The sequence below is a fragment of the Macaca thibetana genome, chromosome 12, assembly GCF_024542745.1.
Source record: "Macaca thibetana thibetana isolate TM-01 chromosome 12, ASM2454274v1, whole genome shotgun sequence".
Classification (NCBI taxonomy): Eukaryota; Metazoa; Chordata; class Mammalia; order Primates; family Cercopithecidae; genus Macaca; species Macaca thibetana.
In genome coordinates this window covers 3,973,099-4,045,187 of record NC_065589.1, presented here as the reverse complement: position 1 = coordinate 4,045,187, position 72,089 = coordinate 3,973,099, and the positions used below count along the sequence as shown (strand labels likewise).

Here is a 72,089-nt window from a genome sequence, read left to right as displayed (position 1 = left end):
CAATACTTGCCATAGTTAAGTAACAGCCAACGTTTATTTTCTCTCATGACTCTTTGGGTTGATTAGGCTTAGCCAGCTGATTCTTCTGTTCCACATAGTATTGGGAGGGCTGTGATTGTCTGAAGGCTGGGACATTCATTCATATTGCTGGTAGTTGATGTTGGCTGCTGGCTGGGAGCTCAGCAAGGGCTATCAATCAGAGTTCCCTGGTTCTGCTCCAGGTGGCCTCTCCATCTTGGTGGCTACATTCCAAGAACAAAGGTGAAAACTACAGATCTTAGGGCCCAAGCTTGGAATTTATGCAGTGTCACTTCTGTCACAGTTTATTGGCCAAAGCATGGAGCCAACCCAGATTCAAGGAGAAGGGAAGAAGACTCCATCACTGTATTAGTCGGTTTTGCATTGCTGTGAAGGGATACTGGAGACTGGGTAATTTATAAAGAAAAGAGGTTTGTTTGGCTCACAGTTCTGCAGACTGTACAAGAAGTGTGGTGCTGACATCTGCTTCTGGTGAGGCCTCAGGAAGCTTCCAATCATGGTGGAAGGTGAAGGAGAAGCAGGTGCATCACATGGCAAGAGAGGGAACAAGAGAGTGAGGGGTGGGGGAGATGCCACATTTTAAAACAACCAGCTCTTGCATGGAGGAAAAGAGTGAGAACTCACTCATCACCAAGGGGATGGTACTAAGCCATTCATGAGGGATCCGCCGCCATGATCCAGACACCTCCCACCAGGCCCTTTCAACACCGGGGATCACAAGATTTGGAGGGGACAAACATCCAAACCATATCAGTCACTTTGACGGAAGAAATGGCAAAGAATTTGTAGTCATTTTTAACCTACCACACGATCTGTCAGTAAGTCTTTTCAGTTTCACATTCAAAATATATATATAATTATAACTCTTATTTTTGTCACTACATCCACGTGTCACCCTAACCCAAATCATCAGCAATTCTAGCTTGGAGCATTGCAATGGCCTCCTAGTGTTCACCCCACCTCTTCCTTGCCACCTTACCACCATCCCCACACAGCACATGTACCTGGGGATTGGCTGGGACTCTGATAGTCTCACTTGAGGTCAGAGTGGCTCCAGGTCTGCTCCGTGCACCTCCTCATCTTGGGACTGCTGGCTGCCCAGGGCATGTTCCTCTCCCGACAGAAGTGCAAGAACCACTTACATCCTATGCTACCCTCATGCCTGCTTGCACCCCAGTGGCCAAAGCCAGTCACACAATCCAGTCCAGCACCAACAGGATGGAGAAGATGTACTCTTCCATGGATGGGCAGAGTCATGGAAGGGCAGGGGAGGAGGAGAAGAATGTGGACAAGCAGTACAGCCCAGTGCAGACTGCATTTAGATTTGCTTATTCCAGCAGTCAGTGCTATGTCAACTATCTGATGTGTCCACACATCTCTCGCTCTATTTATTTCCCTCTTTTTCATGTCTCTGTCTCTGTCTAATGCCAGTGTCACCCAGTATCCATAGAGTTAGGGACTAGATACATAGTTCTACTGACTGACAGTTTTCTAGATGGCAACAGGTATATAAACCCTTGAGAATGTTTGTGCCATTTGACTCAGTAATTCCACTTCTACTTTTTTTTTAAGTGTTTTTTTTTTTTTTTTTTTTTTTTTTTTTTTTGAGATGGAGTCTCGCTCTGTCGCCCAGGCTGGAGGGCAATGGCACGATCTCAGCTCACTGCAACCTCCGCCTTCCTTGTTCAAGCAATTCTCTGCCTCACCTCGAGTAGCTGGGATCACAGGCGCCACCACCACACCCGGCTAATTTTTGTATTTTTAGTAGAGATGGGGTTTCACCATCTTGGCCAGGCTGGTCTTGAACTCCTGACCTCATGATCCATCTGCCTTGGCCTCCCAAAGTGCTGGGATTACAGGTGTGAGCCACCACACCCAGCCTATACTTACTTATTTTTAAAAAAAACAGAGACACACAGACATTAACATGCCAGCAGGTTCTTGGCCTCATTATTAATAATAGGAAAAATCTGGAAACAACTTCTTCATTCTCACTGCACTATTGAGCATTTTTCTTCTGTGTGTCTGGATTTTCTTGCAATATAGAATTAATTGAGTATAGGAAGAACTTCTGAGATGCAGATTTTCTTGATTTGTTCATTTCTTCCTTCACTTACTTTTGCTTAGGGAGGGCATTTTCCTGAGCACTTACTATGCACTACATGCCAGATATTAAAAAGTGTTATGGGGTCTCAGGAACTTATGTTTAGAGTGAAGGAGACATTTAATAAGTAGGTTAGCAGCCAGTAACATGCATACTTATAATTTGTGATAAATGCTATAAAAGAAACACAATGCACAGTAAAAACGATGGGACCTCACCTAGGTCATGTGGTCAGGGCTGGCCACCCTTAGGAGGTAGCATTGAGGTTAACTCATAAAAACTCTTCCCAACCATTGTAAGACCAGAGGAAAGCATGGCCGGCAGAGGATGCAGGGCATGCCGAGGTCCTGGGGCAGCACAGACCTGGGTGTGGGGGGAGAAGCCGAAAGGGCTGGGGGCAGGTCTGCAGAGTGATGTCCATTCCTGGCAATTTTCTTTTATCTGAGGACACTTCCCTAGAGATCCTGCAGCCATGAGCATGGTACAAGATCCCTGCCTCAAGGAAGGGAGGCCCTCCTAGGACAATGGAAAACAAAGGAGCCTATTTTCAGCATTTGGGCTTCAAAATAAACTTTTGAAACTTCCCACATGAGATAGTATATTGAGAAAAGGCTTTTTGCAGTCTTAGAATGTTAAATTTTTCTGTCCCCAATGTTATAAACATAGTAACACAATAAACAACAGTTTTGGAAGAATGCAGGATGAATGTGAGGCGCAGTTTCTCCACCTCAACTTGATACACACTCCACAGGCTGGGGTGGGAGAGAAGATTCAGGGCAAAAGCAAATGAACCAGGACATGAAAACAGGACATGGCTCCTACCCAGGGCACCGTCTTCCAGAGTGAGCCGAAGACTGTCATGGAGGCCCTGCAGAGGTGAAAGAAAACCAGTTTATAACCTCAGTGGACCACCCATTTCCAGCCTACAAAAGATATGGAGAGGCTGAGGGAAGGGATGGTTGGAGATTGGAAGGCAATTCCTTTGAAGAGTGCTGTGCAGGGGTTGGGGAGCCCTGACCTGGAGGAGGGTTTCATTCTGACCCTGGTTTCAGGGCTGCACTGAGTGTGACTCCCCTGCACTTGGGAGACCCTGAGACAGGCTGGAGCCGCAGAGTGGGGCCTTCATCTGGGAAACACTGCATCCCCAGAGTGCTTTGGGGCAGGTGGGGTGCCCACATGCAGGCCCCATAGCATGAGAGGCTTGGAGTCAACTGACATCCTGTCCACCAGGGGCCACCAGGGGCCACCCAGAGGCTGGAAAGAACTGGGCATACAGGAACTAGAGATGGGGCCACCAGCCTAGGGCTGAGGGAGGGATGATTCACACTGGCCTTGGCCAAGAGACTGAGATGAGAGATCCAGTAAAGGGATGGGAGAGGGATCTCGGTAAACTGACCAAAGGTGAAGCCTTGGGTTCAGGCTCCAAGCACTCTGACCCTAGGCCCACAGGACAGGCCAGCCAGGAAGGACTGTTCCTGGGCCCCTCTGTCTCCTCCCTCCCCTGACCCCTTAGACCTGGCCGGAGCCTTCTCTGCTTCCATCATCTTCCTCCTCCGTACACATCCTCAGCCTGTCCTGAGGAATTCGTAGTCATCTTTTGGGACTGAGCTTGGCCGTCAGTTCTAGAGACCTTTTCCAATCTCTCAGAGTCAGGCTTCTGCTCTAAGTCTTCCTAAGTCTGCTATGTTTGCCTGAATACATCATGTTATCCTACAGATGCCTGTGGACCTGTGTGTGTCCCTCACTGGATTACAGACTCAGGAGACAGACAGGATTGTCTGTGACTGAAACGTGGGAGGCAGTGACTTTAGTTTTTGAAATACATTCATACCATTAGCAGCATGTGGATCCGAGTGGTTGAAGGCCGGGCGGTGGGTGTAATGATGAAATACATTCATACCATTAGCAGCATGTGGCCCATTAAAATCATGCCTTAGAAAAATATGTAGCAGCACTAGAAAAGTTTCCTTCTATATACAATGCTGAATGTGGTGATTTCTACAGCAGTATGCATTTACAAGAAGGACTAAAATGAAAAAGACTGACAACACCCAATGCCAGCAAGGCTGGGGATGCGGGGTTCAACCACCCTTGTTGTGGGCTAGTACATGGTGCAGTCACTTTGGGAAAGTTCTGGTGGCTTCTTATCATTTGACCCAATGATCCTCTGCTAGGTATTGATCCAAAGAAAGAAAAATATGCATTCACAAAAAAACATGTACAAACATGACCACAGCCATTTTGTACATCAGTTCCCTAAACTGGAAACAGCTCAGGCATATATCAGTTGTTACCTGGATGTGCAGGTTGGGGCATAGCCCTGCAATGGGATACTTCTTTGTGGAACAAGGTGTGACCTGTTGATACGTACAACATAGATGGACCTCAAATGATTATGCTGATTGAAAGAAGCCTTACATACAAGTTACATACTTATGGTCCTGTTATATAGTCTTCTAGAATAGCCAAAACCATTTTATGATAAAATAAATCAGACCAGTGATTGTCTTTGTGGAATGCAAGAGAAGATTGGCCGGGAAGGGTGACAGTGCTATTCTATGTCTTGACAGGAGGTTGGCTCACACATTTGTCAAAACTCAGCAAATACACAAATAAGATTTGTACATTGTATATAGATTATGCATCAAAATAAAAAACAACTATCGAATTATAATTAATGCAAAGCATGCTGAGGTGTTTAGAAGTGTATGAATATCTGTAATTTGCTTTGAGTTGCATAACAAAGAAGATAGATTAGTGCATGGCTAGAGGGGTGGATGTATGGATAACTGGTAAAGCCAGTGTAGTTGAAATGTGAGTGGTAACTGAGGGAGAGTATCTGGGTAGTCACTGTGCATGAATTTTCTGTGGTGGTTGTAATGCATTAGAGCAACAGATGGTTGTGGTGGCTTAAAACAACAGAAATTTATTCTCATGCTGCAGGCCAGAAGTCTGCAAGGCCATATTCCTTCCAGGGGCTTTAGGGGAGCATGTTTCCTGCCTTTTCCAGCTTTTGCTGGCTGCTAGCATTCCTTGACTTGTGGTCACATCACCCAGGATCTGCCTCTGTGGTCACATCACCTTTTCCTCTGTATCAAATCTCTCTCTGCCCCTTTCTTATAAGGATACTTGTGATTGCATATAGAGCCCACTTGTATAATCCAGGTTAAGCCCCAAGCCCCATCCCAAGATCCTTAACTTAATCACAACTGCATGAACCCTTTTTCCAAATAAGGTAAGATTTATAGTGATCCACAGATTAGGACCTTAGTCATATTTTCAGCTCATCTGGATAAATACCAAGGAGCACAGTTGCTGAATCATATGGTAAGAGTGTTTAATTTTGTAAAAAGCTGCCAAACTATCTTCTAAAGCAGTTGTATTAGTCCATTTTCACACTGCTATAAAGAACTGTCAGAGACTGGGTAATTTATAAAGGAAAGAGGTTTAATTGACTCACAGTTCAGTGTGGCTGGGGAGGCCTTAGGAAACTTACAATCATGGTGGAAAGGAATGGGGAAGCAAAGCACCTTCTTCACAAGGCGGCAGGAAGGAGAATGAACACAGGAGGAACTACCAAACACTTATAAAACCATCAGATCTTGTGAGAACTCACTATTATGAGAACAGCATGGAGGAAACCACCCCAATGGTCCAATTACCTCCACCTGGTCTCTCCCTTGACATATGGGAATTATGGGGATTATGGGGATTATAATTCAAGATGAGATTTGGGTGGGGACACAAAGCCTAACCATATTAGTAGGTATACCATTTTTTCATTCCCACCAGCAATGAATGGGAGTTCCTGTTGCTCCCCATCCTTGTCAGCATTTGGTGTTATCAGTGTTTTGAATTTTGGCCATGGTAATAGGTGTGTACTGGTAACTCATTGTTTTAATTTGCAATTCCCTAATGACATATGATGTGGGAGATCTTTTTATACCCTTATTTGCTATCTGTATATCTTCTTCGGTGAGATATTTGCTCAGGACTTTTGCCTGTTTTATTAATTAAGTTGCATATTTTCCTGTTGAGTTTTAAGAGTTCTTTGTATATTTAGATAATAGTCCTTTATCAGATGTATATTTTGCAAATATTTTCTCCCAGTCTGTGGCTATTCTTTTCATTCTTTTGATAGTTTTTGTTTTTACATCGTTTAAGTTTTAAATTTTATGTAAGTACAGCTTATCAACTTTCTTTCATCATTTATGTCATTGGTCTTATATGTAAAAAGTCATTTCCATACCTAAAGTCACCTAGGTTTTCTCTTATGTTGTCTTCTAGGAGTTTTCCGTTTTACATTTGGGTCTATGGTCCATTTTGAGTTAATTTTTGTTAAGGGTGTGAGGTCTGTGTCTACATAATTTTTGCATGTGGATGGCAGTTGTTCTAGCACTCTTTGTTGAAAAGACTGTCTTTGCTCTCTTGACTTGCCTTTGCTCCTTTGTCCAAGGTCAGTTGTCTCTATTTATGTGGGTCTATTACTGGGCCCCCCATTGTGTTCCATTGATTTATTTGTTTATTCTTTTGCTAATGCCACACTCTGTTGCCCAGGCTGGAGTGCAGTGGCATGATCATGACTCACTGCAGCCTTGATCTCTCAGGCTCAAGTGATCCTTCCACCTCAGCTTCTTGAGTAGCTGGGACTACAGCTGTATGTTACCAGGCCTGGCTAATCTTTTAAAACATTTTTTGTGGAGGTGGGGCCTCACTATGTTGCCCTGACTGGTCTTGAACTCCTACGCTCAAACAGTCCTCCTGCCTCAGCCTTCCAAAGTTTCGGGATTATAGGCTTGAACCTGTTTTGATTACTCATAGTAAATCTTGAAGTCTGATAACGATGGTCCTCTAATTGTGTTCTTCTGCTTCAATATTGATTGCATTGGCTATCCTGGGCATTTTGCCTCTTCATATAAACTTTAGGATCAGTTTGTTGATATTTGCAAAACAACTTGCTAAGACTTTGACTGAGATTGTGTTGAATCTAAGATCAACTTGTAAAAAACTGACATTTTGACAGTATTGAGTTTTTCTATCCATGAACATGGAGTATCTCTCCATGTATTCAGTGCTTTTTTGATTTCTTTCATCAGAGTTCTATAGTTTTTCTCATAGAGATCTTATACATATTTTGTGAGATTTATACTTAAGTATTTTATTTTTTGGGTGCTAATGTAAATGATATGTTTTTAATTTTAAATTCCACTTGTTCATTGTTGCAATATAGCAAAGTGATTTACCTTTGTATATTATCTTTGTACCCTGCAATCTTGATATAATTACTTATTAGTTCTAGACATTTTCTGTCAATTCTTTTGGACCTTCTACATAGATAATGGCGTCTATGAACAAAGAGAATTTAATTTCTTCCTTCCTTATGAGTATACCTTTTATTTCCAAATTTTGTTTTATTGCGTTAGCTAGGACTTCAGTACAACATTGTGAAGGAGTGGTAAGAGAGGGCATCTGTGACTTGTTTCTGATTTTAGTGGGAAAGCTTCTAGTTTTAAGTATGTTATACATATTCCATATATACATATAACATTATTAAATATGATCTTAGCTGCAGGGTTTTTTTTGTAGATTTAAAAAATCAACTTGAAGGATTTTCTATTTCTAATTTCCTGAGAGTTTTTATTTTATTTTATTTTTTAAATCATGAATGGGGTTGGATTTTGTCAAATGCTCTTCTACATCTATTGATTGATCAATATCATATCAAGGAAGGAAGGTGATTTTCCTTCTTAAGCTTGTTAGTGTAATGGATTGCATCAATCGATTTTCGAATGTTGAACCAACCTTGCCAACCTGGGATAAATCTCACTTAGTCATGGTGTACAATTCTTTTTATACATCCTTGCACTCAATTTGCTAATATTCGTTGAGAATTTTTACACCTATATGCATAAGAGATATTGGTCTGTAGTTTCTTTCCTTGCAGTGTTTTTGGTTTTGGTATTAGGGTAATGCTGGCCTAATGCTGAAATGAATTAGGAAGAATGAGTTAGGAAGTATTAAGTAGTATTACAATGAGTTAGAAAGTATTCCTTCTGATTCTGTCTTCTGAAAGATATTATAGAGTATTGGTGTAATTTCTTTCTTAAATGTTTGGTAGAATTCACTAGGAAATCCATTTAAGTCTAGTGCTTTCTGTTTTGGAAGGTTATTAATTATTGCTTCAATTTCTTTAACAGATATAAGCCTATTTATATTGTCCATTTCTTCTTGTGTGAGTTTTGGTAGATTGTGTCTTTCAAAAAACGGGCCCATTTCATCTAAGTCATCAAATTTGTAGGCATAGAGTTGTTCATAGTATTCCTTTATGACCCTTTTTAATGTCCATGGGCTCTGTAGTGATGTACCCTCCTTTATGTCTGCTGTTAGTAATTCATGTCTCCTTTCTTTTTTTCCTTAGCATATTAACCACAGTTATTTTAAATTCCTGGTCTGAGAATTCCAACATTCCTGCCCTGAGTCTAGTTCTGATGCTTGGTCTATCTCTCCAAACTGTGTTTTTTGGCTTTTGGTGTGCCTTGTAATTTTTTTTCTTGGTAGCTTAACATGACATCCTGGGTGAAAGGAACTCTGGAAGACAGGCCTTCAGTGATGTGGTGTAAGGCATGGCGGGAGAAGTGAAGGGAGCATCCTATAGTCCTATGAATAGGTCTCAGACCTTTGGTAAGACTATGTCTCTGGACTGTGAACTTCACAAGTGTTTCTCAATTTTTCTCTCCCCTCCTAGCTAGGACACGATGTGTAGAGGGGGTTGGAGCTGGGTATTTCCCTTCCTAGGTAGTTAGGCTCTGCTAAAATCCCAGCAGGTTAGGCTCTGGTAACGTAGTTTCTTCTGAGGGCAGGCCTCAGGATGCCCCCAGTGTAGTTTAAACTGGTTCCTTTTTCTCTCCCCTTGCCAGAAGCATGAGGAGATTCTCCCCTGATTTCATTGTGAGAACCTGGTGGAGCTTCTGGAGGTAAAAGTCACAAAAGAGGCCAGGGCCCCCTATGATTGGGCCTGCCTGAAGTTTATAACTCTCAAACTTGCCCACCATGAGCCTCTGGCAATTTGTCAGTTACAGTTCAGGATTTCGACCTGGCCCTGATTGCCGCAGATGTGTCTGCTCTGGTGGGCTGGGATTCTTCGTATCCACCTGTTTTTTATTTTTTCTTTCTTTCTCATAGCTCATTTTTTTTTTTTTTAAATATTTTAAGTTCTGGGATACATGTGCAGAACATGCAGGTTTGTTACATACGTATAGACGTGCCATGGTGGTTTGCTGCTCCCATCAACCCGTCATCTACATTAGTTATTTCTCTTAATGCTATCCCTCCCCTAGCTCCCCACCCGCCCGGCGACCGGTTTCTATCTCCAGTTTGGAAAGCAGCAGTTTGCCCTGTGACCTCATTGCTCTGATAGACCCAAGAATAATTGTTGATTTTTCAGTTCATTAAGCTTTTCACTTGTTAGGATAAAGGGATGACTTCTAAGCTCCTTACGTGAGGAGCAGGAAACTGAATTCTGACATTATTTTAAAATTTAAAACAGTGAATAGAAACCAGCCACCACGGAAACCACTTTCCCCCAAATAGACGGACTTGACCAAAATATCATCATACAAAATTTCTTTTTCTATGATGAGCATGTGTTATTTCTATTAAAAAATGGTTATTTAAATATTAAATTTTGAGGGGGGATCCTACTTTGACCCACTAGTTACACTTTTATGTATGATGCTGAGCCCAGGGCGGGGCCAGGACCTGGCTCTCCCCTCACTCTTGAGACCATACTCCTTTCTGAGAGGGAGAATAAAATTCATGTAAAGGGAGCTTCTTGAACAAAGATGTCCACAGTGGTCAGTCTTCAAGAATAGTCTGGAAACACCGTAGATTCTCTGATGTTAGAACAGAATGAGGGCAGCCAATGTGAAACCTAGGTTTAAAAAGAATCTGAGAACAACATGGCATAGCAAGACCTGAGCTTGTAAATTCAGTGTTTCAAAGTTTTATAGATTCAAAAGTTTTATAGATTCCAAATTTTCCATAATATAAATATTTGTTACATTTATATTTAGAAAAACTGTTCTAAAATGTCACTTAGTGGAAAGCCCCCTAATCTTTCTGCTCACCCCTCTAGTGGTAGCCAGGCCCCTGTCCTAGAGCTGAGCCTCGGTGAGGCTGAGCTTTCCTGCATTGTGTCGGCGCCCAGCTGTGCCACATGCAGTTGGTAGCTGATTTTTTGGTCAAGTTGGTCTACTTGGGGGAAAGTGGTTTCCGTGGTTGCTGGGTCTACCCTCCAGGTTCTCTTGTTCAGTTCAGCAAAGTTCCTCATTTCCTGCCACTGCACTGTCAGCCCGGCTTCCATCTGCTGCATGGCATTCACATTCTTCCAACCAGAAAAAACCGCAACAGCAAGAAGCTGCTTTGCAGAATTACTGAAAAGCCATGAGGGTCTCCTGGCCAAGACAAGCAGGCTGATGGGCCCAGCCTTGGAGTGGTCAGGCAGCAGGGCCAGCGTGGGGTGTCCAGGTGGAGGTGTGGCAGCCTCTGGGAGATGGGAGCTGCTAGGGGTGCTCTGGGGCGGATGACCGGCCCTGGAGTGGTCAGGCGGCAGGGCCAGCGTGGGGTGTCCAGGTGGAGGTGTGGCGGCCTCTGGGAGATGGGAGCTGCAGGGGGTGCTCTGGGGCAGATGACCGGCCCACGAGGCTTTGTGCACTGGCAGGCACAGTCCCTGCCACATGGGGTCCAAGACACTCCACGGCAGCATTCCTGCTTTGACAACACATTTCCCACTTGGAGTGAAATCAGTCCGTGAAAATCTCTGCCTGTGACCGCCTGCTCTCTGCCCAAATGCAGCAGCCGCAGAACAAGCCTGATTCCCCGGGCCCCGTGAGCTGTCCACGTGAATCCTTTCAAACATGAAAAGGAGGCGCGCTGGCCTCTGGCTTGTGTCTTGAGCCTTTGAATGAGCAATTCCCCTGCCAGGAACGTGTTCTGAATGGCTGTTTTGCGTGGTTCCTTGCAGATTCAGAATCTAGATGACAACTAACGAGCGTAAAGCGCCTGGTGGTTTTGGAAGTAAGCCTTCCCAGACTTCATTTCAGGACCCGTGTGAGTCCCCCGACCACAAAGAGCACATTTGAGCTGCTGAGTGAGGGAGCAGCCAGTGGAATCCCATGGCTGTGTGTTAGTATGGGCTTCCCTGAAAACAGACTCTGGCAGGAAGACTTGGATGCAAGTGGTTTAGTTGCGAGGAGATGCCAGGTGAGGCTTGTGACCTGGGAGAGAGAGCAGGGAGGAGAGCTGAGGGGGAGGTCAGTGAGCAGGGTCCTGCTGTGGTCACTGGGACTCAGCCCCAGGATCCTCTGAGGAACTACTGTTCCCCCAAAGGACTCTAAAGCAGGCTGCATGCTTCATTCGCCCTGGCTTTAAGTCCCTGGGACTTCTGGGCTGCCCTACAGAGGGTTAAGCAGTTCCTATGGCCAGAGAAAGCCCCCAGTCAGGGAGCAGAGAATACAATACATAGCATTCCAACTGGTTCCTGGATGCAAACTCGATCCCCCATTTCATCAAGCTGGTGTGTCACAGAGCATCTGCCACCTGTCGGGCAGGGTCCCAGGGACCAGGAATGTCAGGGAGAAAAGACCGAGCAAGCTCATCTCTTGGAGCTTCCATCCAGAATAAAATAAATATGAAAACTTCATAGTATACAACATGGTAATGAGAGCTACAGGAAAAAGAAAAGGAAGAGCGAGGGTGGATGAGGGGCAGGGGTACTGCCTGGGGGACCAAGGGGACATTTGAGCCAAGACTTGGAGCTTCCATTTGAGGGCCATTTGGGCAGTGGCTGTTGGCCACGAGAACCATCACCAATGTGGCATCTCCTGGGCTGTGCAGGGTTACCTGGTGCCATTGCAAGACTCGCTGGTCCCCCATCAGAGCTTCCTGCTGCAAGTGGGGCTGGGAGCCTGGGCCTCTGATGCCCACATGGACCTATCCAAGACTTGGCCCACTGAGCAAACCCAGGCATCTTTTCCTGGCTTCAACGAGTCACGCACCCATTTCAAAGACTCTTCCCTCTTTTGTCCTCTTGTGGAGCCCAGTCACAAGAGAGTTCAAAGAAATCGGCAAGTCAGTCAGTGGGTGGGCAGGTAGAGACTCTCAAGATTAATCAGAGAAATCGCCCACTGAATGGGCGCTCCTAGGTCTGTGCTAAGGGCTTCTGTAACAAACTGCCCCAACCTGGGGCCTTAAACAATGGAAATGTGTTCCTTCACAGTCCTGGTGATCAGCCAGTCCAAAGCCAAGGTGTCCACAGGGCCACACTCTTCCCACAGCCTCTAGGGGAGAACTGGTTCCTTGCCTCTCATCCGGTTTCTGGAGATGCTGCCACCCTTGTGGTCCTAGGCTTGGTGGCGTGCCCACGCTTGTGGTCCTAGGCTTGGTGGCGTGCCCACGCTTGTGGTCCTAGGCTTGGTGGCGTGCCCACCCTTGTGGTCCTAGGCTTGGTGGCGTGCCCACCCTTGTGGTCCTAGGCTTGGTGGCGTGTCCACGCTTGTGGTCCTAGGCTTGGTGGCGTGTCCACCCTTGTGGTCCTAGGCTTGGTGGCGTGTCCACCCTTGTGGTCCTAGGCTTGGTGGCGTGTCCACGCTTGTGGTCCTAGGCTTGGTGGCGTGTCCACCCTTGTGGTCCTAGGCTTAGATATGTGTTGCTCCAACCTCCCCATCTGTCTTCACGTCACCTTCCCTTCTCTGCATCTGTCTCCTTCTCTTTCTTTATGAAGTCTCCAGTCATTAGATTTAGAGTCCACCCTAATCCAGGAACATCTCATCTCAAGATTCTTAATTGCATCTGCAAAGACCCTTTTTCCAAACAAGATCCCATTCACAGGCTTTGGGTAGACATATATTTTAGAGGCCGCCATTCAACCCACTACAGCCTGCATGGGAGACAGAACTGACAGGCTTTTGGGGACAATTTTACACTTTTAAACCACATATTATAGCACCAGCTTTCCTGCTGCAGGTGGAGCTGGGAGCGTGGGTCTCTCATGCCCACATGGGGCCCAGCCAGGACTTGGCCTACTGAACAAACTACAAGAATCTCTTCCTGTTTCAATGGATCATGCACCTCCCTTGAAGATCCATCCTTTATCTGTTCTTCAGCAGCATCCCATGGCAGTTGTTCTGAAGTATTTACTGACAAAATATCCCTGCCTATTGGTTCATCTTCTAGCTTGTCTCCATGAGTGACAATGATTTGGGTGAGCCAGGGTGGATTTCTGCAGGCTCCTAGACTCAAGCCTTCCTGAACTCATCCCCTAACTCTCTCTCCCAATCTCAGCCTGTGCATTTAGGTCCTGCCCTAGAATATGGTAAGATGGAAGACTCACCACTTCCGATGCACCGCACTGAATCTGGGATTTGTAGTCTATACTAGCATCCTTTCTTTAATTTAAATGATTAGCATTTCAAATGTAACCAGGAACTGGACACTACAAGATAACCCCTGACTATGACTACTCAGCCCCTTGGAGTTTCCCTTAAGGGGGGAATGGGGTGTAGCAGCAGAGCCCTGGGATTGGAGGCCTCTCCTGGTCAAGCGTAGTGAGGGTCAGAGGTCATGTGCCAGGTGTGCATTCTGGAGGGGCAGAGGCATCAAGAGGCACTGACGTCCCCATCCTTTGGTCGGGGCTGGGGGCGGGTGTCCTGCCCCAGGTCCTTTTGTGTAGAGACAAGGCATGTAGCTGTCCCCTAACGGTGACAGAAGAGTGGTTGACTGGCCAGGTTACCCCAAGGCAGCCACTGTCTGAAGTTTTCTATCCCAGAGCTTTGAAAACTCAAATTCCTCATGCCAAGCCCTGCTTCACTGGGCATTTGGGAGGCAGAAGGCAGACTGCACCCCAGTCTGCATATGTGCTATTTAGGGTTCGCTTAGGATACCCAGGAAGTGTTTCTTCAGTGAGAGGATTCCAAATAGCTCCTATGTTGGTAAAACTTTTATAGTAAATTCTGCCGTTAGCATCCTAAGAATAGTCCACTGTCTGGAGTAAAAGTCCCAAAGCAATAGCCCACATGCCAATACTGACTTTTGGTCGGGGGCCATGTGGGTGTTAGGTCTGCAGACCCTTCTCAGGGCTGCCACAGGGAGGGCAGGCTGGCTTCCCACACCTGGCAGCTTTGCCTGGAGGATAGGGTGCCAAGCCTCCACCCGCAGGCTTATGCTGTCCAGCAGGGATGCCTCTTCCTAACCTGTTCACAGGCCGTTTTGCCTAGCAGTGGGCGCTGCCAAGCTCTACCTCTATACTGGAAGCACAGAGCAATCAGGGAAGCCCTCTAAGATCCAGCAGGTGACACTGGGCCCTGCTTTGGGGTCTGGGCTGCACTGGACCACAGGGTCACCAAGGAGACAAGGAACAGCCCTTACCTCAGCTCAGCTTTGTCCTGAGGAAGGGCCTGCCCTAGCACCTGGGGGAGGTGGGAGCTACATCATCCCAGAGGGGGAGGTAGGAGTGGGTGACCCTGGGCTCCCTGGGGGGCTGGGAGAGGACTGGAATAAGCAGTTCTGGGTGGAGACCCACCAGGCCCGCTCACTGCGTCTGCCGAATTCGCAGGTAGACGGACGTCTCTGTGTGGCTGGAGCCCCTGACCACTGAGCCTGGCCCAGGTCCTCACAGATGCTCCATTTGAGCACGTGGGCATAGAGTGGGGAGGCTTGTTTTGCAGACTGGACTAGGCAAGGAGGCAAAGGTTGGCTTCTAGAGGGCTCAGTGGCTGGCTCAGCCCCCAGGGAATCTGCTGGTTTGTCACTGGGCCCTGCACTACACTACCCAACCCCTGGGGTGTCAGAGGCAGGCTGCGGGCCCTGCTCTTCTTCCTGTGTGCTGATCCCCTTCTAGTGGTCTACATCAGTGTTCCAACTGCTGCTGCTTCTTCCACTTGTGAGATGGACAGGTGATATCATGAAGCCAAGAAGCAGGACCGCTAGCCCCAGCAGCGGCATTGGTGATGGCAGGGGCAGGGATTTTTAACTTCTGTGCACCTGGGTTTTCTCATCTGTAAAAAATAGAGATGACAATTTCTGCTTTACCCACTGTATTTACGTCAAACATGCAATAAAACTGTGTGTTAATGTGTTACAGAAATGAGGAGGCGCTATGAAAGCGTGCTCTAGAGACCAAGCCTGGATGGAACTCAGGCTTTTCAGCGGTGAAATGGGAAAAGTCTTTTTGTTATTTAATTCTTTGATGATGGAATAGGATAATCTGTGTGATGGCAGCTAATACATTGAAGGTGCTTCAGCAATATCAATATAATAATTAAAAAAGAGTATTGCATCTCCAAGGTAATGTTTTGGCTTGTAAAATTTTAACTATAATATATGTATAAGAAAAAAAACAGCAAATAGAGATTTAAGCAAAAATAAAATATTATTCACAGATAATCTGTAATTAACATTTTGTTGTAGCTCTTTTCAGATTTTTTCATATATATGACTATATATAATTATTTTTTTACAAAAATTGGATCAACAAATATTTTCATATCATTTTTAATGCTTGCCCAGAATTCTCTTTCTTATTGAATATTTAGGTTGCTAAAAAAATTTTTAAATGATAATATGGATAAGAACCTGCTTGTAGCTAGAACTCTGTAATTGAAAATCAACCAGGTGAAATAATAAACTAGAAGTAGAGTAGCCCAGACAAGATGGCGAAACCCCATTTCTCCAAAAAATACGAAAAAATTAGCTGAACATGGTGGTGCATGCCTGTGGTCTTAGCTGCTTGGGAGGCTGAGGTGGGAGGATTGCTTGAGTCCAGGAGGTTAAGGTTGCAGTGAGCTGAGATCATGCCACTACACTTCGGCCTGGGTGACAAAGCCAGACCTTGTCTCAAAAAAAAAAAAAAAAAAAAAAAAAAAAGAAGTAGTAGTAGAAATGTTAGGTCAAATGATGTGCATTTTTTCAAGTTGTGATAAAATACACATAACAAAAAAATTACCATCTTAACCATTTTTAAGTGCACAGGTCAGTGGCATTAACTATGAATACATTCACATTGTTGCACTATCCTTAGTTGCATGTTGCACCACTCCACCATTCCTCCACAGAGGAGAGCTTGCTTGCTTCTAGAATGCGTGTCAAATGCCTGGCACTTTACCAAGGTTTCACATCTCTTTGCATCTTGGAAAGCGGAGATTCTGTCCCCATTAAACACTAACTTCCCATTCCCTCTCCCCCACAGCCTCTGGCAACCACCATCCTAATTTTTGTCTCTATAAATTTGACTCTTCTAGATATCTCATATTAGTGGAATCATATAGTATTTGTTTTTCTGTGACTTACTTCACTTAGCATAATTTCTTCAAGTTTAATCCATGTTGTAGCATGGGTCAGAATTCTCCTTTTTGAGGCTGCGTACTATTCCATCTACCTTTTGACTGTTGTGAATAGTGCTATTATGACCATGGATATATAGATATCTCCTCGAGACCCTGCTTTCTGTTGTTTTCATACATATCCAGAAGCGAAATTGCTGCATCATCTGGTAATTGTATGTTTAATTTTTTGAGGGACTGCCATACTGTTTTCCACAGCAGCAGGACCATTTCACATTCCCACCAACAGTGCACAAGGGCTCCAGTTTCTCCCCATCAACGCCAGCACTTGTTACTCTCTGTTTTTTTTTGGATAGTGGCCATCCTAATGACTGTAAAGTGTGATGTGCATATTTTTAAGGCTTTGAAATCAATTGCTGAACTGTATAGTAGAAAGGTAATACTTGGCACTTTTACCAACAATGGATAGAGCACTGTTTCCACCATCCTTGTGAATGCAGAGGACCCCTGCCAGTTTTTTGATGAGTATTTGAAAGAGGAAGCATGCACGTGGTGTGGTAAACCCAGAGGACTGTGCCTACCTGCCTAAGAGGAAGACCTGGGCTTTCTCTGGCTGACACCACCAGCTGACTGACCTGCTCAAGTTTAAAAATCCTGCGTTTAGACCAACTCTGAAGCTCAGCTTCACACATTACCTGATGTAACCGAGATAAAAAGAGAAGAATATCAGATATAAAGAAACCGCATATCTACATACAATTGGAAGCAAATATTTAATGCAAGCAAATGTTTTACAAGAGGTGAGAGAAACTCCTGTAAGGACCAGAGAAATAAGCTGAGCACTTCCAGGAAACAAACCTGCGTCTCAAAATTTGGTGTTAGCCTTTGATGGGAAAGAAAAGGAATCAGTTACTGCTTTTCCTTTGTTTCATTTCTGTTTTTTTTTTTTTTTTTTTTGAGATGGCGTCTCACTCTGTCACCCAGGCTGGAGTGCAGTGGTGTGATCTTGGCTCACTGCAATGTCTGCTTCCCAGGTTCAAGTTATTCTCCAACCTCAGCCTCCTGAGTAGCTGGGATTACAGGCACACACCACCACGCCTAGCTAATTTTTGTATTTTTAGTAGAGATGAGGTTTCACCATGTTAGCCAGGCTGGTCTTGAACTCCTGACCTCAGGTGATCCACCCACCTCGATCTCCCAAAGTGCTGGGATTACAGGCATGAGCCACAGCGCCTGGCCCTTTGTTTCATTTTCAAATTTGAGTTGTGATTGTAGGGCTCTGATTTCCCAAACCTCTTAAACCTTCACAACTTAAAACCAAGTGTCCATCTCATGTGCTCCTCCTCCCCCAGCAGCCAGAGCCTCCCTCCCTCCTGGCCACACTCTGTGGTGTAACCCTCTGAGCATGGTTTTCCCTGTCAGTGGGGCAAGCCCTGGAGGCAGGGTCTGTGTCTTGCTCTCCTGGAATGGCCTGAATCTCCTGAAGTCCTAGCCCAAAACGTGATTCGCAATCTTGGCTAATTAGCATTAGGTAATCCTAATGCTTCTAGAATGTTCTTCACATGCCTGGCACTTTGCTAACTCGCACCTAAGTTATCCCATTCCATCCTTTCAGCCAGTTTATCAGGTGAGCACTACTATTCCCCCTATTTTATAGATGAGGACACTGAAGCACAGAGAGGGTAAGAAACCTGCTCAGTGACACACAGTTGGTAAGGGGGAATTGGGTTTGAATTCACACCTTCGGGCCCTAGTGTCAGTGTTCTGAACCTACACCCAGCAGTGCCTCTGACATGATGAACGGATGAGATGTTCAGTGAGGAGGGAGAGCAGGCACCGAAAGGCTATATCGACTATAACCCAGTAATAGCAGCCTTGCTAAGTAGCAGTCGGCCTAGAAATCAGTTCCATTCGAAGACTCCTAATTGTTTGGGCTTTTCTGGGTGATGTTAACCTTCTTGGTAAAACTGAACCCTGAGTTTTTTGGCCTGGTTGCCATTTCCTGGCAGGTGCCATGTGTTTACACCTTTGTGCCTTTTCACATGCCTCGGCTTCTCCTTGGAAATCCTGTTCTTATGACCCTTTCCTTCTGCAACTGAAACTTGCTACTTGTCATTCTAGGCTTAGCTCCAATTTCGCCAATTCTGTGGCTCCATTCTTAGCCTTCGCATCCCTTCTCCTCTCCTTGGTCTCTCAGGCACGTCTCCTACCTCAGTTAAAATTCTTCCCACTAGTCTCAAGTGTAAATTAGTTCGACCATTATGGAAGACAGTGGGGCGATTCCTCAAGGATCTAGAACCAGAAATACCATTTGACCCAGCCATCCCATTACTGGGTATATACCCAAAGGATTATAAATCATGCTGCTATAAAGACACATGCACACGTATGTTTATTGCAGCACTATTCACAATAGCAAAGAGCTGGAACCAACCCAAATGCCCATCAGTGACAGACTGGATAAAGTCTACCCTCTTCCAGAAAGTGTGTGAATAACCCACCCCTTATTTAGCATATAATTAAGAGTGGGTACAAATAGAGCCAGCCAGCAACCCACAAGTGCTACTCTGGTCCCCTCTGCCTGTGGGATAGCCCTGCTCTGCCAGTGAAGCAGCCATCTTGCTGTTCACGATGCTCTATAAACTTGCTTTCTTTCACTGTTGGCTTGCTCCTGAATTCTTTCCTGAATGAAGCCAAGAACCAACCCAGGCTGAGCCCCCATTTTGGGGTTTGCCTGCATCACCTGCAGTGGAGATGGTTGTTTACCAAAATCATTTCTCCCTTCTCTCTGGACACACAGCTAGACTACATTTCCCATCCAACATGGCAGGTGGGCATGGCCTGATGACTGGATTGTCCAACAGAACACAGAAAGTGTAGACAAGAGAACAGCAGAAAGTGACGCCTGCAGCCACTGAGCTGTGCTCCCAATCTCCTTCTTTTCTGAGTGCTGGGGGTGCATGTCACAGCGAGGCCCAAGGGCTGTGACGGAGGCATAGGATGGAAGGCGGCTGGTCCCTGAATTACTTCTAGGAGAGGCACCATCGGCTGAGCAGGAACCCCTGCCTGGGATAGTTGCAAGAACAAGAAGTCAGCTCCTTTTGTGCCAGCACCAGTAGGCATGTTGAGGTCCAGCCCTGCAGTTGGTGATGTGGTAACAGAAATGAGCTTTGTGCTTCCATTCCAGGGGCAACTGCAGGCAGTCGAGGCCCCCATCTGCAGGTGGTCTCTGCAGGCAGGGGGTTTCTGGTGAGGGGCCCTATGGAGTTTCTGATGAGGGCCCCACAGAAACCGGAATCTCTTCCCTGCTGCTTATTTCAAATTCTGCTCGGTTGTCCCTTCTTGGCCAGGCAGGTAATCCTGCTTGTGGCCACACTCCTCTTCCTGGGGCCTCAGCTTGACCTTCTGCTCCTGAGTAGTTCATTGTGATGCTCTTTGCTCTGGCTGTGGAGTGCTACGTGCCAGCCAGCCTGAGGGCGACCTGTACCACCTCGGCCAAACCCTTTACCCCACTGAGACATTCCTCCCTCATCTGCAGTGAGAGTCCCTACCTCGTAGGGCAGTGTCGAGGATTTCCCGAGATGGTCAGGACTTAGAACCCTGTAAGCACAAGAGCTGTTCTTGGTGGCATTCTGATCACACCCACAGATAGGGCCTCAGGTAGGCCTCAGTGTCCTCCTGGTTGGCCACGTGTTACAGATGTCCCCATGCACCTGATGTGTCCGCAGCAGAAGGACCTTCAGGAGGAGGTAATGATGGGATGAGACGAGGCTCAAAGGAGGACGTTGCCGCACGGAGATGTTTTGGGAATATGGGGCAGATCACCACCTGTGATTCTTGTGGTAGTGGAGGAATGGTGGCGGCTGTCACTGTGACGCCCACTTTAGAGGCAGGAAACTGAGATTCAGAGAGGGGGAGTCCAGGCCCCACAGCACAGAGCCAGGAAACGGCAGGCAGAAGGGCCTTTGGGTTTTAACCCAGCTCGCCCCGACTGCCTGCTTCTTCACTCAGTCATCACGGAACATCTCTGTGCATCTTCCCTGCTGTTGTGGGGGCCTGTTTCAGGCAGCTGCCCAGAGGCAGGACATGCACTGTGACCCTGGAAGACTGTTCCAGACAGGCCAGCCCAGGCAGAGACAAAACAGGGACCTGCTCCTCATTGGTGTCACGACCAAATGCAGGGGATTTGCTAAGGGAGGAGCAGCCATGAATTTGGAGGCGGATTCGTGCTCTGCTGCTCCTTCTTGCTAATCCCTTGCAAATCCAATCAGAGTTGTTTCCCTTCATGAAATCAACTGGACACAGCACATCCTGGCCGGGCCTCTGCCAGCGTGGAGTGGATCTTTCTTCTGTTTAAAGAACCGGGTTTCAAAAGTTCTTAATAAAACGTTTATATATATCATGCAGGGTGCAAATAAATATTTTAATATAATTGGAAGAATGCAGAGAATTGTAAAAAGTTATGGAAGTTTTACTTCTGATTGGCCAAGACTCAATAAACTCCAGTTTGATGTACTCTAATTTATAGGCGTGCAAAGCCAACGCTCTGGCATCGGAGAGGCTGTTAACATTGTAATGATGTTTAAACGCTGACAAATGAACTGCTTGGGCGGCACCTTCAGCACTGAGAAAGGAACTGTTGGGGTTGGAGGACTTGCCTGTCCCCAGCTTTCTCCTTTCCCCCCGTGCTGGTGGAGCAGGTTAAAGGGTGGGAAGACCGTGCATCGGGGCGACTGTTCCCCATCGGGTGAGGGGAGGGCACAAAGGGGACCCATGGCTTCTTTTTCACTGTTGTCCCTAATTATGGTCTTTCTCATTAAAATAACAAGGACCATGTCTGCTAGAAACACTGGCACATGTTTTTACTTTTCTGGGCCGATGGAAACCACATGTAGAATCCATTCCTTCCTTTTTTCCCTCCAAAATGCAAATGGAAGAGCTGGTCCAGGGGGTCCCCTGTTGCCCAGCCCTGAACAGAGGCTTGGGGAAGCCCCCTACTCCCACGCCAAGATGTGACTCGCACTTCTCCAGGCACTTTGTGCCAGCCCTACCAGGGAGCACGGCCCCCGCACACATGGCCCCGCTCCCCACGTCTCCCTCTGCTTGCTGGCACTGTGCACTCCCATGGCGGGCATAACCCAGGCAGAGCTGAGTGGTTATTTATAAACTTTCCTGAATGCCAAAGCGCTAGGAACAATCCATTCCCCCGTTCGCAGGAACATACTTTCAGCATAACTCATCACTTTGAAGATGGGTCCAAACTTTTGTTCACATTTATTGACAGGAAGTTGTTTTTCAAAGCTCAAGTCAGCAGCAGGCCCCGGGCCAAGAGGCTCCGCCACCTTCTCAAGCTGGCGCAGCTCTGAGGGCCCATAAATTGTGTTAGCCTCCCACCCACCTCTCTCTCTCCCTTTTTCCGCTAGAATTTGCCCAGAGGTTGAACATTACTTTTTCCCTTTGTAAAGTTTCTTGCTTCTTAAACTTTTTCTTTCTTTCCTTTTTCTTTTCTTTTTCTTTCTTTCTTTTTTTTTTAATAAGAGAAAATCACCTATTGGAAGTGCTAAGAGGTTCTCTTCCTCTCTGAAATTCTACCCTTTCATGGTGCTCTTGAACTTCCTCTTTCCCGTATAAGCCACTCTGGGCGCTCCTCACTGCATGAACTTTCTCCGCCAAGGGTCCTCCTTCTCATCCCCCTACTTGAGCCTTGAAGCAAGAATGTCCTCCCGGCTCTAAGAGCTCTGCCTCTCCCCGGACCTCTCTCCCCTCAACTGGGAATCGAATTCTAGGGCAGGTTGTCCCAAGGCCACCAGGCAGGAGGACTCAGTGACGTGGGGTCTCCTGTGGTTTCTTAGCTCTCTCCTCACCCCACACATTTGCCCTTTGGGACCGACCTGGGTGTCCATGACTTATACATCTAATCTTCCCCCAACATCCCACTAATGTTCCCAAATTGTCCTGCCCCCAGTGGGCCCCCTCCATTCCCCTTTAAATAGACTCTCCTCCCTGCAGCCCTGAGCGCCTCCAGTTACCCCAGCCAGGGACCTGGGGGTCACCCCAGACCTCTCCCAGATTCCTGCTCCTGGTTGGGCACCGAACCCTATGTTTCTGGACCAAATTCCTCTTCCTACCCCCTCACCACTGCCTAGTTTCAGGCCCTGCTCTATTTTCGGGGTCACTCCCAGACCTCGGCAGGCCGACTCCTCTGTGTCTCAGATGGCTTTTCTGTAAATCGGGGCAATGTCAGTGCTCACCCCACTGTGTGGTGACAAGCATTTCATGGGCTCATGTTTGCGAAGCAGGCAGGACGGCTCTGGGCATCTTAAGTGCCACAGGTTGTTCTCCTGTTGCCGCTTTTCTTGAGTCTCTGGGTCACCCTCTCACTCTGAGTCTGTCCATTCCTTACACAGCCACTGAGAGGACCTTGAAACAATGCATAGCACGTTCTACCATGGCTGTGCTTGAACCCCGTGCCCGCCTCACTTCCCCGTGGGATTCCCCCATCCCTGGCTCTGCCTGTCTGCCTCCTGTGCCCCGCTGTGTCCAGGGGCTCTGCCCTTTGGAGTTGGCCTTGTTCCTTTCCGTTTCTTCCCTGGTCATTCCCGTCATTCCCTCCCTATCGTTCCCTGTGAGCCCCTCTGGAAGGTGTTCCTGACCCTCCACTGTCCCCTCTACCCTGTCCTGGCTCAGAGGCCCCTGCCTACCCCCACACAGGCATGCCATGTGCTCTGCCATGAAAGCTGCAAGTCTTTCTCACGGTCTCTGTGTTTGCCTGTGTTTGGAGACAGGGTCGGTGCCTCAGGTATCTCTGGGCCCATGGTGCCCAACACAGATTATGGCCATAGTAAATAAATGCTCATCTAAAACGTGTGAATGGCAAAGACCAGGAGACAGACCATGGCGCATGTGTGAGTGAGGAACTCCCCATGACGTCACCTGTTGGTCTAATTTTATCTAGTGATGGGTCAATCCATTTTTTGGTTTTTAACCTTGATAAGAGCCCAAACACCAAAATGAACTGTCTGTCCTTATAGGATTTGAAACTTTTCAAACCCAGGAAGCATTGGAAGCTCACACTTTTAGTGGAACCAGGGAGGAGAAGGGAGAGAGGGACATGACGGAAAAAGGTGAATGGGTCCACTTTGTCTTGGAGGAAATAGGAAATGCAGCAGCCCGTGGGGGAGCCTCAGCGACCCAGGTGTGGAAGAGAGGGCATGAGGCTTGGATCTGCAGGGCGTGCTGCCCCGTCTGGGTCTGCCCCGTGTGGATCTGCCTGGGAGTCCTGAAGTCCTTGCTGCTGGAGAAAAGGGGTTATTCAGGAGCTGGTGGCCTTGGAGAAGTGAGGCCAGATTGCAGGCACTAGGCACGGCCAGAGCTGGGAGGGCTTTGCCCTTCCTGAGGCTTTGTGCCTTTGTTTTCAAATACAAGCAATAAGACTCTGGGCTGTTCAGAGCCCTCACAGGAGCCCCTCAGATTGGGAAAGGAGGAGCTGCCGGAGGCCACGGATACTAACCCAAGCTAGTTGATGCCTAACTGCCCACCTGCATTTCAGTTTGTTTGTGTGGGAAGTGATGGCTGGACCGGATGGTCTCTGGCGCCTTGTGGGGGTGCCTGGCCAGCTGCAAGGCAGGGCTCCAGGCCCGCAGAGCCTGCGGATGTCCCCACCAATGCTGTAGCGATGGGCTGCCATGGATGCTGAGGCAGCACCCGCGATGAGAGCCTGGGGGTCGGCCTTCTTGGGGTAGCCTGGCATCTGCCAGCCCTGAGTGGCAAGAACGTGCAGTGGGCTGGCCCTGTACCCCACTACTCTTCTGTCCCCGCTGTCCCCCACCTGCCTCCTGCTGGGGGTCTCGAGTCTCAGCAGGGGGGCTGACGGCCTCCGCAGGACCCCCTCCTGCGCCCTCACACCGGGGGCTTCTCTGCTCCTCTTTTCCTGGTGCGCAGCGTCCTGCTCTCTGGTCCCTTTCATCGCGTTGGGGGGTGTTCCCTCCACATTCTCAGGTGGAAGTGTTTAAGGCCAGTCCCACAGCCACCCCTCTGGATCTCCCCCACCCCAGTGCGGTGCCCCCTGCAAATGGGGTCCACATGTACAGCAAAGCAGGATGAGACAGGCCCCGCCTGCCAAGAATGTGGCGCAGCCTCCCCGGCGAGGGACGTTGAAGGGAGCAATGCGCGCAGGACAACGTCCTCCTCTGCCTGGAGTCCGTGGAGGAGACCTCCTTGGAGTGGGAGGCTCCGCAGGCCACCAGATGCCGGGGAGGGCGCTGGGAAGCCGGGAGGAGGTGGTAGGACGTGGGTGGGGTGGGGGCTCCCTGCTGGGGCATCCGGTCCTGTCCCGGGGGCTGCAGGAGTGGTCCCACCATGGCCCAAATAGAGGTGTCACCCAGGCCTTGCTGGGGAACATGGAACTCGGGGTCCCTGGGATACCACGGAAGGTACACGTTTCCCTGGGTCCATCGGCAGGCGTGGGCACCACCTTTTTCTTTTTTTCTTTTTCTTTTTTTTTTTAGACTCCAACTGGACTTTATTTGACACAATACAATATGGCTACAGAACAGCAAACTGAAAAAACAAAGCAGAAGAAACACGGATCCATCTAATCTGTCATTAGGTAACAGCAGGGAAAGTCATTAAATGAATAACAAAACAATTAAGCTTGATGGAAGAAGTCTTTTCCTAGTGCCCATACTGTTGGAATTCCCACTCTCTGTTGTCCAATGGACACACCTGTCCTGTTTTGAGCCAGCGAGAGATGCAGTGGAATGAAAAGCTTGATTACAGACTCCCCATGCGACCGTACATTCTTCTGAAGTAGCGGATGCCTGGTTAGCTTGACATTCTATGCAAAGATCCATAATGTGGTTCCTGCAGATGGCACAGTTATCAACCACAATATCCCAGGCCCAGAGGGCTATTGCATTCCACTTTTTCACTTCAAAGCGCTTCTTGTCCGCGCCGCTGTTGGTGCCGCTCGGGGTATCCACATCCCTCGCTGCCGGCACCGCCTTTTTCTTCCTCTCGCCTTCTGCCTGGCTTTCTCTTGAGATGACTTTAGAAATGTACACCCTTGAGAGCACTGTATGGTCACTTCCCTTTGAGCCTCATGATGACCTCAGAGAATGAACGCTCCCCCCACGCTGGAGGCTCGAGTGGTTAAAGCGGTCCCTGGGTGGCGATGCCAGGTGGGCCTGGCGCCTGCCTGGTCCCCTGCGTGGTTCCTCATTTACTTCCCCCTCCTCAGTGCCATGTCCATCTCACAGACCGTTTTCTTTCTTTCTTTCTTTTTTTTTTTTTTTTTTTATTGGTAGTTCCAGATTTGGGGGCAGGAGGCGGTGATTTGGGTGTGAAAATCCGCTGAGCTGGGATTGAACATGATGGGGCTGGAGACTCTCAAATGGGACAGTGGCTCATCCTAGCTTAGGCCCCAGGACAGAGCCCAGCTCACACCTGCCCCCAGCACCCAGCACCGTGCCCCACTCCGGGTAGCATAGCACCCCCAGCACTTACCCCATGGAGGGTGGGAAGACAGGTGAATTAGTGTACAAAGGAATAAGGAGGAGTCCCGTTCAGTGGAGAGCAGGCTGTGTACTGCCCCGCCCTGGAGAAGGGCTGCACAGGTGTGTTCTGGCCACTCCATGCTACAATCTCGGGGCTGCCTGCCCATTCCTAACATGTTATACTCAGACTCACTGCTCTTGCATCGTGCCCTAACCTCCAAGGAAAACCAGGCAGCAACCACAGTGCCGGTTCTATGGACCCTCCTGGATCAGGCCCACGCGGTTCCTGCCCCTCAGGCTGCAGATCTGTGGTTCTATCCCCAGCTCACCTGTCCCTGCCCGTCCGTGGTCTGACTTCTGCTTCTGGGCTTCTGCTCCTCCCTCAGGCCTTGCCCTGCGAGCCGCTTTGCTCTGGTTGGTCTCTGAGAGGAACCCCTGCCCCTGGTCCAGTGTGGAACGAGGAGGCTGGCAGCCAGCGCTTTCCTGCAGCTCGCTTCCTGTCTGTGGGCTGACAGGAAGTTCTTCATGGGGAAAGCCAGGAAGCCAAGACTCACATAGCAAAGCCTCCGTTTGCAAGGCGGTGTTAGCCCTTCCTCCTTGAGGGGCAATTTCAGTCAGTGCATCACTCCAAGTGGGTTTGGTAACACTGAGTTTATGGTACAATGAAAATCACTCTTGCCAAGAGAACAAATGCAGATGAAAGGCAGGGTGAGTCACACGGGCTCTCCATGTCCCTGGCAGCAGCAAGACACGTCTTGCTGCACCCCTAGCAGCCTTTGACACAGGAGCCAGCCACAGACAGTGCTGGACTCCAGCACGTTGCTCCAGTTTCTCCAGGCCGCACCTTCTAGGACCCACTTTCCGATGCCTGGACATCTCATTGCTCTCTTCTGGTTTTACTTCCAAGCTCTGGGGAATCTACCCTTGGCTAGCATCACTCAGAAATTGCACAACTACCATTTTAAGAGCTGTTTAATTTAACTTTTAATGTTGCTTAAGCTCCTATAGGTAGTGTCTGGGACAGTGTAGCAGCAGGAGAGCAAATTCTGGCACCTACCCTTGTAAGAATTTATGAACAGTGTTTTCTGCTAAAAATAGTAAAGTTCTAGTTCTGCTGACTGCATAACATTGAGCAGGGCAAGCAACTTGCTTAATCTCCTCAGTCTCATTTTTCTTTTTTTCATTTGTAAGAGGTGGACACTCAACTTTCATAAGATAAGTGGCATGAAAATGTTCTTTGAGCTGTAAAAATATTGGCTGATTTACAAATGATTGTTTTGACCAAGGTATTGGAAAGAACTTTTGCTAGAAGACAGTGAGTGCTTCCACAGGCACTAACCTCTCTGGTGTTTTGAAAATGCTCCAAAGGGCAAATTCTAGCAGTGTGAAAGATTTGAGAAACTGCTACCTCACTAGTTGTTCTATTTCCTCATTATTATTTTTGCCATCTCAGATGACCACTGACAGGCATAAAGAGATTATTTCTCCCATATACCCATCCCTTTTTCAGGAATTAAAACTATAGAGAAGCTCAGTGGCAAGACTAGGGCACAGGAGCCAGGGAATGGGATGAGAAATGTTCCTTGCAATACCAGAGGCCCTTTCCCAAAGTCACACATTTTCATGAATAAACTAGGGATGAGTTAAGCTGGATATTAGTGTTGGATTTATAATGTATGAAATAGTTTATTGTAAATGTTTATTTTAAACCTCAGTTTTCAGCAGTCTGATGAACCAGATACCCTGAGAATCATCTTGATATAAAATGTCTAGGGATGTTGGCTAAAATACAGCAAGTATAATAAACATTGCTCATGAAAAGATAAGGGAAATCCCTTGTAGAGGCCCAAACCAAAGAGGGAACAGAAGCCAGAAATATAAGATAACTGATACTAGGGCTATGCTGGGGGAAGGCATGGGATGGCAAAGGTGGGAGTTGAGGTTACCTTGTATGTCTTTTTAACTAATAAATTTTTGGATTTTAATGGCCATGCAGAAATAGGAAATGAATCTTTGAGCCCATAAGAGGCTGGAAATTAGAACTGAGATTACTATACATTAGTCTTTTTAACTAATGAATTTTTGGATTTTAATGGCCATGCAGAAATAGGAAATGAATCTTTGAGCCCATAAGAGGCTGGAAATTAGAACTGAGATTCCTATACAAGAGTTGTCCCCTGCCCATGAAGAATTACACTTCCAGTGAAAAGGTGGACCAGAAGAACAATCCAGCCATTGGCACAGGGAAATAACAGAAAGCCTGTCAACCTCGGCCTGATTCTGAGTAGGAGAAAATGGTTGCCTTTGAGAATTTGTATGTAGTGGCTGTCCTCAGGTGTATTTGGGGTGTGAATTTATACTATCTGAGTGGCATGGAGCCCCCAATCTGAGCAATTTAGATAAAATTAACCCTGGAGCACCTGGCAGGAGAAAGCACAAAATCTCTGTGGATGTACACAAATAATTCCTACAGAAAAACTGCAATGAAGATGAGCTCACAATCCAAAAGTGCCAATCCAAGGGAGAAAAATAAACTCTGAGCAAGTTCAAAGATATAACAAACAGTGGGATTAAATTCCTAAGAGCTTCAGGCAACAATATTATCAAAATAAAGATTGTGAAATAGAATTAAAGACACAATGGAAAATTTGAAAAAAGAGAAAACAGCAAGCTGCCACCAAGGGAAGACAAAAGACAGGGAAGATTAGAAAAAAACAAAAGGAAACGTATAGGAATAAAAAATATAGTGATTGAAATGTAACGAAATCTTTAATGATTAGGTTAAAAAGCAAATTAGACATAACTAAAAGGAGAATTCGTTAAGTGGAAAATCACTGTGAGCACATGGAAATGAAGAGATAGAAAATTTGGAAGCAAGATTAATAGATATGGAGAATAGGACAAGAAGGTCTAATAGAAGCACAATAGGAGTTAAAGATGGAGAGAAAGGAGAGAATGAGAGTGAGCCAATATTGAAAGAGATGGTGACCGAGAATTTTCAAAATTGAGAACAGTTCTGAGTTCTCAGATTCAAGGAAAGTGTAGTGCTAAATATTAGGATAGATAAAAGGAAATGCATCCCTGGATAGATTAGAGTAGGCTATGTAAGAACGCAAAGTACAAAGATAATACCTTAACAGTAGCCAGAAATATAAGATGACCTATGAAGGAATGACAATTAATTTGGCTGCCACTTGTCAATGATGACCAAAGGACAGTGGAATTATATCTTCAAAGTGTTGAGAGAAAATATAATTTTCTACCTAACTAAACTGTCATACAAGAATTAGGGAGAAAGGATGAAAAACAAAGCACTAAGGAATTTATAACTAACAGAGTCCCACCTAAATAACTTCCAGGAATGCACTTTATCAAGGAGAAAACTGAATCTAGAATGAAGAAGTGAACTGAAAGCAGAATGGTGAGCGAATAAATTAGTAAACATATGGATAAATCGGAACAGGATTGACAATGGATGACAACAATAATAGTAATGACATTTCACATGTATAAAAACATGTAGGACCTGAAATACCGGATTAAGTATCATGTAAGTTGGGAGGAGAATGACCCAAGTCTCCTAATTATATGTAAGGCGGGAGGATAATAATCTAGAATTCCAAAATCATTAAATGATCCCGTGAACAATTGAGTTAACTTGAGATCTTGGAATGCTGAGTACACATGTTGAAATTTTAGTCATGACTGCTGGGAGTTGTGGGGCATGGTAAAAGTAGAATTTGCAGTTTTCAAAACAGTAAAGGAAAAATGAAAAAAGAAACTCTCTAATCCTATTGAACAAGGCAGCAAATGTTTTCTGTAAATGACCGGATAGTACATATTTTTGACTTTGTGTGCCATATCATCTCTATTGTATCTATTCAACTCTGCTATTGTAGTGCAAAACCAACCATAGAGAAAATTTAAACAAATGAGCATGGTGGTGCACTCCAATTCAACTTAATTTATAAAAACAGCAAATGAACTGGATTTGGCCTGAAGGGTATAATTTGCCAATCCCTGCTATAGAAGATAGGAAAAGAAGTAAAAGCTAGAAAGATGGAAAGCACAAATTAAGATGGTAGAAACAATTCCAAATGGGTTAGTAACTACAAGAAATGTAAACAAATTGAGTTTGCTGAATAAAACCAGAGACTGATAGATTAAATAAAGAAAAAAATGACTTTATGGTTTTAACAAGACCAATTCTTCAGCAATATGGAAAACAGAAAGGTGTAAAGTAAAAGTGGGGAAATAGATGTGCCAGACAAAGATCGATGAAAAGAAAGGTTATTAACTACATTAAAACACAAAAAAGGTCTTAAAGTAAAAAAGCATTAGTCATGTCTAAAAGGATTATTATAAAATGGCAAAAAAGCCAGAATTCACTAGGAGAAATTTATAAACTTATATACCCCTAAAAATATGGCCTCAAAATACATAAAGCAAAATTTGACGGAATTACAAGGAGAGATTTATAAGTCTACCCTTACAGTGTAACAAAGTAAGTGTATGGATTTTAAAAATACAAATTAAGAATTTATATCTAATGACACATAGAATGTTATGCCTAAAAATTAATAATGCATATTATTTTCAAGTACACATGCAACAGTTATAATAATCACATATTAGGTCATAAAATACAATTAAACAAATATTAACAAAATGGGATCATGCAGGCCATGTTCTCTCTCCACTATATATTGTTGAAGTCAAAAAATTGAATGAAGTTACACATTTGGATGTTTTTTTTTTTTTTTTTTTTTTTTTTTTTTTTTGAGGCCATGTGCAGTCTCTCTCCACTATATATTGTTGAAGTCAAAAAATTGAATGAAGTTACACATTTGGATGTTTTAAAGCATATTTATAAATAAGTCATGATCCAAAGAAGAAATCATAATAAAAATAAGACTATATTATGAGCTGAATGATAATAAAAATGCCATACATCCACACTTGTGGAATGCTGTTACAGTAGTACTTAGAACAAAATTTATAGCCCTAAATGCATTCATTAGAAAAGAAAAAAGACTGGATACTATTAATCTAATAGAAATTAAAAGAACATGGGATAGGAGGCAGAACTAGCTTGCAGTTCCAGTTCGGATGGACAGAGCAGGGTGTGGAGACTCAGATCATCAACTTTTGCTCCAAAACGACTATGGCAGGAATATACCAGGAAAGCCAAGAGAGTCCACATACCCTCTGATGGAATTGGATTGCTCCTGTGGGATCTGGGAGACAGCCCACATACTGTGAGTGTCCAAGCTGTGACAGTGGAAAAGTGGGATTACCTGCCCCTGAGCACACACCCTCACTGGGGAACCGAAGGTCTAGATCAGGGGAGAAGGATTTGACCTTACCTGGAGCCGAGTCAACTTGGAGAGCCAAGTGAAATACAGGGGTAGAGGAAGCAGTGGGAAAAGCCCTCTGGGCTCTCTGGGGTCCCCAGGGAAGCCATTTCTTACTTTTCTCACAGGTGTCCTTGGGGAGGCTGCCAGAGGAACTGGGAAAAGACCACAGGGAGAAGGAAAACTCCAGCTGAACTTTGTAACAATTCCAACCAAATGTGAAGTCTCCTGGCCAGAACTCAGGGGAGGGCATGAATCCATGTGCAGATGCGACAGGTGGGGAGGTGTGAAAATCCTACTTACTTTCTCATCTGGGAAGTTGGTAGCCTGGGGCAATGCAATTTTTCAGCCCCACTGCTCACTGCCTGGAAACAAACTCAGTGCTGTTGGGGGTGGGGCACGGTGGGAGTGAGATTGGCCTTTTGGGTTGTGTGGGAGCTGGGTGAGGCCTGTAACTGCCAGCTATCCCTCACTTCCCTGCCAACTTTGATGACACAGCAGAAGCAGCCATAATCTTCCTGGGAACATAACTCCATTGACCTGGGAACAACACCCGTAACCCTGCAGCAGCAGCAGTAAGCTCTGCCCAAGGAGAGTCTGAACTTAGACACATTTAACCTTGCCTCAACCTGATGGTCCTTCTCTACCCACCCTGGTAGCTGAAGACAAAGGGCATATTATTCTCTCAGGACTTCTAGGGCCCCACCCACAGCCTAATTCCTCCCTGTACTACCACAGCTGATGCTCTCTTGAAAGTGCTACCTCCTGGCAAGAGGCCAACCAGCACAAAAATAGTGCATTAAATAACTAAAACTAAGGACCCTCAGAGAGTCCATTTCACTCCCCTGCCACCTCCACCGGAGCAGGTGCTGGTATTCATGGTTGAGAGACCTGAAGATGGTTCACACTGTCTGAGCAGACAACCCCCAGTACCAGCCTGGAGCCTGGTAGCCCTGCTGGGTGACTTAGATCCAGAAGAGAAATAGCAATAACTACAGTTTGGCTCTCAGGAAGCCACATCCCTAGGAAAAAGGGAAGAGTATTGCATCATGGGGACACCCCGTGGGACAAAAGAATCTGAACAGCAGCCTTGAGCTCCAGATCTTCTCTGTGACATAGCCTACCCACATGAGAAGGAACCAGAAAAAACAATTCTGGTAATGTGACAAAACAAGATTCTTTAACACTCCCCCAAAAAATCACACTAGCTCACCAGCAGTAGATCCAAACCAAGAAGAAATTCCTGATTTACCTGAAAAAGAATTCTGAAGGTTGATTATTAAGCTAATCAAAGAGGCACCAGAGAAAGGTGAAGTCCAATTTAAGGACTTAAAAAAAAAAAAGATATACAAGATATGAGGGGAGAAATCTCCAGTGAAATAGATAGAATAAATACAAAAAATCACAACTTCAGGAAATAAAGGACACACTTAGAGAAATACAAAATGTACTGAAAAGTCTCATCAATAGAATCAAAGAAGCAGAAGAAAGAACTTCAGAGTTCAAAGACAAAGTTTTCAAATTAACCCAATCCAATGAAGACAAAGAAAAAAGAATAAAAAAAATGAGCAAAGTCTCCAAGAAGTTTGGGATTATGGTAAACAATAAAACAAGAATAATCAGTGTGTTCCTGAAGAAGAAGATAAATATAAAAGTCTGGAAAACATATTGGGGGAATAATCGAGAAAAACATCCCTGACCTTGCTAGAGACCTAGACATCCAAACACAAGAAGTTCAAAGAACACCTGGGAAATTTATTGCAAAAAGATAATTGCCCAGGCACATTGCCATTAGGTTATCTAAAGTCAAGATGAGGAGAGAATCTTAAGAGCTGTGAGATAACCTATTAAAAAAAAAACTATCAGATGAACAGCAGATTTCTCAGCAGAAACACTACAAGCTAGAAGGGATTGGGGCCCTATCTTCAGCCTCTTTAAACAAAACAATTATCAGCCAAGAATTTTGTATCTGGTGAAATTAAGCTTCATAAATGAAGGAAAGATACAGTCTTTTTCAGACAAACAAATGCTGAGAGAATTTGCCATGACTAAGCCAGCACTACAAGAACTGCTAAAAGAAGCTCTGAATCTTGAAACAAATCCTGGAAACACATCAAAACAGGACCTTTTAAAAGTATAACTTTCACATGACCTATAAAACGGAAGTATAATAAAATAACCCCAAGGTATACAGGCAAGAAATAACACAATGAATGGCATAGTACCTCGCATCTCAGTACTAATATTGGTTGTAAATGGCCTAAATGCTCCACTTAAAAGATACAGAATTGCAGAATAAATAAGAATTCACCAAGCAAGTATCTGCTGCCTTCAAGAGACTTACCTAACACATAAGGACTCATATAAACTTAAGGTAAAGGGGTGGAAAAAGACATTCCGTGCAAATGCACACCAAAGTGAGCAAGAATAGCTATTCTTGTATTGGCAAAACAAACTTTAAAGGAACAGTAGTTAAAAAAGACAAAAAGGGATATTATATAATGATAAAAGTCCTTGTCCAATAGGAAAATATCACAATCCTAAATATATATGCACCTAACACTGGAGCTCCCAAATTTATAAAACAATTACTACCTGACCCAAAAAATCAGATAGACAGCAACATGATAATAATAGTGGGGGACTTCAATACTCCACTGACAGCACTAGAGAGTTCATCAAGACAGAAAGTCAACAAAGAAACAGTGGATTTAAACTATACCTTGGAACAAATGGACTTAACAGATATTTACAGAACATTCTACTCAACAACTGCAAAATGTACATTCTATTCATCAGCACATGGAACTTTCTCCAAGACAGACCATATAATAGGCCACAAAACAAGTCTTAATATATTTAAGGAAACTGAAATTATATCAAGTACTCTCTCAGACCACAGTGGAATAAAACTGGAAATCTACTCCAAAGGAACCTTCAAAACCATGCAAATACCTGGAAATTAAGTAACCTGCTCCTGAATGATCACTGGGTCAACAATGAAATCAAGATGGAAATTAAAAAATTATTTGAGCTGAATAATAGTGACACAACCTATCAAAACTTCTTGGACACAGCAAAGATGATACTAAGAGGAAAGTTCATAGCCTTAAATGCCTTCATTAAAGAGTCTGAAAGAGCACAAATAAACAATTTAAGGTCACACCTCAAGGAACTAGAGGAACAAGAACAAACCAAACTTAAACTGAGCAGAAGAAAGGAAATAATCAAGATCAGAGCATAACTAAATGAAATTGAAACAAACAGAAAACAATACAAAAGATAAATGAAACAAAAAGCTGGTTCTTTGAAAAGATAAATACAATTGATAGACCATTAGCAAGATTAACTAAGAAAAGAAGAGAGTAGATCCAAATAAGCTCAATTAGAAATGAAATGGTCAAGGCTCCTATGAACACCTTTATACACATAAACTGGAAAGCCTAGAGGAGATGAATAAATTCCTGGAAAGATACAACCCTCCTGGCTTAAATGAGGAAGAATTAGAAACCCTGAATGGACCAACAACAAGCAGTGAGATTGAAATGGTAATAAAAAAATTACCAACCAAAAAAAGTCCAGGACCAGACAGATTCACCCATGAATTCTACCAGACATGCAAAGAACAATTGGTACCAATCCTATTGACACTATTCCATAAGATAGAGAAAAAGGGAATCCTTCTTAAATCATTCTATGAAGCTAGTATTGCCCTAATACCCAAACCAGGAAAGGACATAATAGAAAAAGAAAATTACAGACCAATATCCCTGATGAACATAGATGCAAAATCCTTAACAAAATACTAGCTAACCAAATTCAACAGCATAACAAAAAGATAATCCACTATGATCAAGTGGATTTCATACCAGGGAGGCAGGGATGGTTTAACATATGCAAGTCAATAAATGTAATACACCACATAAACAAAATTAAAAACAAAAATTACATGATTATCTCAGTAGACGGAGAAAAAGCACTTGACAAAATCCAGCATTTCTTTATGTTTAAAACCCTCAGAAAAATCAGCATACAAGGGACAAACTTCAACGTAATAAGAGGCATCCATGACAAACCCACAGCCAACATAATACTGACTGGGAACAAGTTGAAAGTGTTCCCTCTGAGAACTGGAAAAAGACAAGGATGCCCACACTCACCACTTCTACTCAACATGGTACTGGAAGTTCTAGCCAGAGCAATCAGACAAGAGAAAGAAAGAAAGGGCATCCAAATTGGTAAGGAGGAAGTCAAACTGTTGCTGTTTGCTGATGATATGACCATATATCTAGAACACCCTAAAGTCTCCACCACAAAGCTCCTAGAACTGATAAATGAATTCAACAAAGTTTCAGGATACAAAATTAATGTATACAAATCAGGAGCTCTGCTATACACCAATAGTGACCAAGCTGAGAATGAAATCAAGAACTCAACCCCTCTTACAATAGCTGTAAAAAAATACTTAGGAATATACCTTACTAAGGAGGTGAAAGACTCCTACAAGGAAAACTACAAAACACTGCTGAAAGAAATCATAGATGACACAAACAAATGGAAACACATCCAATGCTTATGGATGGGTAGAATCAATATTGTGAAAATGACCATACTGCCAAAAGCAATCTATAAATTAATGCAATTTCCATCAAAATACCACCATCATTCTTCACACAACTAGAAATAAAACAATCCTAAAGTTCATATGGAACCAAAAAAAAAAAAAAAAAAAAAAAAAAAAAAAAAAAAAAAAAAAAAAAAAAGCCTGCATAACCAAGCAATACTAAGCAAAAAAACAAATCTGGAGGCATCACATTACCTGATTTCAAACTATACTATAAGGCTATAGTCACCAAGACAGCATGGTACTAGTATTAAAAATAGACACATAGACCAATGGAACAAAATAGAGAAGCCAGAAATAAACCCAAATACTTATAGCCAACTGATCTTCAAAAAAGCAAACATAAAGTGGGTAAAGGACACTCTTCAACAAATGGTGCTGGGATAATTGGCGAGCCACACGTAGAAGAATGAAACTGGATCCTCATATTTCACTTTATAAAAAAATTAACTCAAAGTGGATTAAGAACTTAAATTTAAGACCTGAAACTATAACAATTCTAGAAGATAACACCAGAAAACCCTTCTAGACATTACCTTGGGCAAAGATTTCATGAGCAAGAACCCAAAAGCAAACACAACAAAAAGATAAATAGGTGGGACTTAATTAAACTAAAAAGCTTTTTCACTGCAAAAGGAACAGTCAGAAGAGTAAACAAACAACCCACAGAGTGGGAGAAAGTCTTTCCAATCTGTACATCCAACAAAGGACTAATATCCAGAATCTACAAGAAATGCAAACAAATTAGCAAGAAAAAAAAACAAACCCATCAAAAATTGGGCTAAGGACATGGACAGACAATTCTCCAAAGAAGATGTACAAATGGCCAACAAACATATGAAAAAATGCTCAACATCACTAAAGATCAGGGAAATGCAAATCATAACCACAGTGTGATACCACCTTACTCCCACAAGAATGGTCATAATAAAAAAAAATAGATGTTGATGTGGATGCAGTGAAAAGGAAACACTTCTACACTGCTGGTGGTAATGTAAACTAGTACAACCATTATAGAAAACAGTGTGGAGATTTCTTAAAGTACGAAAAGTAGAACTACCATTTGATCCAGCAACCCCACTACTGGGTATCTACCCAGAGGAAAACAAACCGTTATACAAAAAAGATACTTGCACATGCATGTTTATAGCAGCACAATTTGCAATTGTAAAAATATGGAAACAGCCCAAATGCCCCTTAATCAACAGGTGGATAAAGAAACTGTGATATATATATATATATATATATATGTGTGTGTGTATATATATGTATATATGTGTGTATATATATACACACACACACAATGGAATATTACTCAGCCATAAAAAGGAATGGATTAATGGCATTCATAGCAACCTGGATGGGATTGGGGATGATTATTCTAAGTGAAGTAACTCAGGAATGGAAAACCAAACATTGTATGTTCTCACTCGTCAGTGGGAGCTAAGCTATGGGGTTGCAAAGGCATAAGAATGATACAATGGACTTTGGAGACTTGGGGGGAAAGGGTGGGCAGGGGGTGAGGTATGAAAAGCTACAAATTGGATTCAGTGTACACTGCTTGGGTGATGGGTGCACCAAAATCTCACAAATCACCACTAAAGAACTTATATAACTGAATACCACCTGTTTCCCCAAAACCTATGGAAATAAAAAATAAAAAATAAGAAAGAATAAATTAAAAGAAAACGTGGTAAACTCTAAAAATGGGAAGGAATGAAATAGGTATGAACAGAAATTAGAGAAATGTAAAACTAAGATACATGGAGAAGACCCATGCAACCAAGAGCTGATTCTGGAAAAGATTAGCAGTACAGACAATTTTCTGGCTACATTTCTCAATGACGAGAGAGGTAGGTAGTGAATAAACAAATACAAAGACAGGAATTATAAACAACTAAGACATAGGCGAGTTTTTAAAAAAGATGCTACTTGTGGATAATCATGAAAATGTATAACAAAATTGCCAATTTCCTAGAAAAATACAAATGACCAAAACTGACTTAAGAGGAAGTAGAAAACCTGCGTACACTCATTAACAAAATTGAATCAAATAGTTAAAAACCTACTGACAAAATTACTTCTGGGCCCAGAGAGCTTAGAGATAGGTTCTATCAAATATTCAAGGAATAGATAATCTCAATTTATATAATCTGTTCCAGAGAATAGACAAAGAAAATATTTGGTGCTTCAATTGATATGTGTGTATACCTTGATGCCAAAATCAGACCAACCGTAAAATGAGAAGATACAATTACTGGTAAAAGGCACTCAAGAAAGTAAATGCAAAAGACTTAAATTATTAACCAATGGAGTCCAGCAATGTATCTATAGAAAATAAATCATGATAAAGTTATCAGTCACTTATCAAAATCAAATTCTGTAGCCTTTCATAAAAAGCCCAATTTCAGTGGTACAATTCACCACAATGCCGTGCTCATTCACTACCAGAACAATTGTCACTTGGTTCAGTTCAGCCTCACAGCTAGGTGACAAAAGGGAAAAACATCAGCAATTTGCCCTAAGTACACATTCACCAGATTGAACAAGTCAAGGATCCCTTAGGGTCAAGAAGGCAGCGTAAGAGCCTCACAGCCTGTGGTGTTCTTAGGTACACATTCATCCTAGCCTTCTGGTCTGTCCTTGGTCCAGCTCCTGCCTGTGCTCACCTGAACGTGTAAAGATCCCACCTGAACACACCTGAGTTCTTAAACGTCAGCCTTACACAAACTTCAGGTCATGTCAGGCTTCTGCTCTTGGTTTCCTGTTTCTATCTTCATCAAAAAAATTATTACTGTTTTTTTCTGCTACAGAATTAATGTTCATTTTGTTCATTGAAAAAATATTGGAACATAAGGAAAAGAAAACCTCCCCTTGATCTTATCACAGAGAGACAACCACTAGTAACATATACTTACATATACCCATGTGTAACATATAATATTATAAAATATATTCTATGTTTATTCTCCATATAGTATAATATATAATATCATATGTTCTGTTTATTTTTTCTGTTAAGGTAGAAAATATTTTTGCAGGCCAGGTGCGGTGGCTCATGCCTGTAATCCCAGCACTTTGGGAGGCCGAGGTGGGCGGATCACGAGGTCAGGAGATCAAGACCATCCTGGCTAACACAGTGAAACCCTGTCTCTACTAAAAATACAAAAAATTAGCTGGGCATGGTGGCATGTGCCTGTAGTCCCAGCTACTCAGGAGGCTGAGGTAGGAGAATTGCTTGAACCTGGGAGGCGAAGGTTGCGGTGAGCCCAGATTGCACCACTGCACTCCAGCCTAGGTGACAGAGCGAGACTCTGTCTCAAAAAAAAAAAAAAAAAAAAAAAAAAAATCTATCTATCTATCTATCTATATGCATATCTAGAACTGTATCTATACTATCTATTTTATCTATCTATCTAGCTCTAGCTCCGCCTCCCGGGTTTACGCCATTCTCCTGCCTCAGCCTAGTAGCTGCATATCTAGAACTGTGTTATCGATATACTATATGCTGGGATTTTTACCGCGCCCGGCCACAAATTTAGAATTTTGCAAACATAGTTTTTCGATATTTTTCTGAGTAAATAATATAATATGAATATTTCTTCAAGAAACCCTGCCCCCGCCAGCTCCAGTGCTGGGCCCAAGGTTCCGTTGTATCATATTGTGATTGTATCCTTCACTCATCCCACCAGGCTGGGGCAGGCACTTTGTTATCCTGTAGCTTCAAAGCTTTGTAGCCTAAGACTCAGGATCCCTATTCTTGAGTCTGATGTCTGGCACTTCCAGGTCCCCATCCTGCCAGAATACCAGATTCCTGTGCAGAGACCTACACACCTGCTGCTCACCTAAATCTCTGGAGTTTTCTCCGGTGAATGGTGCTCCTGCAGGATTGGTGTGTGTGCTGTCTGTTCATGCGTCCTGGTTTGCATGACACCAGATGGATCTACCTAGCTTCTGCCCCCACTTCTTCACAATTGCTGCTCAAATGTCCATCTCATCACAGTGGTCCTACCTGACCACCTGATGTGCAATATCTGATGCAAAATGATGAAAAAGTATTTTCCCCAGCCTCTGTACTGGCGATCTCTATCAGCCTTATTCTACTCAAATTTTACACGTACTTATCAAAACCTCTCATGGGCTTTATCTATGTCTCTGTGTTTCTATGTATTCAATTGTATCTCTGAATCTGACAATGTACCTTTTTATCTTGGTGTCTATCCATCTATCTGTGCATCTATCCATATCCATCTGCATCCAGCCCACCTATCCATCCACCCATTCACTCATCTACCCACACATCCATTCACCTACCCATGCCTCTATCCACATCCACCCCACCCATCCATCCACCCATTCATGCATCTACCCACACATCCATTCACCCATTCACACATCTACTCACACATCCATCCACTTATCCACCCATTCACTCATCTACATACACATCTGTTCACCTATCCATCCATCCATATCCATCTGCCTCTACCTCCACTCATCCATTCACCCATCCACCCAACCACCCACACAGCCATCTACCCATTCACCCATCTACCCACACATCCATCCATGTATTTATCCATCTATACATATCCATCCACCCACCCACCCACCCATCCACCCATTCACTCATCTACCCCCACATCCACTCACCTATCCATCCATCTATCCATATCCATTCACCTCCACCCCGCTCATCTATTCACTCATCCACTCAACCACCCACATGTCCATTTACCCATTCATGCATCTACCCACACCCATCCATGTATTAATCCATCTATCCATATCCATTCACATCCACCCACCCACTCACCCACCCACACATTCACCCATCCACTTATTTACCCACCCTTTATCTACCTATCCATGCATTTGTCCTTATCCATCTACATCCACCCCCACCCATCCACCCATTCACTCATCAACTGACCAGTTCATCCATGTATCTATCCTTATCCATCCACATCTATCCACTCACCCACCCATTCACCCATCCACTTATTTACCCATTCTTCATCTACTTATCCATACATTTGTCCTTATCCATCCACATCCACCCACCCACCCATCTACCCATTCATACATCTACCCACACACCCATCCATGTATTTATCCATCTATACATATTTATCCACATTTACCCACCCACTCACTCAACCATCCATCCAACCACTCATCCATCAATCCACCAACCCACCCATCCACCCACCCACCTCTCCATCACCCATCCTCTCATTCACTCATCTACCCACCCATCCATCTACCCATTCATCAATTCACTCATCTACTCACCTATCCATATCTGTCCATCTAGCCATATCCATCCACATACACCCATCCACCAACTCATCCACCCTTTCACCTATCCATTCATTTACTCACCCATCTATTCACCTATCCATGCATTTATCCATTCACATCTACCCACCCATCCGTCCACCCATCCATCCACTCATTCACTCATCTACTCACCCACCCATCGACCTATCCCTCCATCTATTCATATCCATTCACATCTACCTACCCACCCCCCATCTACCCAGCTACCCATTCATTCATCTACCCCCATCCAGTCACTTATCCATGCATCTGTCTCACTACTGTTGTATTCTAACACTTAGTACAGTGCTTGACATATATTTGGCCAATATTTGTTATAGACAAATAAATACTAAGCTTATCTTTCTTATTTTCTGTTACCTAAAACAAAGTTCTTAGTGTCAATGTGATTTTAACATCCAAACAAATATGGGCACTGAGGTCACATGGTATTACCTGGTCAGAATGTACCTATCCTTGTGGCCTAGGATATGCTTTCACTCTAATATTTATAGCGTATCTTCCAGAGGAACAACACGCAAAACATATTGTGAGTAGGGTTATAAATTTGCTCATATAAGACACTAATGTGCAAACAAAATGTGGTTTATTTGTTCAGTAATGATTCCTTCACCACTACACTTGCTTTTCTTGCAGAGAAAAGCAAGAAAGCATTTTGCAATAATGTCAACGATCTCTCTGGTTCTCAATCTTTAGAATGTCAGAATCTGTGCCCTGCTTCTCTTTGAGTTGGCTTTGGGAGTTGAGGGCGTTGGTGTAGAGGGTCTTTGTGGGTTTCTGGGGACTTGCTGCCCTGGAAGTGTTGCTGAACAGGGTAGCAGGGATCATCCCAGTTCTGCTTCTTGTCCTGGGTCACACTCCTAGTGGTCCTTGTCATCACCCCTGGCTGCCTGGGACCCGTTCTGGCTACTGCACATTGGAGGCGCTCCGCATCTGTCCCTTAAGCTCATCCCATGGCCTTTGCTGCAGGGCCATGCAGCCCCCAGAGCTCCCCAAAATGGTGGATCACTGGCTTGCAATCGAGTACTCCTCTGTTGGCCTCCACAGGCCTAGGGGACCCTAGTGTCTTTGGGTGGCACAGTCACTCTAAGGAAGGCCTCTGTGCATGGACGCCACTGGACTTACATAGGATGTGGCCACTGGTGCCAGTCAGTATGTGAGGGCACCTTCTTCAGGGGCTTCCAAGCAGGAAGGTAGGCAGAAGCCCCCATCCTTGGTATTCCCCTTGCCAACACAACCCTCTTCATGCCGGAGTTTCAGCCCACCTGATACCCACCCGTTTCCTTTACTTTTCTCTTCATTCTCTTACCTGCACTTCTCCTCAGAGGACAGGGTCATTCTCTTGCGTCTCCAGGTGGGATATAGTCTCCCTTAGGCACAGCTGTTTTGAAACTCCATGGACTCACCCCCTGAGTTCTAAAGGAGATCAATTTGGGAAGTTTCTTTTCTGTCTCAACAAAATCTTGCTTTCTTCCTGCAGATACAAAATTCCTGTATTTCAAGTAGGAGATGAATATTCTATCTTTTAAAAATATCCCTTGCTATAATAATCCTAATCTCTCTCCCTTCCTCCTCAGGGCAGGAGGAGGTCAGATGTCTGGACAGACAAGAGAGGAAGCATGTGAATGCGTTTCCCCAGATTTCATCCTTGTTACAGCTGTGGATGAATCTTTGACCCTGGGGAATGCATTTGAGTGTCCCGGCAGTCCGTAAGCTGTGGTGTGACAGAAGGAATTTGTTCATATTTTTCATTTCTTCTGGCAGCTTATTGAGCTCTTGTTTTTATAATTTTTCAGTTAGAAAATTATATGATTGTCAAATAAAAATAATTACTCCTTCCTTTCCAATACACTATCTCCTATTTTCTTTTCTTTTCTAATTGCTGTAGCAAGCAAATTCCAGAAGAATATTTAATAACAACAGTGAGGGTAGCTTTGTTTTATTTCTTACTATAATGGGAATAGCTCTAGTGCTTCACCATTAATCAAGACATTGGCTAATATATTAAATAATAAAAAGGTTTTATTTTTCTCCACTCACAAGCTGAATGGTGGCATATATCTTAATAGCATCTTGGGCAGATTCCTCAACTTCCTGGTCAGTTGGTTATTGAAATCTACAGTTTGCATCTCCAGCCTCCTCTTGCCCTATTAAAGTTCCCTGCATCCTCCCCGCCAACCTCCCCTTGCTGTAATCTGAGGGTCTTGAAGTGAGGAGGGGCTTGGTCTGATGTTCTACTCTTCTGCCCCAACTCCTTCTTCCTGGAATGCCCACGGGGCAGCATGTCTGCCTTCTCCTTCCTTGCCAAAGTTTAACCTCTATGCTCTGTGGGGTATGGGGGGAAGGGATAGCAAGGTGCAGATGTTGCTTTTTTAACCGGTCATCCGACTACAATCTGTTCTTTTGCTTGGTTGCAGCTCTGATCACATTAGTCACTGATATCCCATGCAGTAGGTGAACAAATGGCTCTTTTTCCTTGCTGGGTATTTGCAAGTTCTTGGGGCCAACCTGCTGTAATGTTCTCTGACATGGGAGCCACATCTCTGGCTTGGTGTTTTCGTAGATTTACAAGATTTAGTAAATAAAATACAGGATACCTAGTTACATTTCAATTTCAGATAAATGATTAATACTTTTTTTTGAGACAGAGTCTTACTATGTCACCCAGGTTGGAGTGCAGTGGCGCGATCTCAGCTCACTGCAACCTCTGCCGCTCAGGTTCAAGTGATTCTCCTGCCTCAGCCTCCCGAGTAGGTGGGATTATAGGTGCACACCACCGTACCTGGCTAATTTTTGTATTTTTAGTAGAGATGGGGTTTCACCATCTTGGCCAGGCTGGTCTTGAACTTCTGACCTCGTGATCCACCCGCCTCGACCTCCCAAAGTGTTGGGATTACAGGCGTAAGCCACTGTGCCTGGCCAATACTTTTTTTAGTGTATGTCCAGTGCAATATTTGGGACACACTTGTAGTCAAAAAAAGTATTTGTTATTTACCTGAGATTCAAATCTAACTGGTGTCCTGTATTTAATCTGACAACCCCATCTTTTTTTTCACCAGCTCTTTCTAGCAAGCTTCCCTCTGGGTGAGCTCTGGCAATGTGGTTCTTGACCTAGGAGGTATGTTTTCTTCCTGCATGACCCACCTCACCTCTCTTGCATGGCTCTGTTCTTCTTCTTCTTAGATATGAGCAGACCTGACCATCACATTCCAAGTAGCAGTGGAACCGGGTAATAACATGTGATCTTCCCTGCATATAAGCAACCCCAATCTTGGAGTGTGTGTGTGTGTGTGTGTGTGTGTGTGTGTGTGTGTGTGTATGTACACATATACACTGAAGAGTGCATCCTGAATATTATCAAAAGCCTTTTGGCATCTATTGAGATGATCATATGGTTTTTATCCTTTTTCCAATTGACAAGATTTATATTCATAGATGTCTTACATTGCATTCCTGGAATAATCTTTACTTGGCCATGGTGTATTTTTTCCTTTATAGCGCACTGGTCTTCCTTCCCTAGTTTTTCATAGAAGAATTTGCTATATGTATTTATAAAAGAGAACGCTAGAGAAATAATTATGCTTGGTTCTAAAATGAATTGTAAACATTTCCATTTATTTCATTAATTAATTTTTTTTTTTGCTATTCTTCAAAAGATTTCATTTGGTGCACTAGTCCTAGATTTCATTTAGTAGAGACAGGGTTTCACCATGTTGGCCAGGCTGGTCTTGAACTCCTGACCTCGTGATCAACCTGCTTCGGCCACCCAAAGTGCTAGGTTTACAGATGTGAGCCACTGTGCCCAGCCCAAATCATCTCCTTTTAACAACCAATGTTGGTAATTTTTTTAGAGAACCTTCTGCGTTGAGATTCTGTTTTCCAAATATAGTAGTGTGGGGTGACTATAACATTGTTTATATTTTAAGATCTCCTCCATATCATTTATATCTCTTTGATAAATCCCAATGGTGTGTATTTGTTTTTTCTTTATTTTCTACGTAATTAGGCTTCTCAGTGGTTTCCTTAGTGTCTTTTCAGAGAACCAGCTCTTAGAATTATGAATTTTACTTTTTCTCTTCACTCATTCATTGTTTCCTGTTTTCCATCTTTCTTTATTCTTTTTGTATATCTTACATGTTTTCCTTGAAGGCATTTTGATGCCTTTTTTTCTAGCTCTTTGATTTGGAGACTTCTTTCATTCACTTTCATGCTAATTGTTTAACATCTACCTGGTAAGATTTAGGAAATAACTAAATTAGATAATCTGTATATAGTATTTAGCACTGTGCTTGGAACATAGTAAATACTCCATAGATTGTGGCCACTGATAAACATGACAATAAGGACAAACAAAATATTTTAAGACTTTTTTTTTCCTGAGTACAGTTTTGAGCCAATTTCATATACTCTAATGTGTACTATTATAATTATAATCACTTCCTTAATAATTTGCATTTGTGATGGCATTTTTTAATCAAATATTTATTTGTCAACTATTTATGTAGTCATATATATTGTTCTCAAGAGGTTGTATTTTTTGGGTATAACTTTTAAATTGTTCATAATTTTATAAATTAGTATTTGGTAATATACCATTTTCTTTTAAATCTACAGAGGTATAATTCATTGTTTGGTATATGGTATATTTTTGTGACTGTTCCATGAATTTGAAAAAGTAATATGTATTCCATCTTTAGAAGGTGCAAATCGTAATATATCTATTAAAGCAGCCTTCTTAATTCATATTATTTAGATACTCAGTATCCTTATTAAAGATCTGCTTCTTGACTTTAAGATGTGTAATTGTGTCTGCCACTAAAATTATGTTTTTCTTTTCCTTTTTTTTTTATTTTGAGACAGAGTCTTGCTCTGTTGCCCAAGCTGGAGTGCAGTCACGGGATCTCTGCTCACTGCAACCTCTGCCTCCCAGGTTCTCATGCCTTAGCCTCCTGAGGAACTGGGATTACAGGCATGCACTACCATGCCCGGCTAATTTTTGTATTTTTAGTAGAGATGGGATTTCACCATGTTGGCCAGGCCGATCTCAAACTCCTGACCCAGGTTCACCTTGGCTTCCCAAAGTGCTGGGACTACAGGTGACTAAAATTATGTTTTTGTCAGTTTTTCCTTATGTTCTGAAGAGTTTACATTTTAAATATTTTAACATTATGTTATTTGGCACAGAAGTATTTATGGTATCATATTTTGTATTCTAACTTTTATCAATTTTAATCATATATGATATATTTGGTCCTTCCTCTGCCATCTGGTTATATTTTTATGAATGTATTTATAATTTATGTATAGACTTACAAATTACACCATACAAATTATTTTACAATTTTATTTTTAAAATAACTTGTTTCCTTGTGGTAGAATACATATTTATCAGAGACATTATAAAATATAATTAACAAAAAAGAGAAAATATAATTTTCCTATGGTCTCTTAAACCACCACTAACTTTGTTATTTCTTTGTTGAAGTTTTTCATAACTATGTAATGTATAGTTTTATGTATAAGAATGAAATTTCAATGTAATATGGTTTTCTAATCTTTGTTTTTCATTGAATGTGTAAAGACTTACATTCTCCAGCTTGTAAGTTAAACTAATTCCCAGTGAAAACAGCTCCCAATAAACATTAAAATTTTGCATCACTTGACCTACAGGACCGAATATATATCTGCAGAATATTCTAGCCATTAATAACAAAATAGACATTCTTCTCACGTGCACATCCAGTACTCTAAGTGCTCGGCCATAAAGCCAGTCTCATTACATTTTTAAAAAATTGAAATCATACCAACCATACTCTTGGACCACAGGGGAGTAGACATAGAAATTAATACGAAGAAGATCTCTCAAAACCTCAGAATTACATGGAAATTAAATAACTTACTCCTGAATGACTTTTGGGCAAACAATAAAATTAAGACAAATAAAAATATTCTTTGAAATAAGTGAAAACAGAGACACAATATAACCAACATCTCTGGGATGCAGCAAAATCAGTGTCAAGAGGAAAGTTTATAGTGTTAATCACCTACATCAAAAAGTTAGAAATATCTCAAATTAAGGGTCTAAAGTCACACCTAGAGGAACTAGAAAAGCAAGAATAAACTAATCCCAAAGCTAGCAGAAGAAGAGAAACACTAAAATTAGAGCAGAACTGAAATAAATTGAGACCCAAAAATCCACACAAAGAATCAACAAAACCAAAAGTTGTTTTTTTGAAATGATGAGATTGATAGACTGCTAGCTAGATTAACAAAGAAAAAAAGAGAGAAGCTCCAAATAACCATAGTAAGAAATGACAAAGGTGACATTACAGCTGGACCCACAGAAATAAGAAAGATTCGCAGAGATTATTATGAACACAGCTATGCACACAAACTAGAAAATCTAGAGGAAATGGATAAATTCCTAGAAATACACAACCTCCCAAGATTGAATCAGGAAGAAATCAAAACTCTGAACAGATCAATATCAAGTTTCATACTTGATCAAGATTCAAACTTGAATCAGTAATTTAAAAAACCTACCAAAAACAAAAAACAAAACAAAACAAAACAAAACAAAAAAACAGGGCAGACGGAGCCGTAGCTGAATTCTACCAGACGTACACAAACGGTGGGTACCAATTCTACTGAAACTATTCCAAAAAATTGAAGAGAAGGGACTCCTCCTTAACTGATACTCTGAAGCTAGTATCACTCTGAAACCAAAACCTGGTGAAGACACATTGAAAAAAGAGAACTAAAGGCCAATATCTCTAATAAACATAGATGCAAAAATCTTGAACAAAATACTAGCAAACTGAATCCAACAGCACATGAAAAAGTTAATTCACTGTGATCAAGTAGGCTTCAGTACCAGGATGCAAAGTTGGTTCAACATACACAACTCCATAAACGTGATTTACCACATAAAAGAATGAAAACCAAAAACCATATGATCATCTCAATAGACATGGGAAAAGCTTTCAATAAAATCCAACATCCTTTTATGATAAAAAACCTTCAACAAACTAGGTATCAAAGGAACATACTTCAAAATAATGAGAGCCATCTATGACAAGCCCATAGCCAACATAATACTGAATGAGCAAAAGCTGGAAGCATTTCCATTAAGAACTGAAACAAGATAAGGATGCCTACTCTCACCACTCCTATTCAACATAGTTCTGGAAGTCCTAGCCTGAGCAATCAGGCAAGAGAAAGAAATAAAAGGCATCAAATAGGGAAAGAAGCCAAATTATCTCTTTTGGCTGATGATATGATTTTATACCTGGAAAACCCTAAAGATTCCACCAAAGCCTCCTAGAAATGATATGTACTTCAATAAAGTTTCAGCATGCAAAATCAATATACAAAAAATCAGTAGCATTTCTATACACCAGTAATAATCAAGCTGATAGTCAAATCAAAAACATAATCCCATTTATAATAGACACACACACACACACGCACACACCTAGGAATATGTCTTTGCAAGGAGAACTACAAAACACTGCTGAAAGAAATAGTAGATGACAAACAAATGGAAAAATATTCCATGCTCATGGATTGAAAGATTTAATAACATTAAAATGGCCATACTGCCCAAAGCAATCTATAGATTCAATGCTATTCTTATCAAACTACCAACATCGTTTTTCACAGAATTAGAAAAAACAATCCTAAAATGCATATGGGATCAAAAAACAGCCCAAATTGCCAAGACAATTCTAAGCAAAAAGAGCAAAGTTGGAGGCATCAAATTACCCAACTTTAAGCTATAAACCCAAACAACGTGGTGCTGGCACAAAAACAGACACATAGACCAAAGGAACAGAATAGAGAAGCCAGAAATAAAGATGCATACCTATAGCCATCAGATCTTCTACAAAGTTGACGAAAATAAGCAATGGGGAAAGGACTTCCTGTTCAATAAACGGTGCTGGGAGAGCCCGCTAGCCATATGCAGATGAGTGAAACTGGACCCCTACCTTTTACTGTATACAAAAAGTAACTCAAGATGGATTATAGATTTAAATGTAAGACTCCAAACTACACAAATCCTAGAAGAAAACCTAGGAAATACCATTCTGGCCTTGGGAAAGAATTTATGACTAGGTACTCAAAAGCAATTGCAACAAAACCAAAAATTGACAAGTGGTACCTGATTAAACTAGAGAGCCTCTGCACAGCACAGCAAAATAAACTATCAACAGAGTAAACAGAAAACCTACAGGATGGGAGAAAATATTCACAAAGTATGCATCTGAAAAATGTCTAGTATCCAGACCTTTTTCTGTAAGTGTATTAGTGTATTCTTGCATTGCTATAAGGAAATACCTAAGTATTACCTGGGTATTTCCTTATAGCAATGCAAGAATACACTTGGACAGGAACCATGGCAGCATCTGCTTCTGGGGAGGCCTCAGGAAGCTTATAGTCTGTTACTGTACTCTCTTGTCCCTGTTTTCACCATGGGGTGTGCCTGCTCCCCTTTCTCCTTCTGCCATGACCAGATCTCACAATAACTGACCCACTATCATGAGGACAGTACCAACTGAAATGCTGCTAAAGCTTTCATGAGAAATCTGCCCCCATGATCCAGTCACCTCCCAACAGGTTCCACCTCCAACATTGGGGATTACATTTCTATATGAGATTTGGGCGGAGACAACATCCACACTATGTCGATAAGGAACTTAAATAATTCAACAAGCAATAATGAAGAACATTAAAAAGTGGGCAAAAGACACGAACACACCCTTCTCACACTTGATCTTAGCCAAAAGGCTTAAAAGTGATGAACACATACTTCTCAAGACACAGGTGACCAACGAACATGAAAAAATGCTCAACATCATTAATTTTCATATAAATGTGAATCGAAATGACAATGAGCTACCATCTCACACCAATCAGAATGGCTCTTATAAAAAAGTAAAAAAAAAAAAAAAAGTTTGCTGCTGGCGAGCAGCAGAGAAAAGGGAATCCTTATACCTGTTGATGGGAATGTAAATTAGTTCAGCCCCTATGGAAAGCAGTCTGGAGATCTGACCAGCAATCCCATTGCTGGGTATATATCCAAGAAAAAGAAATCGTCCTATCAAAAAGACACATGCACTGGTATGTTCATCGCAGCACCAGTCACAATGGCAAAGGCATGGAATCAACCTAGGTGCCCATCAATGGTGGATTGGAATAAGAAAACATGGTACATATATACCATGGAATACTACACGGCCTTAAAAATAATGAAATCATGTCCTGTGCAGCAACATGGGTGCAGCTGGAGTCCACTATTCTAAGTGAATTAACAGAAACAGAAAACCAAACACCACATGTTCTCACTGATAAGTGTGAGCTAGACATTGGGTACACATGGAAATAAAGAGGGAGACTCTAACTAGGGGAGGATGGGAAGGAAGCAAGCGTTGAGAAACTATTGGGTATAGTGTTCACTGCCTGGGTGGGGTGGGATCATTTGTACACCAAACCTCATTGGCACATAATGTATCCATGTAACAAACCTGCACATGTACTCCCGAATCTAAAATAAAAGTTGAAATTATAGAAATAATTTCACGTCATTAGGTTTTCATGTAGAACATGATTTTATTTTATTTTTTTGAGATGGAGTCTTGCTCTGTCACCCAGGCTAGAGTGCAATGGCACGATCTCTGCTCACTGCAACCTCCGCCTCCCAGGTTCAAGTTATTCTCATGTTTCAGCCTCCTGAGTAGCTGGGATTAGAGGCGCCTGCCACCATGCTCGGCTAATTTTGTATTTTTTAGTAGAGATGGGGTTTCGCCATGTTGGTCAGGTTGGTCTCAAACTCCTTACCTCAGGTGACCCACCCACCTCAGCCTCCCAAAGTGCTGAGATTACAGGCATCAGACACCGTGCCTGGCCTAGAACATGATTTTTAATGCAGTGTACTATTCTACCTTATATGCATATTGTCTTTTTTTGCCCCTCTTTATTTTGGTTTTTATGCTTTTTTGTTGTTTGTTTGTTTTAAGCACACACCCCTCACTGCTTGCCAGCACTTGGGAGGTTCTCACTCTCATTTCTTCCTATTGAGAACCCACATGTGATTAAACACTTAGCATGCATTCACTTTTCCCCTTTACCAGTCCTATTTCTGTGACTTTGGGATTCTAGAAACAGACTGTTCTTAAATCACAATTTAGTATATTGAGATTTTTTTGGTACCTTCTAAGAATAATTGCTTTGGCATTTACATTGATTTTATTTTATTTTTCGAGATGGGGTCTTGCTCTGTCACCCAGGCTGGAGTGCAGTGGCATGATCTCAGCTCACTGCAACCTCCACCTCCCTGGCTCAGGTATTCCTCTTGCCTCAGCCTCCCTCGTAGCTGGGAGCACAGGTATGCACCACCACTCCTGGCTAATTTTTTTATTTTGTAGAGATAGGGTTTCACCATATTTCCCAGGCTGATCTTGAACTCCTGGGCTCAAGCAATCCACCTATCTTGGCCTCCCAAAGTGCTGGAATTACAGGTGTGAGCCACTGTGCCCAGCCTGCATTGATTGTATTACTCCCATTTACAGTTTCTTGGACCGAATGCCTTTGTTTACGGGGTTTCTTACTTATCACCACCTTTGCTGCCATGTTCGCCCCCTCTTGTGCTGCTTTCTCTAACTTGGCCTCTGCTGGCTGGAGTTTGCAGATGGGATAGCGGTGCGGGGGTGTTGCATCCTCCTGGCCTCTCCATCTGACACTGTCTTTCTACAACCTTTTCTTGTGGCCAACACCTGGGCTGTGTATGGAATTCTTGGGCACAATGTCCCTGAAGAGCTTGTTGGAATGTGCTTCGTGGGCTTCTGGAGTTTTCTCTGGCTTCACCTGAGGCCCATTCATCTTTCTTCCTTCTGTGATCACCTCTGTTACCTCTCTCGTCGCCCCTCCTGGTTCTTCTCTCTCTGGTCACACCTGTCTTCCTCAGTTCTTCAAGTAGTTCCTTCCTCTCCCCTCCCACACTCTCCCCTCTGCCAGGAACCAGACCCCGTGCATCACCTCAATGTCAGAGCTCACCATAATCTTCGGTCAAGTTGTTCTCAAACTCTCAGCCTCAAGTGATCTGCCCACCTCGACCTCCCAAAGTGCTGGGATTACAGGCATGAGCCACCGCGCCTGGAAAATTCCTTCAGAAAACTTTTGATCAGGTTTTCCCTAACATGTAGTTTGCAGCAGGGGATGGGTATTGTGCTGTGTTTTGTAAGAATGTAACACAATCTATGCCATAGAAATCCAGGGGCAGAGCTTTTCTAGAGACCACTGGAAATATTCCCAATGTGGAAGAAGGGTGTGTAGAATTATTTCACAAAGTGGTAGTGACAGAGAAAAAATTCCTGTACCCAAGACCTTTATTGTTATTGGTGTATTTCTAGGTGCTTCTTAGCTTTGTGGAACGACTGGAATAAATACAGCTCACTCATTCCTGACCCTTCCTCTTGAATGTCCTGAATGTTGGCTTCTCTACAAGTCTTGACAACAGTGTTCTTGAAATGTTTTTTCAAATGACTACACAATGACAGCTTGCCCAGGCAAAACGTTGATAGTCAGTAAAATGTTAAAGTGCTTAATTAATGCTTGTAAAATTCAAAAATACATCCACTGATGCCACAATAATTCACTCAGCGTTCTACACAAAAACATTGTCATTATTTATAACAGGGATTGGCAAACCTGGCCAATGGCCTATTTTTGTAAATAAAGTTTTATTAGTACACAGCTATACCTACCTGTTTATACTTTCTGGCTGCTTTCATGCCACAAGGGTGGAGTTGAGTAGGTGCAGCAGAGACCAGATGTAATGGTTGGTTTTATGCACCAACTTGATTGGGCCAGAGGATGCTCAGATATGTGGTTAAACATTATTTCTGGTGTGTCTGCAAGGGTGTTTCTGGAAGAGTTGAACATTTAAATGGTGGACTAAGTCAGATGGCCCTCCCCAGTGTGGGTGGGTGCATCCAATCCATTGAAGGCATGAATAGAATAAAATGGTGGAGGAAGGTTGACTTTGCTCTCTGCCTGATCTCTTGAGCTGGAACATGGCTCTTCTCCTGCCCTCACTACTCCTTGTTCTCGGGATCTTAGACCAGGCCTGGAATTGACTCCATCGGTTCTCCCACACTCAGGCCCTCAAACTACATGGGTTTTCCTGGGTCTCCAGCCTGTAGGTGGCAGATCATGGGATGGCTCAGCCTTCAGCCTTCCTAATCACGTGAGTCAATTCCTTAGAATAAATTGTATATGTGTACATATAATATATATGTAGATGTATATATATGTATCTGTGTGTATATATGTGTGTGTATATATATACACAATGTGTGTGTGTGTATATATATACACATATGTGTGTGTGTGTGTATTCAATTGGCCCTATGTCTCTGGAGAACCCTGACTAATACACCATATGACCTGCAAAGCTAGAATATTTACTATCTGGCCCTTTACAGAAAAAGTTTCCACTTCTGCTCTATGTCCAGTATAGGCAGCAGTTGTCTTTAGCTCAGAGACACGCAGCTAGAGACGAAAAGTTTGAACACAGTTTATGAGGGTGGCAAGAATGAAAATCCTCTTTATATAACAAAAGAAAATGAAAACCAAAAACAAAACAAAGAACTCTGGTTTGCTCCCGAGTGTCTATTCTGGTGTTTATTATTGAATGATGTTTTTCCATAAGCACATGATGATGGCTAAAAAAAAAAAAAGTTTCTGAGGAGGTGATTTTCCATAAACAGAGTAGAGTGCCTTCTCCAACTGGAGTCATCCTAAGCAATAGAGGACACATCAGAAATGTTTCTTAACCTGTGTTTTGTGACCTAGTTTTCATGTGGATTGAAGAAAGGGTTCATGTAATCTCCAAAGACGAGACCTGGTCTTGGAGTCTGAAGATCTGGGTTCGTGGCCCAGTAACAGACCACCCCATCACCACAGCTCGGGTGGGTCCCCCACATGATCTTGGCTTCCTCTCTGTACAACGGACCCTCTGAGAAGTAGCCTTCTGACGTCCCTTCCACCTCTGAAAGCCTGACCCTGTGAGTTCCAATCTAATGGAAATGTCGGCCTCCTTCTGACTCTACCCCTGATAATGTGATGGTGTGAGGTTAAAATAAGGAAGCTCTACATGTAAAATCCCCTGGTTGTAATGTGTGTTGCACATAACTTCTGAGGAAATGGTTATTCAGTTTCACCAGGTGAGTGAGGAGATGTGGCCAGCATTTGGGCGTAACAGCTAAAGCTTTTGTGGAAACAGGCAGGAGGAGGGGGCGCCGACCTTGGAGAGACCAACTGGAAGGTCGGCTTGGACCAGGAACACACAGTGTGCCTGAATCTGTTTTGTATTTAGAAAAAAATTTACAGTGAATCCATGATTTTATTCATAACACACCCATTGCAGATGATTTTAATTGTTTAGTTTTTAAATGTCTGCAAATCCCAACACTTCTCCAGCCTCCAGCACGGCTCTGCTCTGAGTGGTGTGTCTGTTTTGGTTCCTAATTTCACAGTCCATAGGTCCTGGGTCTCTGGAATATTGGGAGTTCGGGTCGGGGAACAGCAGCGATGAGGCCTCCACACAACAGCGTGATTCTATTCCTTGGAGTAAGCGGATTGCAGTTTGCACAGCACATTGCCAGGGGCACCTCAAATTGAGGCCAAATGGCTCTGAGGTCGCATTCACTTCCTGATAGAGCGGCTGAGAGGTTAAATAAGATACATATTTAAAATGTCCACCCAACCTGGCTCTCAGTGACAGCTCAGTTAGTGATGGATATCCTTACGGCAGAGGGAAAGCTGTTGGAAAAGAGCGGAGATACATCCCATTGTATCTGGGTGTGTGCGTTTATTTTGATTAAGGGACTGTGAGAATCAATGTTTGGATTAGAATTCTGAGAGCCTGAGGATTTCAGTGGCTCATCCAGTGGCCACGTGGGTAATTAAGGGCAGAATGGTCTTCAATCTTTTCTTCCTTTTAATTGAAAATCTATTGAAAGAGTAGAGTGTCCTAATCAATGTCCCTTAATGGCACCAACACTCATGGACAGCCTAATCGCTTTGGCATTGTAACCACAGCCTGGACTCCATGTCCACCTGGAGGCCTCGTGGCAAGTGCAGGCAGGAGGCTTAGGAGGAGTGGCAGAGCACGGGGGTCTCACATACTCAAACCCTTAAACCTGTGGCAAAAATCATGCAGAACTTGGCCAGGTGCAGTGACTCATGCCTGCAATCCCAGCACTTTGGGAGGCCGAGGTGGGAGGATCACCTGAAGTAAGGCTTTCAAGACCAGCCTTTCCAATGTAGAGAAACCCCATCTCAACTAAAAAGACAAAAAACAGCTGGGTATGGTGGCAGGTGCCTGTAATCCCAGCTACTCAGGAGGCTGAGGCAGGAGAATCGCTTGAACTTGGGAGGCGAAGATTGCAGTCAGCTGAGATCGTGCCATTGCACTCCAGCCTGGGTGACAAGAGGGCAACTCTGTCTCAAAAAAATAAAAAATAAAAAATAAAATAAAAAAATCATGCAGCACTTGGCAACGAGGGTGAATTTGGGAAGCCTGGGCCGTTCACTAAAGCCATGCCAATCACCTTTGTTAGTTGCTGATGACAAGGTAAGGGAATTAGACTTACTAACTCTAAGTAAATGTAAGGCAGAAGCTCACGTGAGAGCAGCAGGAAGTGGGGATGTTCGAGGCTGACTGTGGCTGTTCCCTCCTGGGAAACTGCAGGTCTTGCTTCAGGCCAGATCTTGTTCCAGGTGAGGTCTTGTCATCTTCTAGCAGATCTGGGAAGACCATGCCCAGTGATTCCGAGAGACTGCATCGTCCTGTACCCTCTGGGACTGGCATGAGTCCAATGCAGAATTTCCTAAACTCGGTTCTGTTGAACGGTCTTCTGGGATCCATCAACAGATGGCTTCCCCGCTGTCACTACTACTCACATGCAAAGGATCCTTGCAGTCAAACAAATCTGGAAATGGTATATTCCGTTTACCTCCCTCAGCTTGACTGTGCTCATTAGCACGCTGAAGGCTTACAGCAATCCTGCAGCGAAGTGTTTACCTTTGGGTTACAGGAGCCTTCTCGACCTTTTCAGAGCCAACATACTGTTTTCCATAGCACCACAGCGAGCATCAACTCTTCTGCAGACTCCAGCGTGGAAACACTGTTGGGACGCAATCCATGTTCCACTCCCGTGTCCTAAAAATGTTGTTTCTCCCATGAAATCTAGTCTCTTTTTCTTTTTAGGGTGTATTAGTTTCAACTGGGTGAAAGCCTGGAGTTTCTTGGCATTTGATAATTTTTAATTTGTTCAATATTTTACTTTAAACAGCATATTACTTTTTATGCTCCCATTCACTTATTGGGAAAATACAATTGTCCTTGTTATTTCATGGGGAACACACAGTTCATTGCTGAATGAAATAAACTCATCTTTGTTAATCTATCAGACACTACCAGCGCGATGACAATAGTTTTTGTTGTTGTTGTTGTTGTTGTTTTGAGACAGAGTCTCGCTCTGTCACCCAGGCTGGAGTGCAGTGGCCTGATCTAGGCTCACTGCAACCTCCACCTCCCGGGTTCAAACAATCCTTCCGCCTCAGCCTCCCAAGTAGCTGGGACTGCAGGTGTGCACCACCACAGTGGGCTAATTTTTTTATTTTTAGTAGAGATGGGGTTTTGCTATGTTGGCCAGGTTGGTCTTGAACTCCTGGCCTCAAGTGATCCATCCACCCCCTCGGCCTCCCAAAGTGCAGGGATTACAGGTGTGAGTCACTGCACTGGGCCTGATAATAGTTTTCAGTCAGCTGGAAATCTGCGTTTAGGGGCATGCTTGCGAGGGGGCTTGCACCATTGCAGGCACAGGGAGGGAGGGCTGGCTGGGCAGGCATTTGGAGCCCCCTAAGAGTGAACAGCACACACCCGGTGTGGAGCTGACTCCGGTCTGGCCTTCCCTGCTGAGCCCCGAGGCACCTGTCCATGGTGAAGTCTAAGAATGCCTAATAGTGGCAGAAGGGGTGGCTGAGGGTTAATAAAAGAGGCCCAGGACTACACAGTGCAGAGGAAGATGGCGATTTGGGACAGGGGGAGGGGCGCTTGGTCACTGCTTCCTCCCCCCAGGTGCCCACTGCCATCTCTGCTTCCCCAGACTCTTCGCAGAGCCGGGCATACAATTGATTAAACTAATGTGCGGATCATCAGTGCAGTGCCGTGGGTAGAAATACAACTTTTTAAGCCAGACAGTCCTGGGTTCGAACAGACAGTTCCCCACAGTGAGACCCTGGCTGAGGTCACGGGACCATCTGTAGCTCTGTTTGGGCATTTACAGTAAATGGTAACTTCTGCCTTGCAGGTTATTGTGAGGAGGAAATGGATGTTACAAGCCTGGGCATTGTGATGACGGGGCACGCTGCAAGACTGACTATGTGGCATCTCTTCAGGCTGGGGCCTTGGGGAGGATGTTTCCCTAGAACATCCTTGCCTCCTGCCAGGCCTTCTCCTGGGCAGGGACAACAACCAGACTTTGAAATTCCTACCCTTGGTCAGTGTCTCTGGCTGCTCAGTTTATTGATCAAACATGGGATTGTTGGGCCCAGAGGAGACAGTTGTTCAGCCCAGCCCGGGCCATTATCTCTTCTTTAAGTGGGAAAAGTGCTCCTGGGTTTAATTAGGGCTGACATTGAATATTACTCAGAGACAGGCATGAGGGAGGTTAAGCACAACTGATGGCACATCAACTACTTCACCAAAGGCAGAAAGGCCTTGGAATCCGGGGACTGGCGCCCCTCCCCGGCTCCACTGCTGATGGGCAGGAGACCAGGCTGAGGCCGCCTGTCTCCTTAGGACCATCCAGGACCTAAGCACACGTCACCAACCTTTTGATTTTATTTTTAGCTGATTTCTACTTGCTTTTACGTTGCCCCAGTTCTGTGTGTATTTAGAAGTGTCTGTAGGAATGACATGGTTGCTATTTCCAGAGGGCTGGTTTGGCTTTGGGCGTGATGTTCTTCACCAACACAGTGGCAAGGCACAGTATTGGCTCCCCCATTTGACAGAGAAGACTGTGGCTCAGGTACATGTGCCAGGAAGTGGCAGAACCAGGGCTCGACCCAACTTGGAGATCATTCCATGCCTGGAATATTGACCACTGCCTGCAGCAGAGGTTCTCGGCCTGCACTGCGCAAGAGAGTGGCCTTCCTGGATGCTGCCCACACGGGGAGCTCCATGCTCTTCCAGTGACCAGCGGTGGTGCTGGCAGTGCCGAGGGTGAGGGGGTCCTGAGGGGCCAGGGCCAGGACCTGTCCACCCAGACGCCGGGGAGAAGGCAATGAGGCTGAGCTGGCTCTCAAGGGCGCTGGCCCTGGGGAGGGGAAACCCACGCCAGCCTTGGGGATGACGAGTACCATCAAAATGCCCCATGCACCTGGAGAGCATGTGCAGAGACCTGGCCATGCCCAAAGGGGGTCCCTCTCCGGGACCACTTCATGTGGCCACAGGACACCTTCTTCAGGTGGGATCTCAGGTAGACGTCTCTCCTTTCCCACTTGAAGTACAGAGTGTGGGGCTGGAGCCCCCTCCATTGGCTTAGCCAGATCCCGACACTCTCCCAACCAGGGATGCATGTGCGGTGTGTTTGTGATGTGTGTGAGTGTGATGTGTGTGGTATATGTAGTATGTGTGCTATGTGTGTGTAGTATGTGATGTGTGTGGTGTATGCAGTATGTGTGCTATGGGTGTGTGTGATGTGTGTGAGTGTGATGTGTGTGGTATATGTAGTATGTGTGCTATGGGTGTGTGTGTGATGTGTGTGTAGTGTGTGATGTGTGTGGTGTATGCAGTGTGTATGGGATGTGTGGTGTGTGTGTGTGATGGGTTGTGTGTTGTGTATGTGTTGTGTGTGTGTTTTGTGTGTTGTGTATGTGTTGTGTGTGGGGGGTGGGTGTGGAGGGGTGTGCATACATGAAGGGGGTTGTGTGGGGGAATCCTCCAGATACTACACAGAAGCCCTCAGGCCCCAACAAGCAGCCATATTTGCTGTGCTGAGAGGCCATGGAAGCTTCGGGATCCAAGGCTGTGAGCGATTATTCTATTCAATATTAACTTTTTTCCTAGAGTTTTCCAAAGTAGAATCTTACTCTTTTATAAACGAAAAGGCCCCTCTGTTACTCATATTCTTTTTTGTTCTTCTCTTCCTGCTACTAGATGAAGCTCAGAGAGTGCTCACTGGGGCAGTGGCCGGATGCCCAGCGCGTCGCCTTCCTTGTCAGTCAGTTCGCCCTTCCTAGACGTTGGTCACGGCAGATCCTTACCGGTCACAGCAGATCCTTACCGGTACGCATTACATTCATTTTTGTATACATTTTACACATACATCACTCAATGTATATTTTAGATATTGGTAAAACTTAATTTCTTGTTTGTAAAAACCTAATATTTTCCCCATACCCTGGAGAGTTACCTTGTGCCCGCAGGGTGTCGCTTCTTATTTGGGGGCCACTGGCTCAGGAACTCAACTTGTCCCGTGTTGTTGCTTCTAATTACATCACCTTAGATTCATGTGCACTGAATTTTCACCTCCTAGCCAGCAGTAAATATAGTTAAGTAAAATGCAAATAACATATCTCAGGCCAGACTACTCATGAAAAAAACCTACAGTAAAAAACACCCTGGCCGAATCCTTTGAGTCTAATGGCTGCAGAATCGAGCTCTCCAGCTCTGGGGAGTTGGCTGTCACAGAGACACCTGCAGCTCCTGGGAAGGTCACATCACCATTTCCTCCTGCCCTCTGTGCACTCTCCTCCTCAGTGGCTGAGACCCTCTGCTAAGAGGGACCCTAAACTCTTTCTCCTTCCTCATTCCCTCTGTCTGGTTAACCACTGAGTCCTGATTAATTTACTGCCTCGATATTCTTCAGGTGACCCCACATTACCTGCATGACGTTAGTTTCAGATGCCAGTGGGTCTAGCCTGGGTACCCAATGCCCCAGAATCCTCCATTTGTGGACAGAACCGGCTGGTTTGCAGAGTTTTCTCCAAGAGCTGATACGACTTTCCAGCTGTGCTGGGGTCCCCTCTGACAGCAGAGAGTGACTGTGACCATTCACAATGCAGGGAGGCCCCACAAACTCCACTGTTTTGGACAGATGACCCTGCAGCCATCAGATTTGCATCGTAGAGCTCGGTGCCAGGAAGGGACTCTTGGAGACTAGTGGATGTGACCAGAGGGAGGAGGGGCCGAGGGTGCCCCTCCAATGAGAGTGATGTCTCCCAGCTTGTCCCATTCCCCCTCCATCATGGCAGCACTACAAGTGCTGGAAGGAGGGCACATAGTGGTTTCATCCCACAGACGTGGACGGGGCATCTTTAACGTCCTTCCCCAGAGTAAAGAGTCAGGTGGTTTTTGTGTTGACTGATCCCGTTTGGAGGGAAGAGCTCCTCTGGGCCTGAGACAGCACACACTGGGAGGCCGGGCGGGCACAGGCGTGGGGGCACCTTGCAGTGAGCAAACAGAGAGGTGAAGCCATTTGTCTGGGCCCACGTGGGATAAAGGCCCTGCCAAGGCTACCATCTTGGGTAACCACACCAACCCGCCCTCCCTCTTCTGAGGGCAACGCAAAGGCAACCCAGCCTCTTGTGGGCTCCGTTCTCTCTTGGGCCTGCGTTCACGTCCAGCTGGACAGAGGGTCAAATGCAGGCACCTGGCGTTTTGGGGAATCCCCAGTGTTTGGATGCAGCTCAGCACTTTCACATGAGTTTGGAGAACGGGGTCTTTTTGTAAACTTTTACTTTAGGTTCAGGGGTACACGTGAAGGTTTGTTACGTAAGTAAGCTTGCGTCATGGGGGTTTGTTGTACAGATGATTTCATCACCCAGGTATGAAGCCCAGTACCCAACAGTTCTCTTTTCTGCTCCTCTCCCTCCTCCCACCCTCCGCTCTCAAGTAGACCCCAGTGCCGGGAGAACGCTGTGTTTACAAACTTGATGTGTGCCTGGCAGACATGAGTGCTTTCTTTCTCTCTCCGCTTTCCCCAGCCGAAATGCTGACCTGGAAAACATCAACCTTGCTCTCACATAAAGCATCTTTTCCAGGACTGACATACAAAGCTCTGATGTAGAAATTGAAATTTCACACTCTGGAGGGCCCAAACGGCTTCAGAGGTCAGTGGGCGGCTGGACCCACTGGTGAGTCATGGGGAGAGATGCCACCCCGAATTAACATCAGCAGACACTTGTGCGTCAGAGGTTCTGTGCACTAAAAACGTTTGGTTGACATCTGTGTCCCCCACAACCACCCACCCCAGCACACACTCAACTCTTTTAGGCCGAGGGGCACGTCCCACTCATCTGGTGAATACATCAGCGGAATGCAATCTGCTCGCACAAACAGATGTCCCAGGAGGGTGGGGGTGGGAGAGCACAGTGAACACTGGTTAGAAGTTGCCGGAAGGCTTTTTATGAGGTTCTTGTTTTGTGGGGTGGGGAGTAGAATGGCCAGAGAATTTACTTTAATCGAAACACACCTAATTTGGGTGCTTGAGCTAGGTATCTAAAAATATTTTTCAAGTCCTCATCCACAAGGAGGGTTTCTGTTTCCCATCTGCTTATTTTCTCTGTCTTCCTGAAAAGACCAGGAAGAACTGGAGCAGGATCAACATGTGACCCTGGCCAGCCTGACAGGCGAGGCCAGGCCCACAGCTCACGGGACCCTCTGAGGGATCTCAACTCCACACACGCACATGGAGCTACTGCAGCCACTGTAGACGGAGAACGCTGCCATGCGGCATGGCGGCTGCTTGCTTATTCCTGCCTGTTGGTTCCTGTTTTGTTTCAGGCCTACAGGTGTAACGGCTACACTGTGTGGGCCATACACACAGCATTGGCATGTGGTGACAGTGGCCAGGCTGCAGCAGGGACATCTGCTCCCCAGTGGAGGCAGCCAGTGCTTTCCCGGACGCTTGCTTTATTGCTCACATTCTTTCTGTGTTAGCAACTTTCCCCTCCTTTCTACGAATCTCAGATGTCTCAGAGGAATGTTTAAATTATTATCAGATCCCAGGAGAGATTGCTATTTCCTATGCAACTTTCCCCTGCCTCGCATGACTCCCATGTAACGCATCTCCCTCCAGGAGCGCCCAGCTGAGCCTCCCGTGACGGTCATTATCCACGCAGATGTGCAGCAGAACAAGTGACACAAATCTTAGCCCTCCATAATAACTCTATCAGTTTAGAGCTTTCAGAAAGCAAAGTATTGGGACCTGGAATGAGCGATGTGCTGTAGCTGAGAAGGGACAAATGGTGCCGGCTTGGAAATGATGGAGAATGCCGACTCGTCTCCTCTGGCAGGAGGCAAAGTGACATTGAATTAGAGATATGGCAGTAGTGCTTCTTTAGAGGGGTGCAATAGAAGGGGGTGCTTAGATTTCAATCCCAACTTTGACTCCAACAAGATCTATGAGCTGTAACAGGTGCTTTCACTCCCCTTAGCTTCAGTCCTCCTGTCTATATGGAGGGGGCGGACTCCATCACTTCCCAGGCCCTTCCAACTTTCCGGGTATAACTCTGTGGTCTTTGAGAGCTTGCATTCCAGAACACCCTTCAACAAGGAAACACCCAGAAGACCAATGAAACCACCAAGAATACCTCATCCAGGAAGAACGGTGTGGTGGGTGTGCCCTAGGGTGCCCCTGGTCCCTGCCTCCTTGTGTGATCTCCTCCGCTGGGGGTGAGGGTGACCTTCAGCTTGCTTCTAACCCACAGATATGGCACAGGGTTGGCAGGCGCCTTCCTCTTGTTTTATTCGATAAGACTCTGTCATAGCTGACTTGTGGGAGATGTTCACCTGCTGACCTGGAAGAAGGAAGGCACCACATTGTGGGATGTCTATGGAGAGGGCCATGTGGCACGAGCCGTGCCCATCCTCCGGGAGATGTGCCTGCACTCCTAGACCAAAGGAACTGTGAGACAAGTGTGTGTTGTTTAATGCCATTGAGGTTGTGGTGATTTGTTACTCGGCAAAAAATCCCACTGATCCAATGGACACTTGGTCATGCCCACAGTGGCCCTAGTCCAGTGGCAGCCTGGGCAGAGAGCCACTCTCTTGGGTGCACTTCAGGAGGGCTCATGCTGTTCAGATTGAAAAGGACATCACCAGCCAGGCGCAGTGGCTCATGCCTGTAATCCCAGCACTTTGGGAGGCTGAGGTGGGTGGATCACAAGGTCAGGAGATCAAGAGCATCCTGGCTAACACAGTGAAACCCCGTCTTTACTAAAAATACAAAAAATTAGCCAGGCGTGGTGGCAGGTGCCTGTAGTCCCAGCTACTTGGGAAGCTGAGGCAAGAGAATGGCGTGAATCCAGGAGGCGGAGCTTGCAGTGAGCCAAGATAGTGCCACTGCACTCCAGCCTGGGCGACGGAGTGAGACTCTGTCTCAGAAAAAAAAAAGAAAGAAAGAAAGAAAGAAAGAAAGGACATCACCTAAGCTCCTGCCATGTTGAAGGCAAGGTGTGGAGATGGGAGCAAAAGAATGACAGTCCCCACAGGGCACGTAAGCCAGAGGACTGGTTATTGTATTGGCTGGAAGTGGGGACCACGATGGGTTGCTCCTGGGGCAGCGAGGGCAGCCTGCTCCTCGGGCAAACCCTGAAGCAGAGGGGGCGGGGGTGGCTCAGATCATCCACACATTGGCAACAATAGCCCGGGGGTCAGGCAAGGGAACAAGGTTGAAACTGGGAGGAGGGACTGCAGGAGCGTTCTGGGACACCAGGAGTAAAGGACTAAGGCAGGAAAATGGAGTTGCCTAGAATTGAGGTGGACATTTGGAGGGCAAGCGCTGAGCCTGGGGCACAGAATGGCCTTCGCATCCAGCTGCCAGACCCAGGGACACCCAGGATCCCACATCAAGAGTGGAAGAGGTGTCTTGAGGTGGGTGACCCAAGTCCCGCCAGCAAGAGTCAAAGTCCAGTGGAGTCCAGTGGGGCAAGAGGAAAATCAAGATGACTGTCAGAGGGTGCCCTACACACTCCGTCAAGTGAGAATGGATTGGAAAGACATTGACCACCTGCCCATGGATCGTTCTGCCTCTGGCCGTGCCCATGTGCACAGGCAGCTGAGAAGCCAGGGCAGCTCCCCTAACAGGTCTACACGGGACACAGGAGTCTCATGGGGCAGTTTGTTTCCCAGATGAGCTTTGGGTGAGGAGCAGTGGACAAAATGCTGCCTGATGGCCATGGTGCTTTAATTTTTATGTCTAAATTACTCAAATCTGCAGACACATCTGTGTGAGAGGTGTCTTGGCTCTAGAATTCTACCTGCACTTGCAGTGCTTTACTGAGTGTGTCTGTGGTCGTGATTCACAAAATCGCGTTGTCTGTCTGCAGGTTTGTTCCTGGCGTGAGGCCGCATCGCTGCAGGTGGTTAAGCCTGGTCTACCTCTGCTTGACCTGCATTCTAAGAAAAACAGAGCCTGCAAGGCTGGAATTTGCTTTTCTCCAATTAAGCTTCCAAATACATTTAAGTCATTCAATATAAAAAAAAATGAAAAGAAACCCCAGAAGATCTTTTTGTGGTCGAATTCGCAATTCTCCAGGCCTTTCACCTACAGCGCCCTATGTGAGTCCCTTGCTAGCCTGGTGGGCTGGTCTTATCCTGGGAGACTAGAGCCCGGGGCTCAGACCGGTAACTTGCCCAGGGTCTCAGAGGCAGGAAGTGGCGCCCCAAGATGGTCTCTGCAGCCCAGTGTGTTTTGGTTCATTTTGGGGCCCACGTACTGCTTTATGGTAAAGCCGTGTGGCATGGATGAAAATACACGTCCCGCTTGGCATTCTGCGTGAGATGGGCGCAGAAGCAGCGCACTTGACTTTCGAAGACTTTGAGAATCTGTCCCCTGAGCCCTTTCTTTTGTCCTGACAACGGTCGCTTGGACACGTGACAGTCATGTGGATGTGAGTAAATGTGATTTAGGCAGCGCTTGATTGATAGGCTCGATGGTCTGTAGCTGGTGCTGCCTGCCTCGGTGGCCTTTGAACGTCTTCTGTCTTTGGAGAGCTGACGCCCCGCGAAGGAAGGGCGACCGTGAAATATCAGGAGACAGCACTGGGCGCTGTGTGTTGGGGATCCCAAAGACGGTGTGGTATCTCTGGGGAAGCTGCAGGACCACGATGCAAGGTGTCACAACCTGTGAGCAAAGGAGTTTCCAGCTCAGCCAGGAGACATTTGACACGTGGGATCCAGGACGTGGCCCTCCCCTGGGTGCAGGACTCGCTTCTGCCTGAGGGCAGGGCTGTCTGGCAGGTCCCAGGGAAGGAGTGGGCAGCATCCTCTATGTGCTGCCTTCACTCTGGGTTGGAGCCTACATACCTGAAGGCTGGAAGAATGCCCGTTGTGAGAGACCGTGGCTGCAGATGCCTCACAGCCTGCAGTCAAGTGCTGTCGCTGGGTCCGGGAGCCTTCATCCAGAGCAGCGTGTGCCAAGGGTGGTGGCGGCTGTGTTGCGTGGTGAGTCCATGCGCAGATGCAGCGTCGCTGGTGCCACACAGCGAAGGAAGGTGTTCACCCACTCTGCACCTCAGTCCACGCCTCACCTGAGGGGACTCACAGGCGCTGGTGGTTCCGGAATGACTATGCCGCGACACTCTGCGGGTGAGGAAGAGGGGCCCAGAGATGAAACGAACTGCATCGCCAGGTGGCTTAAGCAAGAAAAGCAACACTTCCGTCCCCACTGGAAGGACAGCTTTCCCATTCTTTTGAGAAGCTCTGAGCATATTAGAAACAGTTCAGAGCTGCCTTCATATTACCTGCTTTTCCTTGCCTGAGGCCTCTGGCAAATCTTCCCTTTGAGGCTCAAATTTTCTATACTTGATCTCACTCAGAGGTGAATTTTCTTCAATTTTCTGTTTATCTGAATGAGATGTGCTCAGCTTCGAGGTGCAATTGAGAATAAGAACAAAGCATCTCTTTGTCTTCAGAGCACTTTCCCTGGCAGCTCTTGACAGCTTAGGTTCTGAATATTAACTTTTCCCAATGCTTCAGTTGTTATTAAAATAGAATTCTTGGTCCATCTCCACCTTGAATCTAATGTTTGTGGAAAGATTCATGTTAGCCCACATGTACAACTCGATTTATAGGCAAGAGACCTTGAAACTCTTTGAATTCAAATGTTGGAAGCCTTCAATGAAATGGAAGAAAAAAGTGAGGGCATTCTTTTTTTTTTTTTTTAGACGGAGTTTAGCTCTTGTTGCACAGGCTGCAGTGAAATGGCACGACCTTGGCTCACTGCCACCTCTGTGTCCCAGGTTCAAGTGATTCTCCTGCCTCAGCCTCCTGAGTAGCTGGGATTACAGGCACCCACCACCACACCTGGCTAATTTTTTGTATATTTAGTAGAGATGGGGTTTCACCGTGTTGGCCAGGCTGGTCTCAAACTCCTGACCTCAGGTGATCCACCCGCCTTGGTCTTCCACAGTTTTGGGATTACAGGCGTGAGCCTCCGTGCCAGGCCAAAAGTCAGTACATTCTGTCTTTAGGAGAAAGAAGAAAAGCATGAGGAATCAAATTTATCTTGAGGATTCATTAAAAGAAAGAAAACTCTGACACATTTAGTCCAATGTCTACATCTCTATAGCTACCTGTTTGGTGCTGTGGGAATGTTTCTTTCCCTAGTTCTCTGGGACCACTCAAGATATGTGATTATAAAATAAATCCTTTCCTTTACAAATCAAGGCAGAGAAGTGAATTAAAATATTTTAAATGAGAAAGTTGAAAAAAAAAAGTTTTCTGGGTAGCTCCACTTTTCCAGAAATTTCTATCAATCTGCGACCCGCATGTCCCCAGGCACTGTGATTTCTGGCACATTTGTCCATCTGTGGTTGGCTTGCAGTCGTGAGCCTAAAGATGTGGAAGAAGATTTTCATTGTCTTCCTGAGCGTCCGGGGTCTCTCTAGTGATGCATGGGATGCTCTTGGCTTCCTACTGGACTGGTCAGTTTCGGTGCTTAGAACTGGATGGGTCTGTCCTTAGAGCCCTGCCTGGAATGGGGTGCAGGGGAAGGGCACCACTGAATCCCAGGAGCCTGCCCCTCAGATCACCTTCCAGATGCAACATCCCAACAAAACGCCACGAAGGTGGTTGTTTCCTAAAAGCCAGGAAGCATAACTTGCTGTTTGTGGTCATCCTGCTTCTGGTAGGTCACGTCGTGCTAAGTACTGAGTAAAAAAGTAGACAGTTTTTTTTCAACACATATGCCCCTTAAAGAAATTCTCAGCAAACAAGAACACATGGAACATCTTAGAAAATTAATTAATTCACCTCAAATCCTCCTCCTCCGATGCATATGTAACACTGAGCACCAGTTGCTAAAAATCAGACGAATGCACATGTTGAAGATATAAACCAGTAGGAGACAACTTTGGGGAAAAATTTTAAAACAAAACATATTCTGATGTGTTTGAATTATGCATTGTGAAGATATTCAGACTTTCCATGACTGAGGCAGCCATGATTGCTGTTTGTTTTTAAGGGCAACACACATGTTTCAAAGATTGTGTTTTGTTTTGTTTGTTTTTCCTACAGAGCTAGGATTTGCAAGACAAATATGGCTTATACTTTAGAGGAATGGGATTTGAAGATGAAGAAATAAAATGCCAAAATCACAAACAATTTATGAATGTCATTTCTTTCTGATTTCATGATAATTCTCATTACAATAAAAATAATCCGTGAGATGATTCCATTTCTGGTGAGCGGAAAGTGCCAAGCAACTCTCCCTCTCGAGGAAGGTTGAGGTACAAGGACAAGCTTCTGTACTTGGATTTATAGAGAAGTTCTAGTTTTAAATTCTGGGTCTGCTGTTAACCAACTGTAAATGTTGGGAAGTCATTTTCTTCATCTGTAAAATGCTTAAAAGGAATACTTGTCTTACAGGCTTTTTGCACTTTGAAATCCAACTATGCAACTCATTATTTCTTTCAACTGTGGCCACATTCAGGATCCCACGGTGTACTAAAATCTCTTTGAATCAGAAAGCAAAGAAGAAGGAAGAAACATTGGCGTTTTCCCTGTCCCCAGCATGGCTGCAGGATGCAGAGTGATTGAAAATGGACATTTATTAAGATGATTAATGTGTGCCTTCGGTTCTACCAGATTATCTGTATAAATTGTCTTTCCCTATTCAGTCTTTGTAATTTGTGCCTTCTCTATTTTTCAGTAGGTATTTTTGCATTTGAGGAGGTTTATTTTATTTTTTTATAAAGTTTGCCTTTATACTAAGACATTCATACAATACCATTTATATTAGACGAAGGCCTAGTCATGAGAAAAATCACATCCGTTAACTGACCAGGGAGCATTTACTCTAATTATTAACTCGGAAAAGAGACGAGCTCCTAATGGATAAAAAGTGCACGGAACAGCAGTGCAGGGAGCAAGTACTGCCTCCAGGGCTGAGGCAGGGCCCTGGGGAAGGAACACACTGAGGAAAAGCACCCCACCCCAGGTACCCCGGGAAGGGATGTGGCCCAGGGCCACTGCATATTCTGTTCTTAGAGGCCAAATCAACTTGCATGTAAAAATACATTGGTGGGGCCAGGTGCGGTGGCTCACACCTGTGATCTCAGCAGTTTGGGAGGCCAATGTGGGTGGATCACCTGAGGTCAGGAGTTCGAGACCAGCCTGGCCAACATGGCAAAACCCCATCTCTACTAAAAATACAAAATTAGTCGGGCATGGTGGCAGGCGCCTGTAATTCCAGCTACTCTGGAGTCTCAGGCAGGAGAATTGCCTGAACCTGGGAGGCAGAGGTTGCGGTGAACCAGGATCACACCATAGCACTTTAGTCTGGGTGGCAGACTCAGACACTGTCTCAAAAACAAACAAACAAACAAACAAAAATACAGGTAGGAGAGAAAAAGAAAATGGTTAGGACATCTAAATAAAAACACACAGAGAAGAAAAAGTATGCAAAACTACTTGTTTCTGTATTGGTTATGAGGCCATAGTTGGCATATTTGGCTTCCTTTGTCAATGACTTGTTCTGCATTTCCCCAGCTTTAGCTAGAAACTCCACTCGTGCAGTCCTTTGCCTAGTGTAGTGACCCTGACATTCATTCATAAATTGTCTGGATCTTTGATCCTGCTGCCTCTTCTTTGGTTGCTGTAATTTTATATCACCCTTTGCTGCAGGGCATGGAAGTGCTGAGGCATCCTAGAGAGCATCCTGGGCTCCAGACATGGTCCCTCTACTCGCTGGAGAGAGAGTTTTTCACCAAGGTGTGATGGGGCTGCTGCCCCATGGTGGGCACGCAGATGTCATTAAGTTAGGAGTTTTCTGGTGAGACCATCCTGTGCAGGGAGGACTGGACACCAAGGCCTGGATCTGGGTTTAGGAGGAGAGGCAGCCACTCTGTGAAAGCCCCCAGCAGAGCCGCTTGTTCCAAGGCTGCTTCACCAAAGCCACGCCGCTACTGGGGGGGCCTCATTTCCACTGCTCCTGCTTCCGGGGTCTATCTCCCTGCGAAGCCTCCCAGATGCACAGTGTCTGGCAAGGTGGTGTCGGGGATCCCTGCTTGTGGGGAGCGCCACCCCACTGAGGGCCGGAGTCAGGAAGTGCTGATGGCCTGTCTTGTTCCAGGTTGCTCTTCAGAATCGGAACTTTCATTCCATGTACAGTTGTAGATACCTGTGGATGCCCGAAACCTCAGAGAGTACCAAACCCTACCTGTACTGTGCTTTTTCCTGTATGCCTATATACCTACAATAAGCTTAACTTATCAATTAGGTAAGGTAAGGGATTAACAATAATTAATAATAAAATATAATAATTATAACAATCACCAGCACCATCACTCTTGTGTTTTAGGGCTATTATTAAGTAAAATAAGGGCCGCTTGACCATCTGATCACTGAGACACCTGCTAAGTGGGATCTAGAGTTGGATGAGCTGGGCGAAGGGACAATTCCTGTCCGGGGGATGGAGTGGGCGGTGTGAGATTTCGTGACACTGCTCAGAATGGAATACCATTGAAAATGCATGAACTGTCCATCTCTGGCATTTTCCATTTACTATTTTCAGGCCTTGGTTTACCATGGGTAACGGAAACCTCAGAAAGTGAAACTGTGGATGAGGCTGCTGCTGTGGAAGGCAAGGTTACACTGGGGTTTGGGGGGACTCTTAGAAGCCAGTGATGATGTGGACTCGCTCATTGATTTTTTTTTCTTTTTTTTTTGTAAACTGAAAGCTACGAAGAGCCACAAATGAAGTCGACTGAGACAAATACGGGACAGTCCATCTCAGGAAGCTTGGCACGTTGAGCCTCTGAGTGCCCCTGGAGGGAGACTCCCTTCTCTGTGGGGTTTGCTCTGAGTAGTTAATAATCCAGGTAGAAAATCCGCTGGTAGCGCAGGGTGGGAAGAGACCTAGGCAGGAGACTTTGGTCCAGGTCCTAGAACAGGCTCCAGTGTGACTCCAGGAGACAGATATCCAGGGGCCATCCCAGACTGTGCTTCCTGAAGTCTACTTAGCAGCCTCCTCACTCACTGGATAAGAACAGTGGCTTCCTCCTCACTGAGCTCTCACCGGTGCCTTAGGCTCCACTGTTGGAGATCTAGTTGTTTTAGTCACTCTGTTGTCTCATGCTGGAGAGGAGCGACCCTTCACATGGGGGTTAGTCACTTGTCTATGGTGAGTCGGATGCTATCAGCTGCCCTTGGTGACAGGAGGCTATGGATGGATATTAATGGCTGGGAGGAGGGTCAGGAGGGCGCCAGCAAGCTGAAGAGAGGGGCTTGGAGAGGTGGCAGTAAGTCCTAGAAGGAGAGATGAGCCTGGGAATGTCTGACTCCATCGGCTGACAGGGCTGACCTGCTCCGCACCTGCCGCGTGAAAGGTACCTGGGTCTGTCAGGTCCCGCAGGGCCCAAGCGCACTCACATGGACTCTCTGTTACTAGGGCTGCAAAGAGCTGCTGCTTCTAACTGGAAGGGGCTCTGACCACATTCACAGCCAGTCTTTCTGTTTGGCTTGTAGCAAACTTGCAAATTCCTGTGATGGTAAACAAGATTTATTTCTCATTGAAACATTCACAGAAGAATCAGGTTCAGTAATTATTCCCGACTTCACTTCTCTTTTACTCTGAATTGCTTCACAAAGACGCACACACACGCACACATAAATGAGTCATATGTTAAGCTTTCTGAAAGTCAAAGAGAATAAACAGATGCCGCAGAGGAGATGGAAAACTGGCATTGTTTTAATAAAAACTGTGAAGACAAAGGAAGGAACAGAAACTTAGAGATTTAAAAGAGCAAATCCCAGTGGTGGGCAATTCAAACATCTTTCCAATTCCCACTCCCACCCCAGGAAATGCTCCCTAAGCGTGAAGGAGGGAGGTGTCTGCAAGCTTCTTACTGACATGGCCCAGGACAGGCAGAGTCCAAGAACAAAGGACTGGCTAAGAAAAGCATGCCGATCTAAAATACTTAAAAATATACATGGATATGAAAAGGGTTAGACGGCTAGACAACAAAATGCAAAATGTCACCTCTGAGTAGTGAAGTTCTGGATGATTTTTATTTGCCTTACTTTACATAAAATTTATAACATGGGTCCCCAACCCCCAGGCCATGGACTGGCACTGGTACCTGTCTGTGGCCTGTTAGGAACCGGGCCTCACCGGGCCTCATGGCAGGAAGTGAGTATTGGGCACGTGAATATAGTTTCGTCTGTATTTACAGCTACTTCCCATCACTCACATTCTCACCTGCGCTCTACCTCCTGTCAGA

The 72,089-nt window shown here is 44.8% G+C and overlaps 1 pseudogene; it reads right to left on the bottom strand.

Annotated features, from left to right (window-relative positions):
- Nucleotides 1–24,997: 24,997 nt before the first annotated feature.
- LOC126932277 (E3 ubiquitin-protein ligase RBX1-like) lies at nt 24,998–51,923 on the bottom strand (annotated as a pseudogene).
- Nucleotides 51,924–72,089: the final 20,166 nt, after the last annotated feature.